This window comes from Phaseolus vulgaris, chromosome 1 (genome assembly GCF_000499845.2).
Source record: "Phaseolus vulgaris cultivar G19833 chromosome 1, P. vulgaris v2.0, whole genome shotgun sequence".
In the NCBI taxonomy this organism is placed as follows: domain Eukaryota; kingdom Viridiplantae; phylum Streptophyta; class Magnoliopsida; order Fabales; family Fabaceae; genus Phaseolus; species Phaseolus vulgaris.
Window position 1 is genome coordinate 12,596,172 of NC_023759.2, and position 72,089 is coordinate 12,668,260.

Sequence of the window (72,089 nt, forward strand, 5' to 3'; positions counted from 1 at the left end):
CATATTCTTGGATGGATAAACCCTAAACCCTAAACCTTCATGAGTCACTTCTAAGACTTCCCACATCTCCTTAGCTGACTTACATTGAGATATCCTGAAGAACTCATCCATTGTCAATGCAGAGGTTATGATGTTCTTGGCCACAAGATCATGTTGAGCCTTCCTCCTTTCGGTCTCATTACATTCTGATCTTGGCTTTACCTTTTCTTCATCTTTGACAACCTGCATTGGCACATAAGGTCCATTGACCACAGCTTCCCAAATTAATGCATCAATGGATTCCATGAAAATTCTCATTCTAACTTTCCAAAATGCATAATTCATTCCATTGAACATAGGTGGTCTATTAACAGCAGATCCTTCAGCAAAAAGCACATTAAACTCAGACATTATTCCAAACAAACTTGATTAAAATACAAGTCCTAGCTCTTGATACCAATTGTTAGGTTTAATAGTGCCAAAGTTCAAGAGGGGGGGTGAATTGACCTTTTAAAACTTTCTCGCAGAAACAGAGTTTAACACAGTTTATAGAAAATAAATCGATTTATGTGAAAATGAACAGATTTATTTCAGCATTGTTTTTGTTTGAAAAGCGTTTATACAGCAAGGTTAATCACAAGATTATGCAGATATATTTTCCAGATGCACACACACTGATATTAGAACGAAAACCAGTGAACCACAAAACAGCAAACTTCAATTTCAAGCAAGTGATTAAGGTTCAATTTATAGCATGCCAATTAATTGAGTAACCTTTACAAACAACCTGTTCCAGTGGCTTTTAACAAACTATGAGTGTTCTTCTTGATGTCAAGCAATTTTCCAGAAATTAAGAACAATGAAACACAGAACAACAAGCTTCAACTTTAAGCAATTGTTTAAGGTTCAATTAATAGCTTTGACAATTTCTTGAGCAACCTATCACAGTCAATCTGTTCCAGTGGCTTTTAGCAGATTATATATGTTCTTATCAGATTCAAACAACTTTTTCAGAAATTAAGAACAGTATGCACAGTGCCCAGAAAGAATAGATTTATTTTCAATTGAACAGATTTATTTCTTTGCTGTTTTATCAATTATGCAGAAACGAAATTGCAGAGAGTGAGAGAGAATGAACACAAGCAGTTATACTGGTTCACTCAACTGAGCTACATCCAGTCTTCACCAAAACCAGGTGGAAATCACTAAAACACTGTACAACCAAGTACAATTCCCACTGTTCTTGAAACCTACAAGAACTTAGGTACTCTTGCTGAAAAAACCTATTTCAGCTCACACACACACACTCTCCAAGAAAACCTATCAAGAAGAGTGTTCAACCAAACTATTACAAGCAATGAGAAATGAAACGACTACACCTGATTGAGGATACAAAGATCTGCCTTAAACCAGTAGGCAAGATATGCTTTTGCTTTGAATCTGCTGTTCATTTGATCTTTTGGTGCCTTTTTAATTTTAGTTTGAGTTCCTATTTGTGTTTAGATCTTACACAAATTCCTTTTCTCAATTCCATTGTGTTTAAATTTTGGTATCTTGCTGTTTTTTCCAGTTTTTCCATAATCCCCTGTTTCACATTCTCTGTGCTGGCTGTTTTGTTCCAGAAAAATATTTTCACTCATAGGAAAATTTTTATTCTCTGGAATATGCAAGTTTGAAGTGTTACAGAAAAGACAAAAAAAGAATTAGCTCAAAAGGGTAAACATAAAAAAAAATGATAAATATTTTAAAATCAGTGTGCAAATCAGAGGCGCTACAGCTGGCGTAACTGACCACTGAAATTGAAAAATTTATTAAAAAAAAATGGTTAATGCGTTTTGAGTGATTCCAAAGCCAGATTTTAGCTAAGATCTTGAATATCTTGCATATAAAATTTCAGAATCAAATATAAAAATCACAGCTCAGAATAAATTGGGGAAAAATCACATTTCTGGCCCACAACAAATTTCCAGTGGTGCTGTTTTTTATTTTGTAATCTACTTCTAGTGCCATTCTTAGGAATTCTTTTGTGAGCCTACCTTTATTTGAGTACCTTTTATTTGCTTGCTTAATATTTCTAGGACCTCTTTCTAGTTGTCATAATCTAACTCCTTTTGGTGGTACTATTTTATTCAATTAAATTGTTTCTTGCTTTTGTTCTTTGACCTCTAATTTGGTGTTGGAAATTTTTTCTCCCTTGGTGCTTAATTGAATGGAAACTTAACTTTGGTAAGGTCTAGTCTTTTGATAGGTGCTGGAATTGGAGAATTAAAACTTTCATTCTAAGGGGAAACAAAGCCAAGGCAGAATCAAGCTTTCTTGAAAAACACTACAAACACTTGGAGGGCCAACAAGCAAAGACAACAAGGAAGTGTATTTAGCAAAAAGAGGATCAACAAAGGGAGTTTTCTTAACTTCCTTGCAACTTAATTTGTGTTAATTATCTCTTAATTACGTTATTAGACGGTGAGTGTGTCTTCAAGGGCTCCAAGTGTCCAAGAAGCCTCACCTAGGGCTGAACCTCCCAACTACCATACATACCATGCACCTTCAAGATCACCATAACTCTTAGGAGGATCTTGCACACACACATCCATGGCTTCCACACCATCCTTTACATGATTCAAGAAGAACTTCATGAATTTGCCATCATTTGGTATCAGAGCCGACTAGTATAGAACTCTTTAATTAGCAATTGTTAATTGTTTTTAGTTGATTCTATATTGCTTAATTAGTAACACTTGTATGTGTGGTTGTTTTAAGCTTTGTTAAAACCGTCTAGCTTTGTTAATTAGTTAGCATACATTGTTTTTTTGTATTGAAAAAAAAAAGTTTTGATTTCTCAACTTAATTGTGTTCTAAGTAGTTTACTAAGAGGAAGTTTTGTGTGAAGACATTGAGGGATAGTTTTTGGCTAAGGCAAAGGCTTAGTACTTAAGTAGTCCTTTGTGACTCACCTCCCTTACCTGGAAAACTACCTTCTTTGACTTTCCTAAATTTCCTCAAGGTAAAACACTTATATACACAAAACCTTTAGCCATGTCTTCTCCTCCTCACTCTCCAAAGTCTATTGAAAGTGAAGTCAAATCTATAAAATCTCTTTTAAAAAAAGTTTCACAAGCTGTGCAAATGATTTCTTTTAGACAATTGGAGAATGAGAATAAAATTAATGAATTGTCTAAAGCCCAAGAAGAGAAATCACAAAAATCACAAAATTCAAAGAAAACTCATACTCATGCATCTAGGAGTAATGAGTCTCTAGGGGAGGGAAGCCTTAGAATTAATGACTATTACCAACCACCCCTTAGAAGGAATAGGCAAAGGGAGCAAGAGGGGCCAAGGGAAACTAGAGTAGACCTACCTCACTTCCATGGTAAGGAGAATGTAGAAACCTACCTAGATTGGGAGATGAAGGTAGAACAACTCTTTGCTTGCCATAGGGTGAGTGAAGAACGTAAGGTACCCTTAGCCACCCTTAGCTTCCAAGGGAACGCCATGTATTGGTGAACCTCTCTCAAAAGAGAAAGGCGTCTTCATAGGGAACCTCCATTACATATTGGAATGACCTTAGGGGAGCCCTAAGACGCCGACACATACCTTCCTACTACCATAGAGAGTTGATGGACAAGCTCCAAAGACTCCAACAAAAAAACATGAGTGTGGAAGAGTATAGACAAAAAATGGAGCTCTACATGATGAAAGCATCCATTAGAGAAGAGGAGGATACCACAATAGCTAGGTTCCTTAGTAGCCTATCACTTGAGATAAGAGATAGAGTGGAGCTCTTACCTTACCAAGACTTGAATGACTTGGTTCAACTTTGCATTAAAGTTGAGCAACAAATCTTACACAAAAGGTGAGCCCTTACTCTAACTTTTATCCCAAGAAAGAGTTTAGAAGGAAGGGTAGCACATCCAAAGAAAAACCAAAAGAACCTACCAAACCTTTCACCAAAGAAACCTCCACCCCACCCATCCGAGCTAGAGATGTTAAGTGTTTCAAGTGCTATGGTAGAGGGCATGTGCAAGCACAATGTCCAAACCAAAGGACTTTGTTTCTTAAGGGTGTAGATGAATACACTAGTGGCGAGGATGAGCCTAGTGAGAGAGAGGAAGGGGGAGAGGATGAGAGGGTAGCTCCACTAGAGGGAGAATTGCTTATGATTAGGAGAACCCTCAACAATCACCCTAACACATCCATTGAAACACAAAGAGAGAACATATTTCATACAAGATGCAATGATTTAGAAAACATATGTTCCCTCATTGTGGATAGTGGATCTAGTTGTAATTGTTGTAGTGCTAGGATGGTGGAAAAGCTTAAGCTACAAGTAGTTCCTCACCCAAAACCTTACAAACTTCAATGGCTTAATGAAAATGGGGAACTACATGTAGACAAGCAAGTGGAAATCAAGTTTTCCATAGGGAACTACAAAGACAAAGTTTTATATGATGTAGTACCTATGGAAGCTTGTCATATCTTATTAGGGAGACCATGACAATTTGATAAGAAAACCTTGCATGATGGTCTCACTAACGAGATTTCCTTCACCCACAAGTATAAAAAGTTTGTACTTAGTCCTTTACCACATTCTCAAGTGGTAAAAGACCAAATACAAATGAAGCATAAGAGGGATGAGGAAAAAAAAAAAAAAAGAGCGCTAGAAAAAGAGAAAATCCTTAGGGATAGGAAGGCGTGGGAGAAGAGTGTTCCTTCCCACAAGGTTGATCAACAAGAAAAGCCTCTTGAAAACGTTTTTGAAAATTTGCTTCTTGTTGAACAACCAAGCCTTATCTTTTGTAAAGGAGCACTTACATGCACTGCCACAAGTAGTGAACTTATGAATTTACCTCCTCAAATAGAAAATCTTTTAAGTGAATTTGAAGATCTATTCTCTAATGAGGGTCCCATTGGGCTTCCTCCCCTTAGAGGTATATAACATCAAATTGACTTCATTCCGGTGGCAAGCCTACCAAATAGGCCTGCTTATAGAACAAACCCCGAGGAAACAAAGGAGATAGAATCACAAGTTCAAGACTTGTTGGAGAAGGGTTGGGCTCAAAAGAGCCTAAGCCCTTGTTTTGTACCTGTCTTGTTGATGCCCAAAAAGGATGGAAAATGGCGCATGTGTTGTGATTGTCGAGCAATCAACAACATCACCATCAAGTATAGGCATCCAATCCCAAGGCTTGACGATATGCTTGATGAATTACATGGGTCAACTCTATTCTCCAAAATTGACCTTAAAAGTGGATATCACCAAATTCGAATCAAGGAGGGTGATGAGTGGAAAACCGCTTTTAAGACCAAATTTGGATTATATGAGTGGTTGGTGATGCCCTTTGGGCTTACTAATGCCCCAAGTACATTCATGAGGCTTATGAATCACACCTGAGAGATTGTATAGGTAAATATGTAGTAGTTTATTTTGATGATATCTTAGTGTATAGTAAAACCCTAGAAGACCATCTAAGTCACCTTAGGGAAGTTCTTCTAGTGCTTAGGAAAAATAGTCTTTTTGCAAATAGGGATAAGTGTACCTTTTGTGTAGATAGTGTAGTTTTCTTAGGCTTCATAGTAAACAAAAAGGGGGTGCATGTAGATCCCGAGAAAATCAAAGCCATCCGCGAGTGGCCCACTCCACAAAATGTAAGTGATGTAAGAAGTTTTCATGGGTTAGCTAGTTTCTATAGAAGGTTTGTGCCTAATTTTTCTAGCCTAGCTTCTCCTTTGAATGAACTTGTTAAAAAAGATGTTGCATTTTGTTGGAATGAAAAGCATGAGCAAGCCTTCCAAAGGCTCAAAGCTAAACTCACCAATGCACCAATTCTATCTCTCCCCAATTTTTCCAAAACTTTTGAGATAGAGTGTGATGCATCTGGAGTAGGCATAGGTGCGGTATTGTTGCAAGGTGGACACCCCATTGCTTATTTTAGTGAAAAACTCCATGGTGCCACTCTCAACTATCCCACCTATGACAAAGAGCTCTATTCTCTTGTGCGAGCCCTAAAGACTTGGGAACACTACCTTGTGTCCAAAGAATTTGTCATCCATAGTGATCACGAGTCTTTAAAATATTTGAAGGGCCAACACAAGCTCAACAAGAGACATGCTAAATGGATGGAATTTCTTGAACAATTTCCTTATGTAATCAAATACAAGAAAGGAAGCACCAATATAGTGGCTGATGCTCTTTCAAGGCGGAATACACTCTTTTCAAAATTGGGTGCCCAAATTCTTGGATTTGATCACATAAGAGAACTTTACCAAGAAGATCAAGAACTCTCATCCATCTATGCCCAATGTCTACATAGAGCGCAAGGAGGTTACTATGTGTCCGAGGGATATCTTTTTAAGAGGGAAAACTTTGCATTGCCCAAGGAACACATAGGAAACTCCTTGTCAAAGAATCACATGAGGGGGGACTCATGGGCCATTTTGGAGTTGATAAGACTCTAGACCTTTTAAAAGCAAAATTTTGTTGGCCACACATGAGGAAAGATGTCCAAAGACATTGTTCTAGATGCATCTCATGTTTAAAAGCAAAGTCTAGAACAATGCCTCATGGACTCTACACCCCTTTGCCGATTGCAAATGCTCCTTGGGAAGACATTAGCATGGATTTCATTTTAGGACTTCCTAGGACTGCAAGAGGCCATGACTCTATCTTTGTGGTAGTGGAGCGTTTTAGCAAAATGTCCCATTTTATTCCATGCCACAAGGTAGATGATGCTCAAAATATTTCTAGACTCTTCTTTAGAGAAGTGGTGAGACTTCATGGTCTCCCTAGAAGTATAGTATCCGATAGAGATCCCAAGTTTATAAGCCACTTTTGGAAAACTCTTTGGGGCAAACTTGGAACAATACTACAATTTTCAACTTCTTGTCATCCTCAAACGGATGGCCAAACCGAAGTAGTCAATAGATCTCTTGGGACTATGCTTAGGGCTATCATGAAGGGCAACCATAAATCTTGGGATGAGTATCTTCCCCACATTGAATTTGCTTACAATCGAGTAGTTCACAAGACTACTAATGCTTCTACTTTTGAAGTAGTATATGGTTTTAATCCTGTCACACCCATGGATTTGTTACCTCTTCCTAATCCACAAGAATTTGTGCATAAGGAAAGAGTAATCAAAGCCGACTTTGTAAAGAAAATGCATGAGAAGATTAAACTCCAAATACAACAACAAAATGAGAAGTACGCAAAATATAACAATAAAGGGAAGAAGGAAATAATTTTTGAGGAAGGAGACTTAGTTTGGCTTCACCTTCGCAAAGATAGATTTCCAACTCAAAGGAAGTCCAAACTAAGTCCCCGAGGTGATGGACCCTTTCAAGTCCTCAAGCGAGTCAATAACAATGCATATAAATTGGCAATACCTCTTGAATATGGAGTTCATGACACTTTTAATGTAATTGACCTTTCTCCATTTGTAGGTACCAGTGACGATTACGAGCTGGATTTGAGGACAAATCCTTTCCAAGGGGGAGGGGATGATGGAGGAGGGCCAAGCACATCCCACCATGGAAGCCAAGACCCAAAGCTAGACCGTGATGAGCGTCTAGACTCAAGGAAGGAGCGTCTAGGACGTGAAGAGGGGAGGCTACACATGGAGCGTCTAGGAGGAGACCTAGACCATCTAGGCCCTATTACAAGGACAATGCCAAGGCAGTTTAGAGAGGGCGACCTGGTAATGAGGAAGGCCCATCAGTACGAGATGGAGAACAAGTTATTGCCTAAGTGGACGGGACCGTTCAGAATAACCGAGGTGCTCGGGAACGACGCCTACCGCTTAGAGACGCTAGAAGGAGGGGCGATTCCTCGCACCTGGAACGCCACACACCTCAAGTTATATTACAGTTAAAGCTTTGTAAGTAAAAACGAACATGAAGAGATTTACAAGCTTTCTGTTAAAACAGTTTTGAAGGGGGCACTCTTTTTTCCCTAAGGAGGGTTTTTAATGAGGCCACTCAATAAAGAAGAGTTTCCAAGCTTAAGTTTTTTAGTTTGCATGCCTTTTATGTTGAAAGTTTTTAGAATCAAAAAAAGACCTTATTACTCGTGCGTGATTTAAGGCAAGTTCAAAGTTATATCGCATGCTCTCAGTTAAAAGTTTTAAATGTCCCCATCGTTTTTCGACGATTGGCGGCATCAGTCAAAAGTTTTAAAGTCCCCATCGTTTTTCGGCGATTGGCGGCATCAATTAAAAGTTTTAAAGTCCCCATCGCTTTTCGGCGATTGGCGGCATCAATTAAAAGTTTTAAAGTCCCCATCGCTTTTCGGCGATTGGCGGCATCAGTTAAAAGTTTAAAGTCCCCATCGTTTTTCGGCGATCGGCGGCAGTAGTTAAAGTTTTAAAGTACTCATCGTTTTTCGGCGATCGGAGGCACCAGTGATGACTAAAGACCTGAATGCTCTCGTGCGTCTTGGGGCAAGAAAGAGAAAAAGACCTCCTCGCCTTTGAGCGAGTGCAGGCGAGTAAGAGAAAAGTCCTCCTCGACTCTGAGCGAGTGTAGGCAAGAACAAGTCCTCATCGCCTTTGAGCGAGTGCAGGCGAGAATAGAAGAAGTCCTCCTTGCCTTTGAGCAAGTGCAGGCAAGAAAAAGTCCTCCTCGACTTTGAGCGAGTGCAGGCAAGAAAAAGTCCTCCTCGACTTTGAGCGAGTGCAGGCAAGATGAAGTCCTCCTCGTCTTTGAAGCGAGTGTAGGCAAGAAAAAGTCCTCCTCGTCATTGAGCGAGTGCAGGCGAGAAAGAGAAAAGTCCTCCTCGCCTTTGAGCGAGTGTAGGCAAGAAGAAGTCCTCCTCGCCTCCGAGCGAGTGCAGTCCTCCTCGCCTCTGAGCGAGTGCAGGCAAGTAAAAGTCCTACTCGCCTTTGAGCGAGTGCAGGCAAGAAAAATTCCTTCTCACCTCAGAGTGAGTTCAGGCAAGGTGAACTGAAAAGTCAGGGGTGTTCGTGACCTTAAACGGTGGGGAAGGAAGGAAAACGCCTTTCCCCCTTTAAGTGAAACATCAATATTGACTTAGTAAGACCAGAGAAAGCTTCCACGCTTGTAGGCGGTGCGAAGACAGATAAAATCCTTCTCGTCTCGAACGAGTTCAAGTATGGCGCGAAGGGTGAAAGAAGTTAAAAAGATAGCTAAGGTAGGTTCAGAGAGAACACCTCACTATCCAGCTCATTGCTCTGAAACTCAGGGAGGTAGAGAAGGATCCGAGAGGCGCCTCTACCTTCCAGATGAGGGAACAATGGCCAAGTCATAAAGGCAAGAAAGTTCACATCGCCAGAACCCACGGCGATCAGAAAAGTTCCAGGCGATGACAAGAATAAGGGCTCACTTTGCTGGGCAGATCAGGTAAACTGTATTGTGATACTAGTTTTAGTTAACACCTGTTGCCTAGTAAGTAACTTACGTCAAGGTTTATTGCCTTAAGTTTGCAAGTTATATTAAATGTCATCGCTTAAGAGTTAATAGTTGCTCAAGTTTTACTATGAGTTAACAGTTTGATAAATTGTTATAAGATTAACAGTTTGCTCAAGTTCAAAGCAGTGAGTGAATGGTTAAGCCCGAAGTATCGCTGAGTTAATTTGTTTAAGCAAGTCTCATCGGTTATATTGATTAACCACACAGCAAGTAAAAAGCATTCAAAGAGAATTATTAGAAGACAACTTTTCAGAATTGAAAGTTATGCAAGAAGTGGCTGTTCGAGTTTACATACATACATAAATAGTTACGTAAACGGAAATTACAAACAAAAGATGAGCGCCAAGTTTCAAAACCAAGGTGATGGAGGGAGGCAGCTAGTCTTCAGAGGGTACGATCTTCCCATCCACCACCTCGTTGCAGATTGACACCATGGAGAGGTCGAGCTCGGGGTATTGACATGCTACTTGCTCCAGAGCGGCGTCAAACCCGGCGGTGAGGACTTGGGCAGTGCTCTGCTCGAGCTCTTGTGTTTGTTTCTTCAGCTCTTCGATTTCCTCACGAGCTCGAGCAAGGTCTTCAGCAACCTTTTTGCCTTCGTCCCGAGCCTGGGCCAACTCTGCAACAATCTTTGTGGCCTCCTCTCGAGCTTTGGCGAGCTCAGCAATGGCATCGTCCCTCTCCTTTTCAACCTTCCCGAGGAGCACCTCCCGATCTGCTGACCTTTTTTCAAGGTTTTCCATCTTGGTCGCATCCGCCTTCTTTGCAGCCTCCAAGTCCGCCACCTTGAGCCTGTAAGGGACAAGTTTGCTTTCCAAGTCGATCTTCTCTTGGACTTCGAGGTGCAGTTTCTGGCGCAGGTCGGAGGCCTCCTTGCGCGTGCTTCTTAGCTCTGCGTCCATGGCATCCTCCAGCCTTGAGTGCTCGAGCTCAGTCATCAGCAGGTTGCACGAGAGCTTTTCAGCCTCAGCCCTTGTAATCAGATTTGACTCCTTGAGCTCTAAGTTCTCCTCTTGGAGCTTCTTGAGGGAGTCCTTCACGGCTTTCGATACAATCAAGGGGAGATCCTTCGCCATCATCTTCAGTTTAGCTATGAAGGGGCCCAAAATCTCTTCGAGGGAGGTTGGGAGGCTTGAGGTTGTTGCTGGAGGAGTTTGGTGCTGACTTTCACCACCACCCTCTTGAGTTTGAAGGGCAAGGGGGGCTTCTTGGCATGGTGGTGAGGTCGGAGATTCTGTAATGATTATCGGCGAGTTATGAGCGCCCTCATCCTCGCCTAATGCGGCCCCAACAATAGACGTGGTAGAAGGAGGACCCTCTCCAACAGATACGAACGGTGTGGAGGCGCTTTGAGGGTTCTCTATGAAGTTTGGGTCGCTGCTTTCAACCACGGGGGGTGCGGCGGCCAAGGGTGTTGCTTGGACTGGTTGTGATGGAGCTGGGGGTGAGGGCGGTGTTGGTGTTTGGATTGCAGGTGGTGAAGAGGGGGCCACCCTTGTCCTCTTAGTAACGAGGCCATCCTCGGTGGTTTCTTCATCATCTTCTTCCTCTTGCACCACTTGAGGAGCTTTTCTCTTGGGTTTCCTCAGGACCAGTTTCTTCCTTTGAGGGGCGGGCAGTACCCAGAGGGAGTTGGACCTCGGGGAGGAGTCTTGCCTTGAGCAGCGGCGATCTCCACCACCGAGTTGGGCACGATTTGGGAGCCCGCCGCGAGCTTATGAGATCGGGCGATCGCCCTCAGTTCTACCAGTTTCCCTTTGCCCAACATATTATCTGCGCAAGATAAAGAACAGATGAGCAACCAAGGCAGAAGCCAAACATGCAAGCGCATTCATATAGAGATAACACAAGCAGTACATGGATGAAAGATCGGAGTCAACACAGAATAATGAAATGCCAAAATATAGTGGTGAAGACGCTAAGTTAATGTTAACTCGAAGTGAAAGACTTAGTGCTGGGGCAGGAGCTAACCTATGTGAGCTTCGAGTTGGTCCTAAGGAACTCAAAGGAGATTATTGAGGCGGTGGGGAGGGTGATGTTGGCAGCAGCCACACTCTTCCAGAAGAGGCAGAGATCTTTGTCTAACTCCCCCATATTGTCAGGACTCCTTGGCCTCCTGAAGCTTTCTTCGGAGTCTTTGTTCCCCTTGTGTACCCAGTACAAGGGGAAGCCGTCGAGCAGGGAAGGGTCTTGGTCGTTTTGGCACACCTTAACGAACTTCCCCTTCCAGTCTTTGTAAGATTGCTGGAAGATCGAGAGGATTGACCTCCCAGCAATCCTGTTCAAGCTAATCCAGAGGCGATCTCCGGGATTCTTGGCCTCAAACAGGAAAAGAAAGACATCCACTGAAGCCAGCAGCCCCATGTGTGCACAGATGATTTGGAACGCCCTCACGAACGCCCAACTGTTGGGATGAAGTTGGGCAGGGGCGACGTTGAGCTCGGTCACGAAGCGGGTAAAAGGAAGCCTAAGCTTCACTTTCTTGAAGAATGTCGTGTAGATAAAGCAGAACAACTCGTCGTTGTTCCCCTTATTATCCGCGCAGATCGGTTCCCCCGGGAGGCAGAGCAGCACGGTCATTTTGCTATCGTGCTCTTTGTGGAAGGAGAGGTCGGATTGGTCTCCTTTCCGCAGTCGGTGCGCGCCCAACTCGGTGTTTATTGAGGATGTCTCTTTCAGTAGAGTTGGGGTGGCCCAAGGGTAGAGTTCTTTATAGTCTCGTGGAGGAAGGGAGGCTCCTCCGGCGACTGGTGGGGTTTCCTAAGTAGGATTGGCGTGAGAAGAAGTAGGCCTCTCAGCCTGATTAGAAGGAGCACCAGAGGCTCGTGGTGGGTTGCGCGCTGGTGGAGGATTTGCCCCAGGGGCAACCCTACGCGTTTGGGGTGGAGGATTTCGCAACGAGGAAGGAGGGTTAGCGGTGGACTTCGTGTGAGCCATCGCAGGAACTGCAAAGGAAAGAGAAAGGGTTGAAATGAGGATAACAGAGAACGACTCGATTGGGGACGAAGAAGATAGAGCGAACGAATAAGGGTTCGCTGAGATAAACGTTGATCCTGCCTGTTGACCAGAATGTTGGAGCCTGCCTCGTCAAAGGATCGACGTGTGCACCGCTTCAAACCTCCGTCCTTCTTCAAGATCCACCTCAAGAACCTGCAAAAGAACAGAGCGGCGCCACTGCGGCCGATCGCACTCCAACGCCCAAGTCAGTGACCGAACCACCAAATACTAAGAGCAAGAGCACTCAAGAAATCTCAAGGAACCGTGCAATGTTCTCTCTCACAGTATGCTCAAGAACTCGCAAGCGTAAAGAGTATATTCTGAACGTGCGTACCTCAGAAAGTTCGTTGAGAACTTTTATATACCTGGTCACTTTCTCTCTCCTGGCAGTTACAGACCTGGACACGTGGCTCGCATCCAGTCGTACACGTGCCATCATCTGGAGCCTCCTTGACTTGGGCGCTGCTCCTGACTCTCTTTTTGGCTAAGTTATTTATGCATGGTACTGCCCAGTGCATAGCTAACTTGGGAGCGCGATCTCTACTGGAATTGGCGAGTTAGGGTGCTCTCGTACACCTTCCCTGTGGTCTCGCCGGCCGCCTTCATAATCTGCATCACCTTCATCTTCGGCGATGTGCTTGCTTTGGCGATCTCCAATCACTTGGTCGCCTGAGTTTACCATCTGGCGACTTTATCTTCAACTGGGCGATCGCCTGGTGTGCTGGAGATCGGAGCACGCCAACTTAATAACTGGCGATTACACGAACCCCCCGACTTCCTTCACTTCTGCGAATCTGGCGCCTTGTCAACACGCCTACACTGTAGCTTGGTGCCACGTCATCACTTCCGACTACCAGGACGGTACAAACGTTATGAAGGACGAAGCCCTAGGTTACGAGAAAAAGAGAAAACAACCCACAACGTATGCTTCAGACAGATAATGGATGATGCAAACCGATTAAAATGCAGCAAGTATCCATAGAATGAGTAAAAGGGTTACCTTTATGTGATCGGATGAGCATTGAAGAAAGTTGAAGATTGAGAGAGACGAGAAACTTCGTGGTTCGCAGAGAAAATACTTAGAACGCTTGAGAGTGAAGAAAGATGATGGAACAGTGGAAGCGCAAAGGGTTTAAGGGTTTTTCGAACGTTTTCGGAAGCGCAAACGATAGTTAAAGACGACTGTTGATGAAGCCACGTGTCGTGTGATTGAAAAAGGGGTTGGTGGAGCGTCAGAAAAGCAGGGGGTACGAACATACGGAAATCTGCACTAGTGCCACGTAGATCGACGATGACGTGACCTCTTAGTCTTTTCGCTGGTCAAGTCTCAGCTTAAGACTGGGGGCTTGTGTACCGATCAGGTAGTCGGAAGTGATGACGTGGCAGCAAGTGATAATGTAGACGTGTTGAGCGAAACACCTGGCTGGCAGAAGGGAAACACATCGGGAAGTTTGTGTAGTCGCCAACTGTTAGCTTGGCGTTCTCCGATCTCTGGTATGTATAACTGGAGGTCACCAGGCTCACGTCATAGTCGCCGTATGAGAGTTTTAGGTGACCAAGTGGTTAGAGACATCACCGAAAGATCAGGAAGGCTTGCTTAAGGCTTCCAAGGGCTACTCGTACGAAGGACGAAGTAATCAGAAGATCATTCCCTGGCCAGAGGTCGGGGGAAGGGAACAGTCTCCCAGAACATGCATGATGTGCAAGTGAAGTAGATCGTGATAGCGGCAGGCGAGACCACGAAGAAGGTGTGCATGGTGACACCCCGTACTCGCCAGTTAAGGGGTCGCGCTCCAAGGAAGCTGTAGTTACTCCTCGCATGGGTAACTTAGTCAAATAGCTTGAAGAGTAGAGATGACGCTCAAGTAGAAGGTAGCTCCAGATGTTGACACATGTGCAGCTGGTTGTGAGCCACGTGTCCAGAGGTGTAACAGTCAGGAGAGACAAACTGCTCAGGTATATAAGGAACTCTAACGAACTTCTGAGGGATGCGCGTTTAGAAAACTTCTTTACATTTTCCAGAACTCTTGAGAACGCTGAGAGAATTCTTGCACGGTTCCTTGAGTTGAGATTTTCTCTCCTAGTATTTGGTGATTCCGTCACTGACTTGAGCATCGGAGCGCGATCGGCCGCAGCGGCGCCACTCTGTCTTTTTCAGGTTCTTGCGGAGAATCGAGGTGTGAAGGACGGAAGCTAACGTGGTGCAAAGCCGATGCAGAAGGAGAAACCTTTGACGTGGCAAGGCTCTTGCACTCAGGTCAACCGGCAGGATCACACGCGTTCTCACAGTCGCATGCATTCTGGCGTTCTCACACACTCTTCTCACAGTCTGATTATACTCGCACTCGAAAACGACTCTAATGAAAGTTTCAAAATCTTTTTTCAAATAAATAAAAATTAATTGTTTGCATAGACTTAACCTTCACAATTTTCTTATTTATTTAAATTTAATTTTAAAATAGATAGCGTGGGCTTAACCTTCAAATTCTTAACTTTTTTATTATTTTTTATATTTTCAGTAGTAATCGTTTTTACTTACGCAACCATTTTTTTATTTTTATTTTTAAAATTTACGTGGGTATAACCCACGCTTTTTTTCTGATGCCTTCCCACGCTTTTTTAAATAGTGAAGGCTTAGTTGACTAAATTTAGAGTCCACATAACACCTTCGCTTTTTTTGTGCAGCTAGTTCAAATTTTTAGCATAGTGAAATGGCACCCACCGTGGGGCCAGAGAAATCGAGTTTCGAATGCTAGTAGATGGTATCAACCCGAAACATGACAAGTGAGCGGATGATTGAAGTTGACTAGACCACGTTGATGTTGTCTCTTCAGAGAGAGATGGCTTAACTGAGAAGAAGAAACAAAGAGGTGAGCAGAAAGAACGAGGATAGGAAGAGAAAGTTGATCGACGGAGGACGACCATCCATCGTGCCGACTAATCTCGTCGGCAAGTTGATCACCTCCCCTCTTAACCCGAGAGCGGTTGAGGAGACTAAAGACAAGGCCCCCACTCAGGAGATGGATGGCAAATCCTGTCCTAACAAGTCGGTCTACAGGACCGGTACAGTGGATTCTATGCGCCGACACCCATTTACTGATTCCATCATCGGAGTACCTCTGCCGGACAAGTGGAAAGGCTTCAATAGGGACCGCTATGATGGCACAACTGACCCAGATGAGCACATGGATGTGTACACCACGCACATGAGCTAGTACACCGCAAATGATGTGGTCATGTGTCGAGTGTTCCCCACATCATTGATGGGATGAGCTCTCAGCTGGTTCACGAAGCTCCCTCCCAACTCCGTCAACAACTTCGTAACGTTGATGTCTACGTTTGAGACGCAATTCACAACAAGCCGCCTACACCATCTAACCTCCATCTTCTTGATCGGCATTCGCTACGAGAAGGGGAGTCTTTGAGAACCTTCATCGATAGATTCAACAAGGTAGCGATGAGCATTCGGAACCTCAGCCCGGACGTGGCCATGCACCATATGTTGATGGCCTTACGTTCGGGATTGTTTGCTGACAGCCTCTGCATGCAACCGACTACAAGCTTGGAGGAGCTCAGGAATAGGGCTTCCAAGTACATGCAATTGGAGGAGCTAAGAGAGTTTTGGAACCAGGCCTGTGCGGAGGATAGCGGAGAGAAGGGAAAGGGGGAGAAGGAGCGCCAAGGCCGATCGACCAATCGGGGAGATAGAAGAAGGGACAATCGGGTTCGTCGGTTCTCAAGATATACACCCATGACAACTGATAGGGGGAGGATCCTGGATGAGGCTCTCAGCTCGAGTTGATCCCTCCGCCCAGGAAAGCATCAAGTCCTGAAAATACCGATCGCAGGAAGCGGTGTCGGTACCACAAAAACAGGGGGCATTCCACTGAGGAATGCCAAGCCCTTAAGGATAAGATAGAGGAACTTGTCCAAGTTGGGCACCTGCAGCGTACTAGACAGTCCCCCAGGCGGGATGAGCCAAAGAAGCGGAAAAACTTTTCCCCTCAAAGGGCCAGGGATGACCCTCCACGCAGAGAGGACCCCTTCCCACCCCCCTGGGAGAACGAAAGAAGAGGCAACTGGGAAGTCATCAACATCATCGCTGGAGGGTTCACCGGCAGTGTGTGTGTTTAGATAAATGTATTTTTAATGGATCAGAACAATGTAAAATTTGGAATGTTTAGTCTCCAACCCATTAACTCATGGTCCATGTATAATTTCAACTCACTTCAAAATAAATTTTCTTTCATTCACCTATTAAATGAGTAGGTTACAAAAACTCCAACCCAGAAAGCTACCACATAAAGTGAGTTAGAGTTCAAGCTAAAATGAGCTTCACTCACTACAAGACTTCAATTAATTTTTAACTATTTTTTAAAATTTCACGAGTCCTTAAAATATTATAAATTACAAATTGATTTCTTAATATTTTACATTAATTATAAATTAGTTCTTAATTAATTTTTACTATTTATAACTTGAGTTCAGTCTGAAATGGCCAAGAAGATTCAAGATGAGTGTGATTCAACTGACCTCAGCAGACTCAAACTCTTATCAGCTGGGCCATCCTGCCACATTGTAAATAGTAGAATAGGACTTTTCTTTTGGGCCTTGTAATGGGCCTTGGTTTCATCTTTTGGGCCTTGTATTTGTGTTAATATTAAAATATGTTGTAAAGAGTAATAGAGAGTCTAGTTAGGGTTACAATTGAGCTTCATTGAGCCCATTGTAAAAGGGTGTGCGTCTAGAATAAACGAGTGTGCGTCTAGAACATTGGAGCAGCCCCTCTTGGCATGGTGATCATGAACCTTGGCATGGAGAGCATGAGCATCCACATGACACCTCGTTCATGGAGAGGATTTCCACCAATAAAGACAGACTATTTGTGACGGAGGACCATCCTAGCCACCAAAACAATCAGGCTCAGAAGAGAGGAAGCATTGATAAAAAAACTTCTTTTCTAGAGAATTCTCTTTCTGAATGAAGCCTTGTAAAAATTGTATAGAGTAAATATGTTTTCAATTTCAGTCTTTAATTTATGATAGGAATTTTGGGTCTTGTATTTGGGCTAGTTTTAATTTAGGATTTTGGGGCTTAAGATAAGCCAAAAGGGACGCCTTGTATTTAGGAGACCCATGATTCTATAAATATAGAAATTCTCTTGTACATTTCTTATACTTGGATTGTGTATTGCCTAAATTCAGAATTCTTTTCTAAGTCTATCTTTTCTCTTGCTCTCACTCTTTAGTGTAGAAGCCTTAGACACAACTAGAAGGTTCATTCTTATGAGTAAAAGTGTCAAAGGATATGACATATAAATTTTTTATCCTTATGAGTGCAAGTAATCTCATTGGTTCGAATGTTGTGCATGATTTTCTTATCAAATTGCTACGGTCTTCCCAATAAGACATGGCAAACTTCCATGGGCACTGCATCGCATAAAACTTTATCTTTGGAATTTCCCACAAATAACTTGACCTTCATTGCTTATTAACTGCCAGATCCCCTTCATCATTCAGCCAGTGAAGTTTATAAGGTTCCAAATGTGGAATGAAAGTGAGGTTTAATTTTTGAACTAGCCTAGTACTGCAATAGTATCCTGACCCGCTATAAAAAAAACGAGAGAACAAGTATTATCAAGAATTTTACATAGTGTATGAAAAATGTTCTCTTTTGTTATTTGAGTTGATGATTAAGCTGATTGTTGAGGGTTCATTGGATCATGAGCAATTGTCCGTCATGGGTAGACATCCTCACAATTCTCTCTCCTAAACTTTTCACTCTCACTAAATACTTTATCCTGGCTTTTATATATGTTCTTAACCCTTCAGATTATGACCTTTTTGTTAGGGCATTCAAATGCAACGTAACCTCCACCAATACATTTAAAACACTGAATATCCCTAGTGAGAGTGTGTGAGGAATGCCCTACCTTTTCTTTATTTTTGACTAGGTTCTTTATTTTCTTTTTAATATTCTTCCTCATTTTTTGACTCATTCTTGAAATCACTTCCATTATGGTGATAAGTTTTTCCTAGACATCTTAAGTTTGTATAATAAGTCTTTTCACAAGAAAGAAAATAAGTTTAGCACACAAGATAAATTTCTAGGAAAGAGAGGTCAATCAAATGATTACTTAAAAACCAAGTCTTTCCTAATCATAACTTATCCCAGTGCACTTCACAAATTTCTTTCAAATGAGAAACAAAAACAAGAATGAAAGCTAAGAAATAAAAAGAAATTTCTAAGTAGGAATTGAAATTGTAACAAATTTAAATTAGTTGAATCCTAATAGTGAGACTCATTGACCCCTTTGAGACACACTCATCGTCTAAACAAGTTATTATCCACTATTAAAAAGAGTAAAGTGCAATTATAACTCAAAGAAAAACACAATCACACTAATGCAAAAATTAAAATATTCATCTCTCTCCCTCAAGTGTTTCCTCTCCATCAATGCCCTCTATTTAGGGGAGTAACCTTGAAGTTGATTTCCCCTTATCCTAGGATGCTACCTAGCAAGTTAGTCCAATTCTAACAATTTCTACAACCATAAGAGATAATCCACTTCAAAGAGGCCAAAAATTGAAATCAATAAAAGCTCAATTTGAAAAAGTTTAAACTCCAGAGAGATTTATGTGATAGACAAAAAGAGTACACAATAAATGTGACAAGAAAAAACATTAAAGTTATTCAAGAAAAGTAAGAACTCAAATGAAACCTAAGAATGACACTATAATAGATGAATAAAATAAACAAAATCTCACTAAGAATGGTTTTGGCAACACTGATTCAATAATTCATTTAAATTTTTCTAATTTGAATTTTCTCCCAAATTTTAACCACATATCACTACCACACTAAGTAATTTTCTCACAAAATTTCAGCTCAAAATATGCACGAAATCAAATGCAATAAATAAAAACCTAAGAGCCATTTTTCACACCTCTTTCAAACTTTTTCAGTACTAACATGCAAGCTTTTAACATTTATCATTTTTCTGTACTTTGAATTTCGATGTGCCTTTTTAATAGAAGATCATCAACATATTGAAGTTCTCACATATAAAATTTCACACCATTTGAACGTGTATATAGCTTGCAGTAAATTTTCCAGCCAATACCAAAAATCAACAAACTGCAAAGAGAAGGAAACCTATGAAATTGAAATAAGATTATGATTATCTCAAGATACAAAGGAAACCTAACTCTAAGGAACTTCTGAATGGTATAATAAAAATTAAAAGAACTCAAATACAGAAAATTAAAATCACACAAAATGCCAAATCACTGTAGTTTCATCAAACACTTTTCTCAATTTTTTGTTGTTGTTGGACACAAAAGAAAGAAAATAAAATTGAACAATAGTACTACTAAAATTTTATGACATTCATGGATTCACATCACTTTGACAACATGGACAAAATTTAGAAAATAAAATGACACACAATTAAAGTTAATTAACCAAATAAAATGAAACAAGATTCAAGATAAAACCAAAGCACACATGGTTTCACAAAATAGAGCATCTAAAACAACATATGGATGGTTCAAGTAGGAACAAGTGATTTGCACCAAAAACATTTGAAAAAAAAAATCAATGGATGGAACGAAACCAAAACATGTTCAGCACAATCTAAAAATACTGAAGACAACACAAAATATATGGAAAGAAAATTTAGAAGAAGAGTTATTTATCTCAACATAACCATGGCTCTAGATACCAAATGATAGGTGCCTTCTTCTCCTTGTATTTTTTTGTTTTGTATCTTTGAATGGAGTTTCCAAAGTTGGCTGAAATGGAGGAAAATAAATATGGATTTGAAATGGAAAATATGGGTTTGGCTAACTCACTAGGAAGGATTCTTGGGGAGGCTACACAAGAGACTACCCTAGAGAGAGCTCAAGAAAAAAAGTTTATGGCAAAAAATGGGCAGCATAAGTCTTCTGATTCAAGATTAATTTTACAATAGAACAAATGTTTATGGCTTAAGAACAAATGTTTATGACCAAAAATGGGCAGCATAACTCTTCTGATTCAAGATTAATTTTAAAAAAGAATTAACACTCCTATTTATAATGTTAAGTGGCGTTTAAGATCATAATTTTAACCCTACAAAATCTCCACTCACATGATGACAAATGACTCCCCCTCATTGGAGAAAATCCTCTCAAATTGGAGCTTGACAAGTGCCCCTATCTTCATTGGTGGAAATCATCTCCATTGAGGAGATGTCATGTGGATGCTCATGCTCTCTATGCCAAGGTTCATGCTCACCATGCTAAGAGGGACTACTCCATGTTTCTAGACACACACCCCTTTATTTTAGACGCACACCCTTTTACAATTAGGCTCAATGAAGCGCAATTTTAACCCTAGTTGGACTCTCTATTACTATCTACACCCTACTCTAATATTAGCCCAAATACATGAACCAAAAGATTAAACCAAGGCCCATTACATGGCTCGAAAGAAAAGTTTTATTATACTATTTACAATGTGGAAGGATGACCCTTGCTGATAAGAGTTTGACTCTACTGAGGTTAGCTAAATCTCATTCATCTTGAATCTTCTTAACCATTTCTCTTGTAGTTGGTCCTTTGCTCAGCCTGATGTGGACCCAACTAAACTCTTCCTGAGGTGGACTCGACTTGGCCCAAGGCGACTTTATGGAGAATCATCCAAGCCACCATATACAAAAATAAAGGCAGAAGAATTGTTTATATAAATAGTAGAAAAGTCTTCTTTAGGACTTGTATTTTGAACAAGTTTTAAGAGTACTTTGTAAATAAATCAAAAAATTCTAGAAACCCTCACTTGCCATACAAGCAAGGGTCTTTAGAGCATCTTAAGAGGTCCTACATGACACCTCCTTAAGCCTATGTATTTTAAGGCTCAGTTTTGAAAACTAAGTGTAACTAAGGTAATTCTCCTCTCATGATATATTTGGTGAGCCTAAAATTTTTTTTCAACTTTCATAACATCTATAGTTAATGAGCCACGAAACAAAGGAAGGTTAATCTTGTAGAAAATGAAGCTCTGATGCCTCCAAATCTGTGAAGAGAGTTTGATGTATGTGCTACTGTGTTTGGGGTTTGGGGTTTACTTATAGGTTGTTTAGAATTTGTAAAGTTCATTCTTAATCCAAAGCACAGCTGAATCAATCTGGTTTTGAAAATGAAAAGTGTTTCTCTAAGCTAAGTGAAAAACAACCGGTTGATTTCTCGGTTAGTCGGTTGTTTTACACTCAGCTTGTTTGGAGGGTTTTCAAACTGTTTTTGACTTGGTTGACTAACTGTCAAAACCAATTCAACCGGTTAAAATGACATTTAAATCAATTGATTTTTGAATTTCTTAACAATTTTTCAAAAACCTGTTAAATCTGTTTTCAGTTGATTTGAAACTGTTTTGGCTCATGTTTAACTGCCTAAAACGGCTAGATTGAAGAGCTATAAAACTAGGTTACCCTCCATATTTGAAATACACAGAAAGAGAGATTAAGAGATAGTTTGAGGAAGATTTGATTCAAGTTGTGCTAGATTGCCTAAGGCTGTGCAATTGGTTCAAAAAGTGAATTAAGAGCTTTGTGATTTCCTGTACACTAGGTGTAATCTGTTCCTTCTATTCTTGTAATTGTTTTTCATTTTGTATACTTGTAAAACAATAAATCTGTAAGGTCAGAGGACTGTTCTGACTGTGTGTGTAAAGTCAAATAGGGTGTGTGTTCTTGAGTGGTTAAGATCACCTCTTTGAGGTTGTTGTGTGATTGTAATCTGTTGTTGGTTACTTAGTGAATACCCAGTGGTTTTCTGGGGACTGGATGTAGCTTTGGTTAGAAGTGAACCAATATAATTGTTTGTGTGATTCTCTCTCTCTCACTCATTTAAAATCCGATTGAATTGTGATTTTATATCTGCTGCCATAAACAATCGGTTATAAAACGAATTTTCAACCGGTTGTTTTTCTAATAACTAGTTTAAGAGTTTTGTTTTCTTGGCTGATCTGATTCTTTAATCTGTAAATCAATATCAATCTTCATTTTTAACCAGTATTTATGAAAATTTTCCCTTAAAAAATTCACCCCCCTCTTGTTAAGGCCTTTAATTCTTAAAAATCTTAGGTTCTCTATACACATGAGATCTATGCCTATGTTGTCTAGGATTTTGTTAGTCGTAATCTGTATTTTGATGACTATTATAATCATCTTGGCTTTAGGACTGGCTTCTATGATGATTGTTTCTATGTTTGTGAGACCCCTCCCCATTTCTACTCCTAGACTTTTCCTTATTTTTCTTCTTAGATATCATAAATTTTGAAAACATTTCTTGTAAGTTAGAAAATTCCTTTGATTATTTTGCTAGTGTTTCATGGATATCTGAAAAATCATTAGTGTTTTGATTACCATGAACACTAGATAGATGTGAAGGATCACCCATAGTTGAATTAAAACTAAAATTGTTTTCACAGAGATTTAGAAAAAAAAAACAACTTGAGTGATAAAAGATTTTCAAAAATGTTTTTATATTTTGGTGAAGTAAATCAAAAGTTCAAGTATGAGATTTCTCCAAGTTCAACCCAGGAAAGTGAGGTGAGTCACAATGTACTACTTAAGTGATGTGAGTTGATTTTAGATTGCACATTTTAAAAGTTTCAGTTTTGTTATGATTTTTGGGATTAACAATTATGGTGAGGACCCTAAGAAGATTCCCACTGGACACGAACTTAACCAAGTGGTTAAGTAAGTGTGAAGGTTCATTTCAGAAGGGCAAAGAGAAAAAAACAATAATATGTGTGGATGATGCAAGGGGTGAAAATTAAGATAACAAGACAAAGAGAACCAACAATTAAAAGACAAACATGAACTTATATAAAGGAAGGGAAGGGAAGGCGCAAAAAGAAAGTAAAAAGAGGAAGAGATGAAGAGAGCTTATGGAGAATAAGGTTGTCACGCCACTTGGAGAAGAGATGACTCCAAGATGAGTGACACAGGAGCCGCCACTTGAGATGTTACTCACCCAAGATAAGACCCAGATAAACTAGAGTACTCATACTCACAAAATCACTGTGACAAAGTTTCTTTTCTTCCTATTTCAATGTGCAAATACATGAGGCAGGGCACCCTATTTATAGGGAGGACATTTGATGTTCTAGTCTATGCCTAGTTCTTCTTCTACTGAGGTCCTTCTGATATTTGGTGGGGTCGTGTCTTGAATGCTGAGATGACTGATCACAGTGTGAATTGTCTCTTGAGTCCTTGGTCATATGCTTGGGTACTTGGATTGTATCATTATGTACAAATACTTTCCTAGTCAGACCTTATCTCAGATATTTCTCAGCACAATTTCCCTCAAAAGAACTTGAAAACAGTGAGATAAACGGGAATGAGTGTGTGAAATGAAAAATGAAACTAAAGATCAAAGAAATATCTACTAATAACAAAAAAAAAGATAAAACCTATGTATCATAGATACTTATAAAGCAAGAAAGTAAAGGAATGAATTAAAAGCAAAAATTAAAGCAATAAAGGAAAATACTAGTGAAAGTAAATTAGTCGAATCCTAAGGTGCAAGTGCATGTGACACTAAGTGCCCTTTGACACACTTACACCACTAATGCACCTGAAAGCTATTAAAAAAATATCTATTGGGATTTCCTTTGGAGAAAATTCCCAATTAACCCAAAATTAAAAAAATACACAAAGGTTTTGTTATACAAAAAAATTAAAGAAAAAAATGGAACTACTTTTGATGAACCCCTTGAATCTTTTGTGATGTTGAATGTCAAATTAGTGCTCTAAAATATCTTATTCCCTCCTCTCCCGTTTAGAATTTCTCTTTGCAAAATAGTACTTCAAAGAAGAAGCCCAAGATATATCTTCCTCAACACCAACACTTGAAACTCCAAATCCCTCACCAACAAAAGAATCCAAGAACAAAAGCAAGAAAATCTAAAAAGATTTGAAAAGCAAAACCAAAAGGAGATTAATGTGAAAAACATCAATGGAAAACAAACCAAAGACCATCAACAATTAAAGTTAAGAAGAAAAAGGTAGCACACAACAAAATGAACCTAAGAATGCCTCTAAAATGGATTACAAAAGAATAATCTAGAGCGAACCGACACTGAAAAGTCCATAATATATGTAAACTTTTCCAAAAACTATTGTGTTATGAAATTTTTATGTAAGAACCTTAACACAAAATGTGATCAGATGACAAAAAAAATCAATCAAACATGTGTATATTCTGAAAGAAACAAATCAAATAACAACACTAGAGCACAAAAATTGAACTTGTTTTTCAGTGTTGGCAGAGAGGACTTAACTTTATTGTGAAACTTTTACAATGAATTTACGGCTCAAATGTTTATCACAAATCAACAACACAATAAGAAAGGTCTAGTAAAAAGTTTAGGTAAAAACACTCAAATAATAAGATGTAATAAGTTTCAAACCGAGGGCAATGAATACAAAAAAACTTGTTTTTCTTGGTTGAAAACGTCTTGGCTTTTAATTTTATAAATTATTTTTCTATTTTTCTTTTGGAGTTGTCTTTTTAACTAGATAAAAACAACATCTCATTCAACTTCTACCAAAATTTTCAAATATTTTTACCAAAAACAAACCCAAAAACCAAGACAAAAACTTTACAAATCTAGAGAGGAAGAAAAATCCTAGAAATGCAATGGAAATTTAAAAACAAAAACAACTCACAAAGGAAATTATGTAATAGAAAGCACTAATGAAAAAATAACACTCAAGAACTCAAAGATTACAAAAGAAAAAGGAACAAAAGCTTATACTATATTTTTATGACAAAAACACAAACACTTGTTGTGCACTTCTAAGAAGCATTTTAACAAACACATATGTAATAGGTGGAAAACTATAATTATGTGAAATTGAAACAAAAACTAGAAAAGACTAATGACAAAAAAAAATTAGACACATAAAACCTCATCTACTTGCACACAAAACTGAATCAAAGACACAAAAACACTCAAGAAAAATATTTAAATTTGAAAAAAAAAACTGAAAATAAGAAACATTGTAGGTTATGGTGCAGATTTAACATAAAACACAAAGAAATAAAAAAAACTTGATAAATGAACACTCTAAAATAAAAATAATCATACCAAACATGAATAACAACCCATGAAAATCAAGAAACATAAAAAAAATGAAAAAAAAAATCGGTGAAAATTGAAGGGGGAAAATTACAAAACAACGAAGAACATATGGACAAACACAAGAATAACCCACAACCTCAAGAATAACCCAAAAAAAATTGGAGATTAAGGCTTATCTTGATGTGAAGCCTAGCTCTAATACACCTGAAACAATTGTCCTTGAGTGTGGAAATAGTTGATGGAAGGCATCCAAAGACTTGTAGAAATTCATGGAGGAGAAGTGGTTTGAGCGTGAGGTTTTAGGTGCAAGGGCCAAGGAAGAGGTTAGGTCAACTTCCTTGAGTTTATAGAATCCAAAAAAGCATAATAGAAGAGAGACTTGGAGATGTTTGTTAAGAGTTTTAGAAACACAATTTCATATATCATTAAAGTCTAGAAATTACAAGAGAGAAGCCTCTCTTTTATAGATTAAGGAAGCTCCTATAAATGACTATCCAAGTTTTACAAAAACTCTCAATTCATAACATGACATGTGGCACCTATTAGGTATGAAGCTAGGACCAATTGGATTGGGCTGACTAAACACCATGTTTAGTGAGTGGGCTTAATCATTGTGTCCCCTTTATAATTTCTATTTAAAGAGATCATTGTACTTGTAATTGGTGTGCAATAGGACAAAATGAAAACCTAATAGTTGCCCATGTGGATGTAGGTTGTAGTTTGCGATCGAACCATGTTAAATCCTGTGTTGTTTATTTTCTGCAACTGATTCGTGATTATGTGTGCAGTGCGACAGAGCGTTAGTGTGTTCTTGATTTAAAAAAATATATATGTCTGAATAATTCTTGGCGAGGATGTTAAGGAATTATCTAGTGAATTGTGACTCGAAGTCAAATCCTCTCAATCACCAGAGAAACAGTAACCACTAGACCAGACAAATTCTTTGGTCATATTGCGATTTTTATTATACTTATTATTAATAATAATAATAATATAAATTATATTCATATTATTAATATTATATTCCTATTATTAATATTATATTCATATTATTAATATAATTTTTATTATTATTATTAATAGTATTCATATTATTCATACTATTCATATTATTCATATTATTAATAATAATAAGTATAATAAAAGTCATTCAATAATAATACTGAAGAATTTTTCTGGTGTAGTGGTTAAAGTTTCTTTATTCACTCAAGGAACTTGAGTTCGAATCCCATCCAATGTAGATTTTTGAAAGGATGGTCCTCCATGAAGCAAGTAATGCTCATTTGAATATCCTATCTAGAGAGTTTTCTTTATATTAGTTTTAGTTATTTTTGTTGTACAATTAGGAGTGACTCTAAGTATCTAGTTATGAGTGATTATGTGTACTTATATTTAATCTTAAGGGGAGATTAGCAAATATATACTAGGAGATTTATGAACTCATAGTGAGTCAAATTGAGAGTGATAATATACTTGTAATGAAGATTGATTAGTGGATCTTTTAAAGTTGAAAAAAAGATAATTATACGTAGTCCAAATTGAAGGTGAAGCAATATAACCAAACATGTTCGTTTTCATGTTCTATTGTGCAAGTTAATTACTTTTAGTTGTAATTTTTAAAACACTGTGAATTTGTGTAAAAAACATATTAATCAACCCCCACAATGTCTAATAAATCTATTTAAAAAAAATCAAAGTGTTTTATAAGCTCTATTAAAACTTCTCTTTCTAAATCTAACATCTTAGATTTTTTTAAATTTTTTTTAAAGCTTTTTTTCTTAAAGCACACTTAGTCAATGTTATATTTTCTAAGTCTTAGCTTATTAGTTAGATTCTCTGATTGAGTGAATGGAAATTATTTTTACTGTTACATTTTAAATTACTCAATTATAATAAAAAATTAAAATTTAATTTGTAAATATTCCTAATTTAAATTACAATCCTATAACATATTTGTATCCTTCAAATAATATAACTAAAAAACTGTAAAAAAAAATTTAATAAATTAATTTTAATATTTGACATATTTTTAATATAAAAAATTGAAATGTAAACGTGTTTGTTCGCTTTAGAGATGGACCAAATATGTCATCTCCTCTCAAAAATTGATGTCGTTAATCAATTTGTTAAACTGACCATTTTGTCACTCATTAAAAACTTATCAAAACCAAATATAAAAATAAAATATGATTTATTTGATTTTAGTTTAGTTTAACATACAATTTTAAAAAAACTAGTGTTTAGATTCAATTTGAATAATTTTTTGCGGCTTTTGTTATTATAAAAATAAATAAATGCTTCTTACAATTTTTGTAAACATTTACAAAAAAAATTAAACAAAGAAAGATGTTGTGAATTAATTTAGTGTAATTATTTTCTTATTGATAATTTCAACATTATCTAGAATTCATAAATGAATTACATGATTTAATATTTGAAAACTAGCATACAAATTTATTATCATCATATTTTAGTATATATATATATATATATATATATATATATATTGTATGTGCAATATAATCAAATCATAGAATAAAAACCTTAAAGAATTACACTAATGTGTGTTTTCGTAATTACTAAGTAGCTCGAAACATATCACAATATATTTAAATATAATGAGTACTTATGTTTGGTTCTTCATTTTCAAAGTCAATTGAGAAATAAATAGATCTAAAAAATCTGGAAAAAAATTTGATTTGGATCATTTCCAATTTTTTTAATCTACTTTCCGTTAATTTTTTTTATTAGTCTACCCCTACCAAAAATAATACATATTGGACAACTAATTAGGATAAGTTTAAATAATTTCTTAGATGGTACATAAAAGAGAAGGATTATAAATAGTTTTAGCTCAAAATGAGGTTGTGCACACTCTCCACTCCCGTTTTCTTTCATTGGACTAAGTTGAAAACCTATGATCCTAATAACTAATAAAACAAAGAGAAGGTTAACTATTTACACAAAGGAAAGGGGACGGTGAACAGAAATTTAGGAGAGGTTAAATAGTAAATAGCAGAACAAAGTCACCAACAACATTCCTAATGTAACCGAATAATATAGCTCCTTCTTTCTGCACCCTCTTGTTTTAAACATGCACCCCATGAGGTGGCAAAATGTTAAAACTGCCCATGATAAAAACCATTTTGGATTGTGCAATTTGGAATGCTTGAATACATTTTGTATTGTATATTACGGAAGATAATTTTAGAATCATAAATACATTTTTTATTGTACAATCCATAATGTATTCAAACATTTAGGATTGTACAATTCTAAGTGTATTTCTAAATCTATAAATACTTTTTGGATTGTGCAATATGTTGATCAAGAGTGATCAAGAGCTTTGAAGAATCTAAATCCAAGTATTTTATGAAAGGTTGGCGTTGTTGTTGTGTGTGGGTGGGATCTGGGTAGAATAAAGTGTGATCCACTCTTTTGTTGAATCTAAAACTGTTGTGAATTAAAGCCTTTTTTAAATTAAATTTTTTTCAACAAAGTGAAAAACAACTTGTTGTTTTGTCGAATCAACAAGTTGTTTTGTTCTTAGAGATTTTGAAAAAGGTTGAAAGTTGTTTGACTTGGTTGACTTAACTATCAAACCAAATCAATCAATTGCTTTGGGGTTTCAATAGATTATTTCTTTGAAAATCCTAACAAAATTTAGTTTTGAATGGTGAATTTGTCTTAAATGATTTCTAACTGAATACGCTCCTTCATTAAATGTTTTGACCAATCTTTGGAAAATATAAATAGTTTGTTATATGTTTTTGAAGGGTAAGAAAACAATTTTTGAGAAATTCAGTTTGACATATTTGATCTCAAGTTTTTCAAGATTCACATTAAACTTTGAATTTTCAAGTGAGAGTGGAATAGGATTGCAATTGTATTCTTTTTAGTTGAACTTTGATCAGGTGTAATCCTTTCTCAATCTTCTGTATTTCTTTTGTTGTATTGCCAATGAGTGTTGTGTGTTCTTGAGATGTTCAAGATCAATACTCTTGGTGTGGTTTGCCAAAGGTAGTGTGCTTCTTGAGGGGTTTAAGGTCACTACTTTGGTGTGTGGTGTTTTGTAATCTGGTTTGATTGCTTAGTGGATTACCCAGTGGTTTCTCAGGTATGGGCTGACATGTTTCCTGTGCAAGCTTGGACCAAATTCCTCTTCTTGAAGACTAAAACCCACTGCAACCAAAGGATTAAGGAGAGTTTTTGTGCTACTATTAAACCCTTTACAGCTGTTTTTCTACAGAAAAATAACCCATTGGAACATCTCTTGCTGCATCTCATATTTTTCTCTGTTTTCATTTTTTCTCATTCTGTTATCATGGATTCCACTCCTCCATCATAAAAAAAAGGATCAAAACCAGGGTTGTAAGAACAAGAGGGCGTCTTGAAAGCTGGTTTTCAAAAGACAATCAGTTGATTGAAAAATATCGTTTTGAAACAAGTAAAAAAGTGATAAACAACCCAAAAGTTGTCTCTTTCAGCTAGCTGAAAAGTCAAAAGCTGGATGATGTGAGAAATCTTCTCAAGGAACAACATCTAAAGAGGTTCTTGGAGATGAAAGGGAACATTTATCCTGATCTTATTCGGGTTTTCTACACTAACTTGAAGTTTGTTGACAACAACCTTGTTTCTCATGTCAAAGGTGTGGATATGGAGATTACTCATGAGGTATGGACTACAGTAACTGGTTTGAAGTATGTTGGACTGAGAATCAACAAAGGGAATATTGGTGTGGTGGAAGATTTCAACAAGATTCAGTATTATAGAAGTTGTTTGAAGAATCTTCAACCACAAGTAAGAACTTGTTCTGTTGGAGGGTTCAAGTTGAATGAAAGGTTGTTGGCTCTCATTGTAACTTGGATTCTAACACCAAGGGGGAGCAATCATTCTGTTCTCACTGAGGAAGATCTTGTCTACATATACTGCATTATGAGAAAAGTCAAGATCAATTGGATCCATAAAATCAAGGAACACATGCAGAAATCTATGAGGTTAAGTGACTATCATTATCCTTATGCTATCTTGATTTCTAAATTCTTAAACTATTTTGAAGTAGATCTTGAGGAAGAAACATATAAATTGGTGAAATCAACACATGAAGTGAACAATGGTTCACTAAGCAAGATGGGTTTTACCAAGATTGGTGGAAGATGGGTAAGCAAGGATGGTGAACATGGTGGTTCCTCAAGTGGTGCACATGCTGAACATGATGAAGAAGATCAAGAAGTTGCTGAAGGTGTTGATGTTGATGCTCAAGATGAAGATCAACCTGTTGCTGACATAGGTGTTGGAACAAGTGCTGGAAATCAAGGAAATAGAATTCTCTCAATGTCTCCTTTTGAGAGATTCATGGTCAATAGATTGGACAACTTTGTTGAAAATCAAAGGAATCTTCATGATCTTTGTTCTACAAACTTTCAGAACTTTGACAACAGATTTCAAAGCAAGGATACACATTTTCAGACCCTTGATGACCATATTGAAGTTGTTCAAAACCAACTTTATGAGCTGCAGTTTGGGAAAGAAGATTGAAGCCAAGTTTTGTTAAATTTCTATGCTACTATTGCTTTATTTTTTAACTATTTTGTTTTTATCTCTTCCTAATTCTATTTGTGAAGACAAATAGGGGGAGAATATGGTTTATGTGTTGTCTTAAAACTGCTATAACTTTTATTTAAGTATGCTTTTAATTTCTGTTGCAGTTTTGATGTTTTTGGCATAGTTTCTGGCTGGTTTTTCTACTCTTGTGGTTATGTAGAAAAACTAGTTTCATCATAACTTGTTATTAGAGATGCTCTGGATTGCATAGTTTATGTTTTGCAGGTGCGGTTTCAGATTCAAACAATACCAACACAAGCAACCAGGGATTTGTCTTCATCAAATAGGGGGAGATTGTTGATCAAGAGTGATCAAGAGCTTTGAAGAATCCAAATACAAGGTGTTTGATGAAAGGTTGGTGTTGTTGTTGTGTGTGGGTGGGATCTGGGTAGAATCAAGTGTGATCCACTCTTTTTTTGAATCTAAAACTGATGTGAATTGAAACCTTTTTGAAATTAAATGTTTTTCCAACTAAGTGAAAAACAACCTGTTGTTTTGTCGAATCAACCGGTTGTTTTGCTCTTAGAGGTTTTGAAAAAGGTTGAAAGTTGTTTGACTTGGTTGTCTTAACTGTCAAACCAAATCAATTGGTTGTTTCGTGGTTTCCACCGATTGTTTCTTTGAAAATCCTAACATAATTCAGTTTTGAATGGTGAATATGTCTTAAATGATTTCTAACTGAATACGCTCCTTCATTAAATGTTTTGACCAATCTTTGGAAAATATAAATAGTTTGTTATATGTTTCTGAAGAGTAAGAAAACAGTTTTTGAGAAATTAAGTTTGACATATTTGATCTCAAGTTTTTCAAGATTCACATCAAGCTTTGGATTTTCAAGTGAGAGTGGAATAAGATTGCAATTGTATTCTTTTCAGTTGAACTTTGATCAGGTGTAATCCTTTCTCAATCTTCTGTATTTTTGTTGTTGTATTGCCAAGGAGTGTTGTGTGTTCTTGAGGTGTTTAAGATCAATATTCTTGGTGTGGTTTGCCAAAGGTAGTGTGTTTCTTGAGGGGTTTAAGGTCACTACTTTGGTGTGTGGTGTTTTGTAATCTGGTTTGATTGCTTAATGGATTACCCAGTGGTTTCTGAGAACTGGATGTAGCGCTTTTTGTAAGAGTGAACCCTGCTTGTGTGCATTTCTCTTTCTCTAAACTCCTTTAAATTCTGTTTTTAAGTTGTTTAAGTTTTAACTGGTATAAACAACCGATTGATTCGAAGAAACAACCGATTGTTTTCTGTGTTTCTCTTTAAAACAGTTTGTGTTCTTGGCTAACTTGAATCCTCTTCTGGATTTCTTCACAGATTTTCATTAAACCTCCAAAAGTTTTCGAAAATATCTTATAAACAATTCACCCCCCTCTTTTTTAAGGTTATATATTCTAACACAATCCATAATGTTTTAATATTTTTCGGATTGTATAATTCAGAATGTCTTTTGTTTTTTAAAATAAATGTTTCAGTAATGGATTTGAATACAAGGTAAACAACATTCATAAATTTGTCTGCATCACACTTACTACAATTAAAATCATGAACAATATATAGATGGATAGATAGATAGATAGATAGATAGATAGATAGATAGATAGATAGATAGATAGATAGATAGATAGATAGATAGATAGATAGATAGAAGAGCAAAATCAATTTGTCTACATCAATTAACTCAATCGTCTGGAATGCTAACATATGTGCAACTCTCAACATCTCAATAAACACTTACGTCCTACTAACATAAAATAAAGACCATAACTTAACTTCCACATAATAGTGTGTAGACCACAATATGTATAGAGACATGTAATGGGTAAGTAATTAGGAATATAAACGTAAAACATAACCACACACATGTAAAAATACCTAAAAAAACACTTTCTCAAACCATTACAAAACACTTTCTCAAACCATTACAAAACACCTACCAATAACCACCTCCAATCACCAAGCACAACAACCATCGTTGACCTAGCACACCAACCACCACCATTCACCAACAATAAAACTCAACCAAAATACCCAGCCACCTTTCACAATGCCACACCTCCTAATTTATTTTCATAAGGATAAATTTGGAATTTCAAAATCTATGGGGTGCATGTTTAAAACATGTGATTATGAATGAAGGAGCCCAATATTCTTCAGCAACAACTCACTCTATAGGCCCAAAGAAAGGAAAAAGGAGTCTCCAACAATAATTTGCAGCAAATTAAACTGTACTTTTTGGTGCCAGAGATGTCATGAAGTGCTATAATCTAGTAGGACAGCCACATTTTCCACAAGAAAGCCTTTTTGAGTTGAGGTCCCAGTTAGGATTACTCCTCTGATTCTCCAGCTACAAGGAATTTCAATTCATGTGACACAGGTTTTTGGCATCCAGCTATGTTCAATGACTTCTAAGTTTCAACAACCAAGGCAACAGGAAAAATAAACAAATATATGTATGTATATGAAAATAAAATAGAAGAAAGAAAGGATTCTAGCCATCAATCATCCAGCGTAATGAAAGGGAATAATGTTGCTTGCTTGTAGTAGTGAGGTCTCATCTAAGATTCTGATGACTCATTAATGGGTACATAAAGTAATGCTCACAGTTTCAAATTTATATAAATACAGCAATAAATGTGATTGGTTAATAGTGAATAAACCAATAATAAAATGGGCTGCACCAACTTCTCATCAATGTTTCACTCACTCACTTACTCACTCAACTCCATAATAGGCATCACCTTGTAATGGCTGAAACAGTAGCAAAAATGTGAAAGAAAAGGAGGAACGGAAAACAGTGACAGGTTAGTAAATTGGGTGCCCAGTTGGGTATAGGGGATTGGTTAATCTGGTATTCTACGTCACCGATCTAAAGATGTGATCTTTGTGGGGTTGCATCGATTATACTGTCTGAAAAGTTTGGAGAAAATAATGTGAATTGAGTTTATTTGCTGTTAGGTGAGGCGTGAGACACAGAATGGCAAAAGGGCAGTGAATCAATATATGGCAAAACCAGTTAAATTAATATACTGACACTATAGGCCAGTGATGCCAGTTTTAAAGAGACCAAACCAAACCTAAACTACTTAGTTTTGTGTTGCAAAATGGACTTTGATGAGTTGATGAGCAGAAAGGGTAGTACTAAATCATTGTGCCTCAATAATTTTGTACGTTGACATTGTGTAATTAATTAAACGGTGGTTTACTGGTTACAGCATGATAATATTTATTATTCTTATCCTTCTGTGTTATTGATCATATCATTGCGTCCCTATTCTCTTGCTTTCATCAACTCTAAGAATCTTTCAAATCAAAATTAATCATGTCATTTCTTTCCTTCACATCGGTGCCAGTACTCCTCCTCAGGCTTATTTTCCTTTTGCTCACCCATCTCATCACCAAAGAAGACCTAAATAAAAAGTTAAGATTACAAAGACATGTCATTCTGAATGACAATTGTCAAATCAGTTTAAGTCCAGAAATTGAGATAACAAAATTAGTCTCTTTAACTGAAAAGTGTAAGTCATTTCACTTCTCTAATAATTAGTTAATTTTGTTCTTAATGTCAAGATCAAACTCATTAATGGAGTTATGGTTTCAAAGACTAATGTGCTGAGCATAATGTGATTTTTAATGAACAATTTGAGTGGCAGTTGAAAGAGCTAGCATCTACCTCTCAGTAATATATCAGACTCAATTTGAGAACTAGATTAATGTTGTAAATTCTTGGTTGGTTCTTGACTGCTACATTTCTGAGCCGTTCTTGACTTGTTGTAATCATCACGGTAATCATCATCACTCCATCGTATTATAATATTTGTTTCAAATGCAATGACAGAGAACAAATGGCACATTAAAGAATAATTGATAGAATCCGAAGAAGTGTTGCTGTTAGAAACGGGAATAAACAAAAGCTAAAAGGAGCAGAACCGTAGAGTTTGCCGTTACATATTCCTTGCTTTTTCTCTTAAATTTCATTCACTTACGGACTAACATGATCCTAACATTATTATCATTATTATTATTATACACAAATATTTAAAAATCTCAGTAGGAGCAACGTCAACATAGCTGGCTGGTGGGGCACAACAACCCCACAAAGAACAAGCCACAACTTTGAATCTCCCTCTCTCAACCTTTTTGTATGTGTTTTATTTTTGAACAAAGTCACAAGTGTCTTTTACCATATACAATGTTCATGTAAGGTAAAATCATTATAAACCATAAAACTTTGTGTGGTAAAAATATAAACATAGTTTATATGTTTGATAATACTTAGTAGAGACTATTTAGTTACATCACAGGTTTTTTTTACCAAATACAGTCATGTTCAAGCCAGATAAAATTATCATAAACGATCCAATTTAGTGCAGTGGAGTAGTTAATGGAGACTACTGGTTAAGTTGAAAAATTTGATGTAAAAAATGTGAGATTTTGTGGTTGTGCATGTCATGTGTGAAAATAAATAGGAGATACATGATCTCAGTGATTTACTTTTGCCATGTACTGTGTCTCCTGGCTCTCCCTTTCTATCTGTTTGTGCTGTTGCAGCAGTGTGAATCTGTTACAGCTTAGATGCCCTGTACACGACACAGAAAAATAAATCCCATTCAACTTGCGGTACCAGACAACAATTATGCCACTTTACAGCCCACAAAAAAATAAAAAAAGATTATTTTTTGGCCCTTCTCTCTCTGTCTTTCTCTGTCATACCCTCTCTCTCTATTTCTCTCTCTTGCTGCATTCCCCTCCCAAGACTTGTGCTTCAATATTAGTCAGCTTGAATTGAATTTCCCTTCAGCTGGGGTGGAACCATCAATCAAAAGAATATAAAGGGTCCCTTGTTTTTGTGGGTTTGTTTACATGTACATACATATATATACTATGTGTATATTTATGGTGATGATTTTGAATTGGGGTGTTTGGTGGAGGTGGTAATAAACCTGATAGTGTGTTGTGTCTGTCGGCGCAAGGTCACTTTCTGTCGGCATTGTCTGTATCCACTATCCAACGATGATACACTTCTGAGAGAGAGAGAGAGAAAGAAAGAGTATTATTTTTTTTCATAATAAAATTAATAAAAGTACAACGAGATAGAGAGGTTTTACTTCTGGGTTTTCATTGCTTACAGAGTGGCACTACCTTTCAGGGAGCATATTCATATCAGTCCTTGACCTTGTCTTTGGAGCCAACTGAGACTTGAAGTTTTGCTCCTGATCTGAAGGGGTTTTCTGATTTTGATGCCACCAAAACCCCACTTTCCAAATTTGCATCTTGTGTGGAAGCCTTGAAAATCTTGGTTTGGTTGTCAGATTTGTGTTGAGGGTGGACAATTGGTTCATATGAGGGAAGGTGGAGGGGCTTTGTGGGTCAATCTTGATTTCCGTGAGTGGCATTGGAAGCTCCTTCAAAGTGTCATTGGTAAATGAAGCTCAGGCTTTCTGAGATCCTGCCTCATTATTTATCTCGTGATATAGGCCTGGAGATTTGACAAAAAGTAACCACTTTATTCTCTTTGCTGTTCCTTCCATTCCACTCTGCTTTTATTTACTTGTTTATTTGTCTTTTTAGATTTCATCTATATACTGAGAGAGCCTGCAATGCTATTGGCAAGATCCAATTTTATCAGCCTGCTGCATGACATTTATTTAGAACATACATGCATTTTACTGGGTTTCATAAAATTGTTTCAACTTTTGCTGGTGATGTTAGCTTAGCTTCATTTATCAATTTTACAAGCACCCTAACAGGTTATACTCTTCCTTTGGTCCAGCATTATCATCATATTCAATTTTATTTAGTTCTTCTACTTGCATTCTTCACTGCATGCCTTCTTCTAAGTCCTGTCCTTCGCAATCCAGTGTCAACATTCCATTGGGTTTGAACTCTTGGTCACTTACGGTTCTTAACTGCACCTGTCTCCTATCTTTTGAAGTACATTATATTCATACATAACGAATTCCCATTTTTTTCTATTCTCTGGACTCCAGGTTTAATGTATAATAATAGTTCATATAAATTTGAACAGCATAAGTGAAGTGATTCCCACACCAGATGTCAAGTACTCTTGCAGCAATATTTGGAGGAGCTGCAGGAGCCGTGGCATTGGTAGGGATTGCTATACTTATATGGTTTTGTTTGTCTCGCCAGAGGAATGTTTCTAGGACTTCAGAGACAGGGTCCTCTGATCCTTCTCAAGGTAACATCTGACATGCATTTGTTAGATATACCTATATACTCTCTGATGAACAATTTTCCTAAAGTGCTGCAAATAAATTCCTTTGCATGCAGTGGGAAGACATGGTGCAATTGAGTTGCCTAGAGATACTAGGCGTTTTGAGATGGAAGAACTATCTCTGGCCACAAAAAGTTTCAGCGAAAAAAATTTGATTGGAGAAGGGAAATTTGGGGAGGTTTACAAGGGTTTACTTCAAGATGGGATGCTTGTAGCCATCAAAAAACGCCGTGGACTCGCTAGTCAGGAATTTGTGGATGAGGTAATACTCCTCAATTTCATGCTCTAAATTTTGATTGCATGAGATGCCATGAGTTTGGAAAATTTGATTAGTGAACAAAACTGCTTTCCTTGATCTGCTGCTTATAATTTGGAAAGGATGCCCTCTTTCTCTTCATGTCTTACTAGTCCTTCTGACCCTTATCTGTTTCTGCTTCAGAATTTAGAGTACAGTTATATAGTAAATTCCACTTAGCTTCAGATATCATTTGATTCAGAAATATGAATCTTTCTCTGCCCATTAGTCCACTCTAATGTGTTTCATGTCTGAAAAAAATCTTTATATGTGAGAAAAATCTGTATTTCTCTCTCAATTCCTTTTGTGTGACAGACTTTGTTATGTTAAAAAATTTACTAGTCAGACATTGTGAGCATAAACTATATCACAGTCTTTTGACACTTACATTTCATAATTCTGAGGCAAAGGCAATTGCATACACCATATAGTCTTAACTAAATGTTTCCCTTACGGTTCATTCTCTTGCTTTGGTCTAACATGACTTTATATTTTGCTGTAGGTACGTTATCTCTCAGCTATTCACCACCGGAATCTCGTCAGTCTTTTAGGCTACTGCCAGGAGAACAGTCTTCAGTTTCTTATATACGAATATGTGCCTAATGGAAGCGTCTCCAGTCACTTGTATGGTAAATTTCTGTATATCTGCAAAGCTTAATTAACAATTATATCCATATTTAGATTCATAGTTATAATGAATCACACTGATAGTTTTGTTATCATGTATGTGTTTTATGTTTTTCTGCATGCATGCAAAACTTAACTTCATTTTCCTACCCTTCATGAATTTTTTTGCATCTTGTTCGTCTAAATAAATCCTTTCTTAAAGCTTATGATGGTGACTTTGATTTTCCTCTGCAGGCGCTGGTCAACAATCTCGAGAGAAGCTAGAATTCAAGCATAGACTTTCAATAGCTCAAGGTGCAGCTAAAGGTGATCCTTTGCAAAATCAGTGAGCATTTGTGGCTTTCCTGCTATCAGTTTTCTTCTCTTTTAGATAAAATACCCAAGTATCTTAATGGATCCCACAATTTGTTTTTGTAAGCCATCCTAAAACTTTCAGTTATTTGGTAGTACCTTCTCTATGCATAAAGCCATGACCAACCTGTTCCTGATTTTCAAAAGCTCATTCATACTATTCTGTGCAGGTTTGGCTCATCTTCACTCTCTGAGTCCCCGTTTGGTGCATAAGAATTTCAAAACAGCTAATGTTCTTGTGGATGAAAACTTCATTTCTAAGGTGGCAGATGCCGGACTCCGCAATTTTTTGGGGAAAATTGACATTGCAGGCTCCTCTTCTCAAGCGGCAACAGATGAAATATTCCTTGCATCAGAGTAATACATATCTCTATATCTCATGAATCATTTGTGCTGTTCTGGTTATTTATGCAGACCATGCCTTGCAGGGTGAGAGAGTTCAGACGATTTTCTGAAAAGAGCGATGCATACAGCTTTGGGGTATTTTTGCTGGAATTGTTAAGTGGGAAAGAAGCAACAGGGTCACCATTTCCGGACTCTAATCAGAATTTGGTTGAATGGGTAAAGTTTAATTTATATGTACTATCACTACAAAGGGGTTTCTCACAAACTAACTAATCAAAATTTGATGTTTGCAACACTATGATCACACCACCTGACAGTGTCAATAGGAATACATATTACCACTTAGGATCTGTTTGGATAAGTTATTCTATAAGCTCTTTTATAAGAGAAAAATAAGAAGAAAAGTAAAATAAAAAATTGTCCAAAAGTTAGAAATTGAAAAGTATTGGGGTCAGATGTTGAAAGTGTGTCATAGCTAGTTTTGAAGATGTGGTTTTGGGGTAATCTTACAGGTAAGAGTCCATGAGGTGGTATGTGATTGATTTTTGGTGTGTTTTTTCCTCTGCATAATGAAGGTGCTAAGCAATGAAGACCGTGGCATGATGTCTTACACCATTGATCGGACATTGGAGAGTAGTTGTACACCTGAAGGAATGGAAGATTACATCATGCTCATGATCAGATGCATAGACCCTTCAAGTGAGAAAAGACCTGCCATGAGCTATGTGGAAATGGAACTTGATCGAATCCTAGAGAAGGAAATGAACCTGACAACAATCATGGGAGAAGGAACCCCAACTGTGACCCTTGGAAGCCAGTTATTCAAATCAACAACATGAAAGAAAAGGTTATTATTGTTGTCTTAAATTGTTACTTATTATATATTGTTTGTTATATTTGTGCATTACTTCTTTGCTTTCCCTCAGTGCATAGCAGAAAATAGGGCCAGTTGCTTCCTAAGTGTATAAAGAGCACCTGTATCCCCCTCTATCCATCTCTTTTTCTTTTCTTTTTCATGGGCCAGTGAAAAGCTCTATTCTTTACTCTCTTTTTCTTCTTCCCCATTTTTTCTTTCTTCATAAATGTATGAATTTTCTCTTGTAAACCATTATTTGTTGTTAATATGACAGTGAAGATTGGGTTGGTGTGGTAAACTTATCACTCTTATTTTACAGTTTCTTCTTCCCAAGTCTCCACCTTTTCCCATCTCATTAATTATGCTGCAACTCAAATTCAAATTATACTTTCCTCTTATAGTTTCTTGCACAAACATTTTTGAAAAAAATTAGTTTTTATGACTTTTATTCATACATAAATACAAATTTAGAAAACTTATACTCAGAACTTTTGTCAATAAAACATTTTTATGAGACGGCATAAATGTAAAATAACCCTTTGTAGAGAAAGAAATTACATTTATAACAGATCAAAAGATTGTGGTGAAATTTGTTTGACAGAAATTCAGCATTAGATTTTCCCATCATAGAACACCGGAAAGATATGATTTTTTTTCTTTCTGTATAATCAAATGAATTCATCCAATTAAATAGTATTTTTATTTTCTTATGTAACAAACTATCGAAAACAAGTGGGTCATGTGTATTTATATTTTTCATAATTTTATTATAATATATATAATTTTGTAAAAATATTATTAAAAAATTATATAATCATTATTTAAAAATATTTATTTAGTTATTTTAAGATAAAGAATCAATTATTTATTAAATAGTTATATATAAAAATATTATTTTTTATTTGATAATTAATAATATTTATGTATTTTTTTTTATTTTTTGTATTATTTTTTCCAAGCATGAACACGAGAAGGGGACCCTGAAATCATTAGAAAAACAATGCTTAAGAATTGCGGTGGTAGTTACATTTATGATTGTGATTTTTAACGTGGAAGGAAAATTGTAGACAAATAATGGTGATAGGGTACCAAAAGACTTTAACGTTCTGCCCAAGAAGGAGACAAAGTCTATTTTGCAAAACCTGTTCAAAATTTGGTTTCACATTACTACTGTCATTCTTTACGTCACATTAATATGGATACAAAAATTGAAACAGGATAAGGGCAATTAAACAGCAACAAGAAACAAAATAAACTGTTTCACTTCTTTCAATTGCACTCACGTTACAACATGTTACACTTAAATGACGCTAATTTTTTTTTAATAAGACAACCTTGTTCACTTACCTTCTTTAAAATATTATGAAATTTAAGAATCATACTCTTAAAATACAAGTATTAAAAAATAATTACAAACAAAAAAAATAATATTATAGGAAAATTTCATATATAGTTTTTAATCTTATTTAATAGTTTATTCATAAATACTGCCCGGGACTTGAACCTGAAACTAGTCGGATGAAGTAGATAATTTATTTTTTAACAAATTCAACAATAAAATAAAATAAGAAAAAATTCCTCCCCAAGCTGTGTTTGCATTTTTCATTGCACACGGCTTTCCCTATGTATAAATTGAAACCTGAATTACTTGCCTAGCAAAAGACTCTAAGAAAGTTAAATATTCAATTCATTAACCCCGAATCTTTACTCTGACTACATGATCCATATAACACGTAAATATGAAAAAAATTGTTAAATAAAAGTTAATTTTAAAAAAATAATAATTAATTATTATAATGGTTAAATTAAATATTATTTTATAAATTAAAAATTTATCAATATATAAAATATTTCTGTTATTAATAAAAAAATGAATTAATATTTAATATTATTTATCAAAATTTTAATTATTAATTATTTTAGATTCTAAAATCTAAATTAGTTGATAATTAAAAGTGTGATAATATTAGATACTAATATAAAAAATAATTTATAAATTTTTAATAATAAAAACTATTTTAAATATAAATAATTTTATAATTTATTAAATAATATTTAAATCGGTTTATATAATAATTAATTATTTTAGTATTTAATTTATTATGCATAAAAACTAGCTAAGTTAGTGACGCGGTCATAATATAACAAGTGAGGTGAGGTTAATCTCTGGATAAAGTACATCTTACTTTAATTTTAAAATGCACATTCATCTAGTCCTTTAATAAAGTAATAATTGCATTTTTTATTTATTTATGTTTATACTTATACTTTATTAAAATAACATGCAAATGTAATAATAAATTAATACATTTGTAGTTATTTATGTGTTTTTATATTAAAATTACGTTTTTAAAAAATATAAATTTTAATACTTTAATAAGAAAAATTATAATTTAGAGACAATAAAACTTTTATATATCCTAATAATAAAAATAATAGTAATAATTCTTTTATGAAACTCTTTCATTTTTATATTTAAAACATTGAAGTTCTAATCAATACAATATTTTTAAATAAAATAAGAGAGGTGAAGGTTCCTTCATTAAAATTATAAGAGAGATGAATGTCATTTACTAATAACATATGTAAGTTGAATATAAGATATGTGAATGTCATTCTCAAAGAATAATAGTGATTCTCATTCTAGTATGATGTCAACGGAGATAAATGTATTGTATTGCTGGCTTTTGTAAATATCTTTATTTTAGTAATTTGTGTTTGATAAAATAAGTGTAATACCTTATTTCCTTCCATTATTATTGGTGTGTGTTTTTTATATTTGTCCTACTAATTTTAAAGATGACTATTATGTAAAATTTTCTATCAAATTGTCATGGCCTTCTTAATAGAATGTGGGTGATTCCATTAGCACAACATCACACAAGATCTCATCTTTATATTTTCCAATGGAGAAAGCTTTGAGGACTTGTTTATTGACAATGATTTCTCCTTCTTCACTAAAATTTGTAGGAGTTTGTATGAGAGATAGTGGGTAATCCAAGTTTATCCATAACCCTTGTATTTGCCACATTTGTGCAACTACCCCATCTACAATTAATGAACATAATTTGTCATTAATAAGACATCTTGTATGAAAAATATTTTCTCTTTGACTTTCATCAAAAGGTTTTTGAAGTTGTCCAAGCCTGTATCACATGTATTTCCCAAATCCTAAGCAAATGTTTTCCTTTAGCCTGGCATAGTAGAGACTTTCTTATTATGAGACACTTCTCGATCCATCAAACAACCCCATGGGATGAGGAATCCCTTAGAACTCTCTGCCATTCCCTACCAAGTTGTTTCCAAAAACGTCACCCACACAAACCGCATTGCCACTGTCTGCCATAAAACTACGCACACAACCACTTCCACCCCTACATAGAAGTCGATGTAGTCTAGTCGCGCTCCGCACCACGCTGGGGCCGCACTGGTCGCGCTCCGCCTAGTCACGCGCAACACCACCGCGCTGGTTGCGCTCTACTGCTGGTAGCGCACGTGTAGTGCGCTGATCGTGCTCCGCCGCACTCCGCTGGTCGCGCTCCACCGCACTCTGCTGGTCGTGCTTCGCCGCACGCACGTTGTCGCACTGGTTGCACGTCGTGCGCAGGAGTCGTGCAATCCATTTTCATACAAAACCGCAGCAGCAGTGCAAACCCCCTCCATGGCACACACACCTCTACGACACACCCCATAAAGCAGCCGCAAGCATCGCCGTCCCAAAATGCACCTACATCGCATGCAAACCCTAATGCACCACCAATTTTTTATAAACTCTTTAGTCAAGAGTGGTTGTTGCTCTAAACAATAATCGTATTTTATTTTGGAGTGGGAATTCCAAACAATACTGTAGGATTGTTACTCAAGAGTGGTTGCGTTCTAAACTTTACTCCAAGTTTTTAGTCATGAGCGATTATTATTCCAAACAAAACCCATGTTTTATCTAGTAGTGGTTGTATTCCAAACAATATTGTGGTTTTTAGCCAAAAGTGGTTGAGTATACAAATAATACTTAGTTTGTTTCAACCAGGAATGGCCAAAGTCCAAATATAAATACTCTATTGTATCTTTGTAACATTAGTCTACATAGTGAAATTTGATCATTTGAGAAAAAACTAGACGAAGTTTGCGTTTACAAAAGAACCAATATATACAACATAAATTCCTCCTCTCCTTAAACTTATTTAAATTTCAAGTTATTAAATTTGATATAACAAAAGAATGAGATTTTTTAAAATGCCTCATTTTTAGAAATTTTTTTGGTAGATCGTCTATCATATTAAAAACTTGGTTTGTTATCATTTCATCATACATAACCTTACAAACATTTTGGAAATATTTTATACACAATTCAACCCCTCTATGTATCTAACCTATTTTTCATAGCATTTTTTTATATTTGTTTTTCCTTTCTTTTGACTTTCTAATATGTATTCATCTCTTGTTTAATGAGTTTTCTTGAATGATTATATGTCGAATTATTAAACTTAGGGTAGAGAATAATTTATATATCTATATGAAAAGTTTACTAATTAGTTTGTAGGTATGAGTTTGGGTATTTTAGGTTGTTCTCCCTTCACACACTATCATGTTACTATAACATGTGCATTTTGAGATTTGTGGTAATTTACATGTACTTATATGTATCGTTGTTGGGAATGGAGATTTAATTATTGTCTTTTTGGGTCTCATAATTACTTGGCTTTGTGAAAATCTCGTATAGAGTTTGTTTCTTCTTATCATATAATATATCTTAAGATACAAATAATTGTGGATTATGTTTTGAGGGACACTTCAACTTTAAAAGTCTATTGTATTATTTAGAGACATCAATGAAATTTATGGTGTTAAAGTCCAAATATCTATAAAATAGACTTTCTCTACACCTTTGAGAACAAAAAGAGAAGATGTTTCATTTATTTATCTTTAATAAGGATTTGTATTAAGGTTCATGATATCATATATCTAGTTTTCCAATGCAAAACATTTTTTTTATTTTCACTCCACATAGTGCATACAAACATGCATCCATATTGAATATTTTTAATTAGTTTTCAAATTCATAACCATTCTCATATGACTATAGTACATACAAACATGCTTTTACATCTTATTTTTATTCATGCTCATGACACCATGTAAATAGTTTTCAAATGTATAACATTTTTCTTTCTTGTGTCACTTTGCATGATGCTTCCATATTTTATTTCATAGTACCATAAATAATAAATTTTTAAAATAAAATAAATCAAAATTTAAAAAAGAGGCATCCCGTAAAACTATCAAATTTTGCTTTCAGATTAAAAATTTTAAAAATGAAATGACGTATGATCTTGTTTTTTTATCCAAAATAATGAAAAATCATTAGTTATTACTACCGTGAGCCTTAAAAAAATATGAAATAAAATATTCATTTTTTAAACTATTCGCCTTACACTAAGAGATTACAAAACGTCTACAACTAGTTTATTTAATTAGTAACTAGTTTATTTAATTAGTAACTAGTTTATTTAATTAGTGGTGCAATCAATAAAAAAAATTAAAGAAATGGAAATACAAGTAACTGGCATTATTACTCGAAGAAAAATCATAAAAGAAGAAAAAGGTTTCGAGAGAGAGAAATTCAATGTGCAATAAAAAGAGTCAAAATAGATTAAAAAATAAATAAAAATTCACGGAAAGAAGACAAATTGGCCTTGGATGGAATTAGGGATGGAAAAATAGGTGGGGTTGGTGGGCGGGTTAATTTTTTTAACTCGTTAATCCGTATTGATTAGACTGTTTAACTTGCCAACTCAGTCAATCGTCTTTTTTTTTAATTTTTTGCATTTTTAATGAGAGATCTCGTGTTTTTGAAGTAAAAATGGGTAGTGATCAATGTTTAATATAGAACTTTATTTACATTACTTTCTTTATATATCATTTGATTTATTGAAGTATTGTTGATATTTATTTTATTTTATTAGATATAAATTTTTCCTTCATTAGAATATTAACATTTAATTTAATTTTATTGTTTTTTCTTATATTTTTATTGTCCAAAAAGTAATATCAATTATTATAATCAAGTAAATAGTGTTAGAATGTATGGCCTAAACAAAAGGGAGTGAATTATTTTCGCAAAGATTGGAAGTAGAGTGAAAAGATTTGTAAAATCAATCAGTTGAGTTTTCTGTTCAACTGGATGATTATCAGATTAATAGTTCTTTAATAAAAATCTACCAGTTGTTTTATCAAAACAATGATTATTTAATGCGGCAAAATATAAAGAATAGAACTTAAAGCAGTATATCAATGTAAGGAAAGAGATTTATACTGGTTTACTCTTAACCAAGAGCCACATCTAGTTTTCAGCTAACCACTGAGAATTCACTATGCAATCAAAACTAGATTACAAACCTATGATGGGACGAGTTACTATTTTCAACCCACATAACATTGGCGGCTTAGACCAAAAGGGTCAGGTTGACCAGTTTAGTCATCCTTAAATGCAACATTCCACTAAAAGTATTATTTCAAATGTTAAATTACAAGCCTATTAAAAGGTGCACATCAAATACTGGTTGTTATTATCTTTCATGAACTTTAATATAAATGAAAAATAGTTTGATATGTGTTTTTTTTAAATGAAATGAAAAAAAGGAAACTTAGTATTATGATACTTATCATTGTAGTTAAATAATATAAAAAAATTTAATAATATGACAATTCTTCGTACATATAAAAATATTGATTAATGTATTGACCAGTCCACGGGCGTCATTGACCACTAGTAATGTTGGTGCCACGTAAGCGGGGTCCCACGAACGGCGTGGGCCAGTATCTCGCAAAGCATGTGCGCCAAGAAATCAAAGAGTGGTTAGACATCGGTCATCAGGATGTACCGACGTGCCACTAGACAATGTGGAGAGGTCGGACATCGGGAACCCAAACAGTAGAGCTGGACCACAAGAGGTGGATCCCAGACCACACACCAGTTATCAGTGAGGGAGAAGCCTAGGTCACGAGGGTCCATGTGTGTAGAGTGGATGACGCGTTCAGGCGTAACACAAGTGTAGAGCCACTGGAAAGATATGACTTGTGAGGGTCGTGTTCCAGGGATGAGCAGCATGCATGGCACGTGAACAGCTAGGGCACTCCCAGAGGCGGGTGACCCCAGAGATCAGGTGCGCGAGGAGGTACCAAGGTGGTAACCCCGTCAGAGGTTGCACTCTAGTTAGGGATCCCACGCGCTAGGTTATCCTAAGAAGTAGGGTAACAACAGTGTTGGGCCCGCCCCATCAGAAAATCCCATTTCGGATAAAGAGGAAACCCTAATTTCAGTCTATAAATAGTAAGGTAACAAACTTGGCAAGGTACGCTATTCCCTTGTGCCGCTTAACACACACACAGTGACAGTTATACAGTTTGGTGTTTCCTAGCCCCAGTACTGACTTGAGCGTCGGAGTGCAAACGGCCTCTAGGGCGCCCTTTGTTTTTGTGTTTTCAGGCATTCATCACAGGAACGGCACGTGCAAACGCAAAGGTTCTGGACGAAAGAGTGACGCAGACGCACGAAGGCATTTCGAGTCAACCGGAAGGAACATTTTGGCGCCCACCATGTGGCACGATACAAAACACTGTCCCACCAGCAAGAACCGAGAGATGAGAAGTACGAGGCAGGGACCTGTTGCACCAAACGGGGATGAGGGCCTCACCCTGCAACAGGTTATGGAAACGATGCGAGCCCTTCAGGAAGAGATGGTCGCGTCGAGAGCAAATCAAGAACGCATCCAAGCTGACTTGGTAGTGTCGCAAGCAACGAGCGAAGAACTGTGTCGTTCAAACGAGGAACTGCAAACCCTCGCAGGTGAGCGTGAGGGTGCTGATCAGGAGCCTATGACACCACCCAGGGAGTTCCCGACGCAGTTCTCATAAGAGATCGTGGATGCAGCAATACCAGCCACGCTCGTAGGGCCCAAGGTGACCTTCTCTGGTACAGAGGACCCGGAGGCCCACCTCACGGCTTTCTATACACAGATGATGCTGGTTGGGGGCTCCGATGCGATGAAATGAAAGCTGTTCATGAGCACTCTGGCGGGAACAGCGATGGACTGGTTCATCAGCCTCCCTGATGGCCATGTAACGTCGTTCCCAACACTTACAAAGTTGTTCAGGGCACAATACATTGCGAATCGGGCTCCCTCGTCTGTCTCTTATGATCTCTTAGATGTAAGACAATATCAAGGAGAGTCTTTGAAGGAGTTCCTCCACCGCTTTGGAGCACAGGTGGTGAGGTTGAACCTCAAAGACGAAAGGATGATGGTGCACACGTTCAGGAAGGGCATTGTGCCAGGACCCTTCAGCGAGTCACTCATCCAAAACCACCCTAAGACATTCGCCGAGATAAGGCGTCGCGCAGTGGGTCATATTGCGGCGGAGGAAGAAGTTATCGAGAAACGCACGTGCGTTGTTCCCATGCACCCGCGTACAACAGGTCGCCCTCAAATTCTAAGGGTGCTCGAGGCGACGACAGAGATGAAGACCCCTGTGAAGCAGCAACCCTATCAACCAAGGAAGCCTCATGCTAGGGGACGCGAGAGGGAGAATGTGCCACCAAGGCACGACTTCGTGGTAGAAGTAAAGGACCTCATCGCTATCCCAAACGTAGCGGAGAGGCTGAAGGTACCTCCCAAGACCGACAAGAGGCTCGGGCCCAACAAGAACGCCTGATGCGAGTTCCACCATGCAGTCGGTCATCCCATACACAATTGCTTAGCACTGGAACACCAGCTAGACGAGTTTGTGAAGAACGGTCTCCTGAGGGACTACTTGTAAGAAAAGCAGGGGATCGAGGACGTGGCGGCGACAGGGGGTGGCCTGGGGCATAAAGTCCCTGTGCATGGGGAGGTTCACACCATCGTAGGAGGGTTCTCGGGAGGAGGTTGTACCGCTTCTCAGCGGAGGAGATACGCGCGAACGATGATGTCGGTAGAAACGCAAAGGACCGACGACGCCTTCGACGTCGACTTGGTCTTCACCAAGGCCGACCTTGAGGACGTTGACCCCCATGACAACGATCCAGTGGTGATCATGACGGTAACCGCAGGAAGGAAGGTGCACCGCGTGCTAGTAGATCAGGGAAGCTCGACAAATGTAAAGTTCTGGATGACTTTCAACAAACTGCAACTATCCTCAAACATGTTGAGACCCTATGGTGACTTTCTGTAAGATTTCGCAGGAGACCAAGTAGAGGTGCGCGAATACTTAGAACTGAGGACTACCTTCACGGATGGCACCGCGTCACGTACGGAGAGCATCAGGTACCTTGTCGTCAATGCCTCATCTGGTTATAACATGTTGTTGGGTAGACCAACGCTGAATAGGTTAGAGGCAGTGCCGTCGATAAGGCACATGAAAATGAAGCTACCGGACTTGACAAGAAAGATGATTACCATCAAGTCAGATCAGAATGAGGCCAAGAAATGTTACAAGAATAGACAAAAAACAAGGAGAGGGGTATCCATGGTCACTGCTAGACCACCGTACACAGAGGAGGTCCCCCTGCGTGAGGTCAGTCGCGCCGAACCCGTCAGGACCGTAGCAAAATTTGCCCGTGGGAAGATAGCCCGAGAGATCAGATCTGATCCGTTTGACAACCCTGGGAAAGAGAGATTGGAGGAAAGGTCTCCAAGCTGAGCAACACCCCCAGTCAAACGGCACAAAGTCTGGTCGAAAAGATAGTCGAGTACAGGCCGAAACCGGACCCCGAGAAGTATGTGTTCGGGATAAAATCAGGGAAGTTTTTGGGTTCCTTGCTCGTTGAGTGTGGTATGGAGACAAACCCAGAAAGGCGCATGTCTGTCTTGTCTGGATTTGCACCAATTGGAGGAGGGGGCGACCTCCCTTACCAAGAGTGTAAAGAGGCGTTCATCAGGTTGAAGGAGTACTTAGCCAGCCCTCCAATCCTGTGTAAACCACAACCAAGCACATCGTTTAGTTGGTACCCAGTGATGATCGATCAGGCGATCAGTTCAGTCCTTGTGCAAAAACATGACTAGTTTAAAAAACTCATACACATGGGGAGCAAAGTATGCCAAGGACCTGAAGAAAGACACCAGATACTAGAGAAGGCGACCCCACTGGTTTCATGTTAGGTCACCCCCATATGGACTATTTATTTTAGAGTAACATAAGTCCTCGGGATGAAGCAGGCAGACTTGAGATGCTGAAGCGAGGCCCGATCCCTCGTATATGGAATGAGGCCGACTTCAAGTTTTATTTCAGTTAAGCAGGAACGTTGTACATGGTATTAGGGGACACTATTTTACCCTTATAAGGGTTTTTTAACGAGGTCACCAAATAAATTTCGATTGAAATGTTTTTTCGAGTTATGTACAATTCAGTTAAGAACTTGTTTCCTTGCGTTAGAAGTCTTATGAGCGGAGAGGCAGGTTCGCAAGAGAACACCTCCCCTCTTGTGTGAAAACGCCAAGGTTAAAACGAAATAGTTCGCGAGATAAATCCTCCTCGCCCTTGAGCGAAGCCGAGGTCAGTTAAGGACTTGTTTCCTTGCGTTAGAAGTCTTGTGAGCGAAGAGGTAGGTTCGTGAGAGAACACCTCCCCTCTTGAGTGAAAATGCCAAGGTTAAACGAAATAGTTCACGAGATAAATCCTCCTCGCCCTTGAGCGAAGCCGAGGTCAGTTGAAGATTTGTTTCCTTACGTTAGAAGTCTTGTGAGCAGAGAGGTAGGTTCGTGAGAGAACACCTCCCCTCTTGAGTGAAAATGCCAAGGTTAAACGAAATAGTTCGCGAGATAAATCCTCCTCGCCTTTGAGCGAAGCCGAGGTTAGTTGAAAATTTGTTTCCTTGCATTAGAAGTCTTGTGAGCAGAGAGGTAGGTTCGCGAGAGAACACCTCCCCTCTCGAGTGAAAGCGGCAAGGTCGAATGAAATAATTCACCAGATAAATCCTCCGCGCCTTTAAGCGAAGCCGAGGTCAGTTGAAAGTTTGTTCCCCTTGCGTTAGAGGCCCCGTAAGTGGAGAAGTAGGTTCATAGAGAACACCACTCCTTTTGAGCAAGAGCGCCAAGGAGGAGCGACCTAGTTCACAGTTAAAACCCCCTCCTCACGATGAGGGCAGCATATCACAGAACGCTAGAAGAAGCGTCTTGGTGTCAGGCACCACGAGTTAGCCGTTGAGCGAGTTTAAAGAACAGTTTTCGGTTTAAATGAAAATAGCTAGATGTTAGAGAAAGTATGGTTACAAGCAGATAATAAATTGCTTTTCTGACAACCAAATACAAGTTAAGAAAGGACCCTGGGAACGATTTTCCCGTTTGCGACACGGTTTGATACCGCGAAAGGCGTAGTGTCCATCTCGGGATGCACGTAGACAACCTGAGCGAGGGCATCCTCGAAACCCGCGTCATAGGCATCAGCAGCATTTCCGGTCAGCTCAGCTTCAGTTTCTTCAAACCTCTTAGCTTGTTGAAGGAGTTTGGCCTCCACTTGTCCCAACTGCACTTCTCGATTGATGAACCTTCTTTCAAGCCTCGCAATCTTGGATTTGGACACCTCAGCAACCTCTTCTAGCTCGAAGACCCGGATTCGCAAGGGCAAGATTCTTGCCTCTAGCTCGGCAACCTCTGGCATTTGGCGCGAAGTTGTTTAGAGAGATCTTTCTCAGAACGGCGAAGGCAAGCCAATTCCTGTTTCAGTGCAGTCTCGCGGGCAACAAAAGAACGAGCCAGCAGGGACGTTCCTTCTTTAGTCTTGGCCTCTACTAGCACCACCCTCGTTTCAGGCCTGATTAGGAAAGCGTTTGACTGAGCAAGAAGAGCCCCAACATTGAAGCCCAGTCTTTCCCTCGCAGCGGCCTCATCCGAGTCCACAGTCACCCCTAGTTAGAAGCCTTTAAGGGCATGCTAAAGGACAAGGGGCAGCTCAAGGGCAGGACGAGTCACATAAGCACTCGTCCCACCAAAGTCAGGGAACAAGGGAACGCTTGTTGTTCGATCACCAGGCGAAACTGAGCGACCAGTAGAAGAAGAATACGAAGCCCTCGCCGGCATAGGCTTAAGCCTCTTAGGGAGTGGCCCCTCGGCAGAGTTCTCATCTGATTCGATCTCTACCACCTTACTCTCGCGAGGAAAGGAAGTGGGAGATGATTGGGCGGCAAGAGAGACCGCGACTACATGAGTGGAAGGAGTAGGCGAGGGCGCGGTCGTGATAGAAGCAAGGGCGTGGGGGCTAAAGTTGCCCACGCCCCTAGACATCCCTCGGAGGCGAGTCAGGGTACGAGCCAGCTTGGCCCGTTTCTCTTCGCTCAAAACCATTCCTGCGTGCAAATTTCATAATACGAGAAAATAGGAAACACAGGGATAAAATGTGTGAATGCACGGGGGCAGAGTGCGCAAATATAACCGCGCAATAACAAGAATCAGCTCCTCGAGAGTCTTGGGTTTCTTGAACCTTAACTCGAAGGAAACCCAAGAAAAAGGAACATAGGGCTATTGAAATGCAAACGTTAAGCAGCCCAGGCAGTTATCTAGCATCAGAATTAATAAACAAGTACGAACAATAGTCAAAGTTCGTACCTTTTTATCAGATAGCAAGAAGATGCTGGAATGTGTAGGGGAAACACGAGAATGCTTGAGGAAGAAGACAAAGCAATCAAGAGTGTTTCAGAGAATGATGGAGCAGTGATTGAACGCACGCGTTTTCGAATGTTTAAAGGAAACAAAGAAGCGTAAGCGACGTTAAGCCCTAGCCATTGATCAAAACACGTGTGTGCTGATAAGACAGGCCCAGAAAGACGTCACTTTGGTGCAGTATTCACGTCCTGTCACACAGAGCCACATCGGTCACTCAGGGCCAGGACTTAGTCTCTTCGCTGAAACAAGTTACAATTCGAGAATGGGGGGTTTGTGTACCGACCAGTCCTTAAGCGGGGTCCCACGAACAGCGTGGGCCAGTATCTCGCAAAGCACGTGCGCTAAGGAACCAAAGAGTGGTTAGACATCGGTCATCAAGATGTACCGACGTGCCACTAGACAATGTGGAGAGGTCAGACATCGGGAACCCAAACAGTAGAGTTGGACCACAAGAGGTGGATCCCAGATCACACACCAGTTATTAGTGAGGGAGAAGTCTAGGTCACGAGGGTCCATGCGTGTAGAGTGGATGACGCGTTCAGGCGTAACACAAGTGTAAAGCCACTGGAAAGATATGACTTGTGAGGGTCGTGTTCCAGGGATGAGCAGCATGCATGGCACGTGAACAGCTAGGGCACTCCCAGAGGCGGGTGACCCCAGAGATCAGGTGCGCGAGGAGGTACCCAGGTGGTCACCCCGTCAGTGGTTGCACTCCAATTAGGGATCCCACGCGCTAGGTTATCCTAAGAAGTAGGGTAACAATAGTGTTGGGCCCGCCCCATCAGAAAAGCCCATTTCGGGTAAAGAGGAAACCCTAGTTTCAGTCTATAAATAGTAAGGTAACAAACTTGGCAAGGTACGTTATTCCCTTGCGCCGCTTAACACACACACAGTGACAGTTATACAGTTTGGTGTTTCCTAGCCCCAGTACTGACTTGAGCGTCGGAGTGAAAACGACCTCTAGGGCGCCCTTTGTCTTTGTGTTTTCAGGCATTCATCACAAGAACGACATATGCACACGCAAAGGTTCTAGACGAAAGAGTGACACAGACACACTAAGGCATTTCGAGTCAACCGACAAGAATAATTAACATGCTCTATTTTATAAGGACTCCAAGAATAAGTTGGGATAATTATTTCTCCTAAAGTTAAGTTGGGGCATCCCCTTTCATTGTTATTTAATCTTTCACTTTGCGTTTATTTAACCTTTAGTTTATTCTTCTACTAGGTTATTAACATGTGCCTTGCACGGGAAATATTTTATCTATGAAATGGGAAAGATTGTATTTATGAAATATTATTAATATATTTTGCTCTAACACCCATAACTTCACAGGATTGACAACTTTAGCAATTGGTTCATTTCATGAAACACACCAGGTTGAATTATACAGACACTACAAAAAAACGTGTATAAAGTGACGGTTTTAATATGGCGGTTATTAATAACCGCCACAATCTGCCGTATAATACGACATTTTAGTAACCGCCACAATGATCTTTTAGAATATGGCATTTTTAACTGCCATAATTATCCTTCAGAATAAAATTCCCGCGTTTGTTTTCCCTCCTACACCATATCTCTTTATTTTCATTTTTTTTTTAATTTGTTGGAAACTAATTTTGTTTTTGAAACCAGGTGCCTCCCTGATAACTCCCTTCCCCCTTCTAGCGTCTTCCACCACTCTTCCCCCTCTCTGATAACTCTCTTCGCGACCTTCACGACCCTTACGCGACCTTCACGAAACCCTCAGGCGACCTTCACGAAACCGTCACGCAACCTTCGTGAAACCCTAACACTGACTCCTTTGTCCACCATTGCCGTCTCCGCGCAAGGTTGTTCCGCTGACCTTCACGAAACCCTAACGCTCACTCCTCTGTCCGCCATTGCCGCCTCCGTGCAAGGTTGTTCCGCTGAGCTTCACGAAACCCTAATGCTCACTCCTCTGTCCGCCATTGTCGCCTCCGCGCAAGGTTGTTTAAGGTTTGTGCTCACACGTCCTAAACCTCTGTCTTGATAATCTTTTGTTTGAAATTGTTATAAGTTAAAATCGTCAACAGGTAAAATCACACTGTACTTCTCTCTTTGCACTTGCACACCATGTATATGTGAAAAGTGTTTAGCAGAAACAATAGTTAAACTCAAAGAGTGTGCATATGCAAATGGGTGATGCAGTCCCAACATGTAATAAAGGGCACGCATATACCTTTGTAGCTATAAGTAAGCATGCACGTTACCATGGGGGTTTAACCCCGCTAGCTTTTTGATGAAGCCATAAATAATGCTACTACAACGCATTGGACTTGTACTCTGTCACTCAATGTTTACATAACAGGGGCTGTAACTTTTTCTATTACACTGAAAACACGCACGCTATGTGTTCCTTCCAGTTAGGTAGTTACCCTTTTTGTCACACCACCCTTCATACAACATGCCACTTTATGCAAGAGGACCACTCTTAAGGTAAAATCAGAATAATAATAAAAAGACAAAAAGTAACAATACTCATCACAGCCATAGAACGTGTAAAACTTTTTACTACACTATTTTTTGCAATTTAGGATCACTCACATACTTCTTTCTCAAACTATTTAACTCATCTGCATATACTCCCAACTTAAGTTAAACTCTTTTCATTCATGAAAATATATGAACCCCTTTGTATAATAACTTTAGATTAATCCAATGTACTTTCTGACTCAAACTTAAGGATTGGTTTATTGAAATAGTTAGAGAATCTTGAGATTGATCTTTTATCACGTGCTTCAAAATAAGATTATTTGTCTGACAAAGATGTTATTGGTAGCTCTATGTGATTTTAAGTCAACATATGTGCATGCAGCATTAATAGAGTTGTGATTCGTTGTGATATAAAACTTTTTACAAGGAACCATGGATTTTAGCTCCGTAAAGTTTTTAGAGTTGTTATTGATTAGAGAGATGTATGGTGTTTAAAATAATAAAAGTAGTTGATAATATGCAATGATTGAACCCATTTATGAATCAAAAGGTAAAAAAAAAACTAATTGCTGTTGAAATATATCCAAGGTCGTTCTAAATAAGTGAATGAGATGGTTGCAAAAGAGATAGGAAAAAGAAAAACAAAAGAAGTGTATGAGATGGTTCACTGCTGCACGTGGTTTGTAGTTCACTAGGGTGAGTGCAGTTGGTTCACTCAAGCACTGGAGCTCATAGCATCTTCAGGTGTCATGTTAACTCACACCATTTCTTTGTGTTTGATGAATTTTTAAATTATTAATGCAGAATGCTCAAGGAATTATAACTCTAGCCTCTACATACTCCTGCACCTTGTTCCTTATAGCTGCAAGGTTGGTTTTAAATTTGTATAAGCAACATATCAGAGTTTTGTTTTTGGTATATTTATATGCTATTGTAATGGTCTATTAGTTTATTGTATTTGTGCAGCATTTTCCCAACAAAAACAAGCATGCTTTTGCTCCTCTGTTTGCTTTCTGGACTCAACTTCATTTTGCTTCAAAAGAAACTTTATGGTTGGATTTAGAGGCATTAGGATCCTTTTGCAGTGGTTGACCAGGGGGTTTCTGTTTTAAGGTTGTTTGAGTGTAGTTTGTATATGTATCACATCATATATAATTCTTTGTTGCAGATTCTGTTTTGGGTTGTTTTTTATTTAATAATTGTTGTATCCTCTAACTAATGCCATTATACCATTTTTATATTGAGAAATTCGGGAGCTTAAGAAAATTTTCTAAAATTCTGGAAGGTACGTTCTTTTATCTAGTGTTTGGTAAGTGGTACTTTTGTAGCCTAGTCTATTGTGAATATTTATTCTGGTGATGCCCACTCTTTGATTCAAATCCAAGATAACTACAGTATATTGATGGTTTGTTATTCAAGGGGTATGATAGTTTTCTAAGTAATTTGGCATGATTGACTAAGTTATTGGTTATAGGTTGTTAGTATTTATTGAGATCTCACATCAATGGTGGATATGACCATAGTAGAGCTTATATAGGCCTGAGAAATACTGTACTGAATTAGGCTCAACTAAAATTGAAGTTGTATTAGATTATGGATCTATATTTGGTTTATCCTTCATTTTACAAAATTCTATTTGGATCAATTGACACCATTGAACTCTATAAAATGAATTATCTCAACTTGTTCTTGTATGTCTGCATTGTTTAAAAATTAGATCTTAAATTTGACTGCATTGTGTTAGCTTATAGACTAATTTTCCATATTTAAGAAACTCAAATTTCTATGTTGAAGAAATATTTCATGTTTGCATATATAAAATACTGTTGGTACCTTGAATAATTCTGCATTATTGAAAAGATCACCTTTTATTTAATAAACATTGATTCATTGAAACCTGTCACTGGTTTAAGTTGATGATTAAACTCCTTGCTGGCCTTGCGGCTGAACCAATATGACACCACCTTCAAAAATCTTTTGCATCATCAATATGTTCTTTATATGATAATGGTTATTTATAGAATGATTAAGAAATTTGTAGAGACAACAATCGATCCAAACCAACTTGCAAATTGGTTTGGATCTAACTTTATATTCAACCATCCAGATCTATTTTGAAGCTTACAGATTGCTTGTATAATGTGCTTGTATAAATTACTATACTTAAAATTTTATTATAATATTGTTTTCATTTATTTTTTAAAAATTGTCAATTAACTTTAAACATATTTTAACTTATTTCAGGCACCGGATGTTGCTAGTGGTGCTCGATCACCAAACCAGAATATAAGATCAAGTGGAGGAGGGAGTAAGACAAATTAGTATTGAGAATTTACTTGTAATATGTTTAGAAAGTGAAACAATTTATATTTTGTCAATTTTTAATTTACTTGTTGTTTGGATTAGTTTGACATTATGAACTTTGTTCTTTCAATGAATGAATGAACTCATCTTTTGATTATTATATTTATCAATTTTAATTATATTATATTTATCAAATTATAAAATAGAATTAAATAAATTATTATAAATGTTAAAAATTAAATTAAAGTTTAATTATAATACGAAATTAAATAATATTATGAAATCAAATTATAAAATAGAATTAAATAAATTATTATAAATATTAAAAATTAAATTAAATATTTAATATTCGAATTATGACAGTTATAAAGTGTATTATAAATGTCATACTATACTGTATTAAGTGGCGGTTAAAACTGCCACTATTTACGTTAGAATTGGTTTACCCAGCTTTAAAATTACGACATTTATAACTAACGCCAATTACACCCTTAAAATCGCCGCTTTATACAATGCATAATATGGCGTCTGCTACAACGGTTCTCAATTGACCGCCACATTAAACTTTGTGGCAGCAAGAATTCTGGCGGTACGCGGTACCGCCACAGACGTATAATGCGGCGGTTAAAAACGCCAGTTTTTGCAAAAATAACCGCCGCAATATACATGTTTTTTTGTAGTGAGATGTGCAAACATTGATCAATGTGCACTGCTCTCATAAACCATAAAAAAAATGTTATAAATGGAATCCATGCAGCAAAAAGTAATTTTGCACATACTTTTTACAGTTTTGGGAAGGCTTATTCAAGTTTATACACTATTGGAGAAAACATTGATGAATGTGTCTCGTAATACAAACAAACACCATTAAAACAATGTCATAAATTTTCTCAAAAGTGGCGCCACATGAATTCCCACAATCCACTTTCTATTTTTTTATTAAATTTTACAAATTACAGTTTTTACTCACTTATTTGAAGATATAGATTGTGCTAGATGGTGAAACTTTATTCTTGAAGCAATAATCAGGCATGAAATATAGAACATAAATTGGTATGCTGGCTTGTGTAAGTGTTTTTTGAGAAGGGTTATTCAACTTTATACATTATTGGAGAAAACATTGATAAATGTGTTTCATAATACAAACAAACCTCATTGAAACAATGTCATAAATCTAGTCAAATTTAGTGCAGTCAAATTGGCGCCACATGATTTCCCAAAATCCACTTTCTATTTTTTTTTATTAAATATTACAAATTACAGTTTTTACTCACTTATTTGAATATATAGATGGTGATAGATGGTAAAATTTTATTCTTGAAACAATAATCAAGCATGCAAATATGGAACACAAATTGGTATGTTGGTTTGTCTAAGTGTTTTTACATTTGACTTAATTTTAGGTTGATTTGTTTACAACTTTTCCATTCATTGATATTGATATTACAGGGAAAAATGGAGGATGCGTTCTCCTTGTATGAACATGCTATTGCTATTGAGAAAGGAAAAGAACATTCACAAACATTGTCGATCTTGTTTGCTCAGTATTCTCGATTTGTATATTTGGTATGTCCTTAACATTTTTGCATGCAAATACTCTTCTATGTCTTTGTTATTTGAAGCTAGTTATTGGTTTGACATGCAATATTCAAAGTGGACTTTCCAATTCTGACATGCAATATATTCAAATTGGGCTTTTATACAATACTGCATTATAAAATATTCAAATTCGAATTTCCAATTCTGAGACAAATTAGAACACTATTCAGTTAAATTATTGCTAATACGGTTAAATTAAATAAACTTGAAAAATAAAATAAAATAAAATCAAACACATAACATGTAATAATGAAACAAAACATAACTTGTAATGAAATAAAAGTAACATTGTCTTTCGCTGAAACATATTTGCGAAATTAACTTATTCACTAATCACAAAACTAACAATACCCTCAGATCTGTGGGTTGTACCTCAATATTAGCCTCAAAAATCAATTTGTCACCTTCACAAAATGCATGCATCTTACAAAATTCTCTCCATCCAGCACCAAATTTAACAGAAGCTTTTGGAGGTGGTTGTATCAGAATTTTGCACTTAACTTCACTCTTATGTCCATGAAGGACAATATACTTTAGCCTGCTTTTGTGAATGAAATTGACAAAAGAAACAGGAAGATCCTAAAAGCCAAGTAACATATGTATAAATACAGTAATAAAGTAATATAAAGTAAAATCAAACTTAAGAAATGATGCAATAAAAAATTACCAGATTGATTGACACAGATAGTGTGATAGTGAAATGAAGATACAGACCGTCAATGAGAGGGCAACGACTCTCGATACGATCATAAAATTTATTCACGGTTGAAGAAGACGATCTTCCATTAAACAAAGTAATCTTAAAACTATTATTTCCTACATAATCAAAATATACAAAATGATTGCCACGAAGGCCATAAAATTCGCGGAATTAAGACCATCCTCCAATGATCTCTGGAACACACAAGTCCATATTATACTTAACAATATGTTTATGCCCTTCGTTATCCACCAAAAACCAAGTTGAATCAGATGAACAAATCAAAAGAACAAAATATTAGAAAGGCAAAAATAAAGAGAAATGAATTGAACACATGCTTACAACCCTAGAACATGAACTCAACCCTAGAAACGGTATCTCGTTCAATGTCAAATGAAAAGAACAAAACCAAACATAAATGAAATAATGGCTCTATACAACATTGTATATATAGTGAAAAACAATAGTCATTATCATTTCAAATTTCAAAAGCACGCGCCATTTCTAAATGTCTAATGGTGTTTTTGGACAAAAATACTTTCAAATATGGCATCTCTGAAGTTACTGAAATGGTGAAAATGAGTAAAGGAAAAGGAGAGAAAGGAGGGCGGAAGGTTGAGATGTAGGGTTGCGATTAGGGTTTGAGAGAAAAGAGAGAGAGTAATCAGGTTTCAGAGACAGAGAGAATGAGGAAAGTGAAAAAAAAAACGCTAGAAATCAGAAATTCAAAAACCATTACTTGAAGGGTGCTCTGTCATTGTTCTGCAACATCTGCTGGAATCGCCATTGCATAACCATTCACGTAAAATAAAAAGCCATATTCAAAAATCCCAATTCAAAAACCCTAATTTAGTTGCTTCAGAGAGAGAAAACTACGAAAACAACTCAACAACTTAATTAAATCACTTAACTTAACTATTTTTTAGTTTGTTTTAAAAATTCATCAAACAACATTTCTTTTGTCTAATGGATTATAAAGGATGCAAACTAAAATCTTAGTTAAAAAAATATTTAAATAAGGATAAATTTCAAATACATATTTTCACATTATAGATAATTTTAACTAACATTTGCCAAGAATAATTATTTTGTCAATATAGGTTACTATTACTTCTTAGGCAATGTTAGTAGGAGTTTTCATTGTCAATATTGATAATGTTTTCTATTAATGTCACTTCAAATTATTTTTAGGTGATGTTTTTTAATCAACGTCGACTAAAATTATTTTTTGGAACAATATTGGTTGATGTTATTTCTTGACTAATATTAATTAGAACTTTCTCAATTATTCACATCATTACTTTTTTATTGAAACAATGCAATTAATTGTTCACTCATATATAAATTGAGAGTTTTCAATTGATGTGAATAGGAATTATTTTTCAAAGGTTTCACATGATTATTTTTTTATTGAAGCAATGTGATTAATTGTTCACTCATATAAATTGAGAGTTTTCAATTGATTTGAATAGGAATTATTTTTTAAAGGTTTAATTTAGTTTTAAGTATGTTATAAATTTAATTATTTTCAATTTGAATTTTATTAAAAATATTCGTTTTATTGATTTCCAAAAATATTTTTTATTTTTTCCAACTAACTCCGGTTTGATTTTTTGTTGTAAAAGGAATGACTCGACGTTTATTTCCATCTCAAACTCACGAATAACTTGCTCATTTCTTTCTTATTCTCTTTCAACTCTGTGTTTGTTTTTCTGTGCATGAATGAGTTGACTAACAAATTTAAATAAATTAAGGAGAGAAGAAATGAGTGATGGGTAAGTTTTAAATGAACATATGAAATAATGATTACACCATCATTTGACAAAAAATCCAAATAACATTAGACTGAAATAAAACTTAATAAAATAAAAAAGTATTTAAATTCACGGGATACTTAGAAGTTAATTATTATTTTTTTAATATTATTATTATGATTATTTTCCAACCATATAATGTTGATGAAAAATAACTTGGGTCCATGTGAATTTAATGGAGTAAGTTTGTTAAGAAAACTATAAAATAAAATCAACGGTAGAGTTATCTATGAGCAGAAGAATGAATGTAGGTGTTGGAAATGTATTCGAAAGAAGTCTGAAACAGAAACAGCATAGAACAAGCCAAACAAAAAAGTGTGAGTCTCTTCGGCGGTTATACGCAGGGTAGTGAGATAGAGTTGTATGGAAGGAGGTGGGAAAAGAATAGAAAGTTTTAGCAAAGTATTTAAATAGATATGCTGGAATGCGTCTCAGTGAGACCTTCTACTCCCAACACCAACACTTCTCTTCCCACACCTTCCCATCCCAATTCTCAAGGTAAAACCGAAACCAAAACCTCTTTACTCTCATCCCAACCTGTTTGTGAAAATGTCTCACCGAATCTTCGTTTTGTTTCGTAGGGAACTCCACGGAAGTAGAAGAAGATGAAGAAGAAGAAGAATCAAAAGAAGATGAAGACGCTTCCACCGCAAGCCCAAACGTGTCGCGAGAGTTCCACCGGGCCGTTCAGGCCCACTCCTACAACGAGATCCGCTCCATGATCCAGGCGCCTTCGCAGGTCCACGACCTCCATGACGAAGACTCCCACCACCGCTACGTCCTATCCCAGGTCCTCCAACCGGACTCCAACAGCGTTCGCGAAGCCCTCGCCAAGTCCAAACCCAGCAGTAACCTCACGCGCCTCGTCTCCACTTACTTCGACTACAGCGAAACCACCTCCGACTTCTGTCTCCGCCTCCACCTCACCATCCTCCGCGCGCGCAACCTCTACGAGCCGCTCTCCCGTCTCCTCGCCGTCCTCCCCGCCGACGGGCCGCCGCTCTCCCAGGCCCAGTGCGACCGCGCCTATGACCTCTTCCTCCAATTCGACAGCCAGGAGAATCCCTTCGCGCTCGCTCGCCTCCACCAGCTCCGCGACAGCTTCACCCACCTCAAGGGCGACATCCAGCGCGACCTCCGCAAGTGCCACTCGCGAATCCGCATGTTCCGCCACGCTACCGCCGGCTGCGCTGTTATTTCCGTCGCCGCAGTTGCCGCCGTCGCCTTTGTCGCTGCCCATGCAGCAATTGGTTTCGCTGCCGTTGTCGCGGCGCCGCTTTGTGTTCCCCGGCAGAAGACGAGGAACCTTGCGAGGTTGAAGCAGCTAGAGGCTGCGGAGAATGGAACTCTTGTGGTGAATGACATTAACACCATTGATAGCCTAGTTGATCGGCTTCAAACCGCGGTGGAAGCTGATAAGGCTTTCGTGCGGTTTGCGTTGGAGAGGGGAAGGGAGAGACATCCGATTCAGGAGGTGCTTAAACAGCTTAGAAAGAACCAACCTGTTTTGGAGCATTTGCTTGGGGATCTTGAGCAACATATATTCTTCTGCTTTTACAGTGTTAACAAGGCCAGATATGCGCTTCTCAAAGAGATATGCCATCATCAAACTCTATAGTTAGTTTCTTTTGTGGTTTTAAATCATGGTCGTGCTCACAGTTTTGTTGCTGTCATGGTATTGTGCGAAGTTGCAGTCGAATTTTGTTGGCATGGCTGTAATTGCGTCAATGAGACACCAAAACCGTTGATGTTTCAAACAAAATCGTGGTCTTGGACTGCTTTTTAAAATCTTGGTTCAGACTGATTTTTTTTGTTTCTTATGTGATGATAGTTGCTGATTCTTGATTCATGCAAATGTGTTACTGACCCTGCAATTAAAGGTGTAGACTCTGTTTATAATTTGGCAGACTGGCTCTATATGATATATGTAGTTATATACATCAAATTTATTTGCTTTGGTTGGATGTATTTACCATCCGGTTCATTCATTTGAGATAGTGGTGGTGACAGCCAGTGCTGGCAACCTTTTACTTGCCATCACATTTTTAGGATCTTAGAAGGACATTTGTGTAGGGATGATATTTCATGAACAGATTGCGGTCATATATGGTATGTAATCAATTGTATGCATCATGATGCACTTTAGAGTGCTAATTATGTTAATTTCCGATTTATCTCTTTATAGCTCTGTTCATAATGCCAGGGATGGAGTTCCTTTGCCGTGTGTTGTTTTAACTGTTTAGTTTGTTTGACGAATCTTTCTAAGTTATAGATTCTACCCAATTGTTACTGTATGTTGTTTGTTTGTCTTTTTAGTTTACTCTTCAATACAACAATTTCTTTGTTTTAATTTGTTCTCGTTGACTTTCATCCAAGAATCTTTGTAATTTAGTTTTTCAAAAAATGTGAGAAAAAAGTATTTCCTATTCTTCAGTTCAAATCTTAGTCGTAAATGTTGCATTTCATCATGAACAATTCACCAAGTACTATTTGAGCTTTTTAATTGAAATTCTGAGCTTTTGATAACATCACCCTATATTGTTATAATAAATCAGTTGCAGAAAACTACATTACAGGTCCAATTGTAAGGCTGAAAACTACATTACAAGCTGCATTTTGACAGTACAATAGTTCTCCCAAGAACCTGGTCAACTGATACTTCTATCCTGCTGTCTCTAGTCAGATTACGTTTCAAGATATTGTTACTACATATAAGGCAAATCCTATGCAGGTGAGCATAGATGGAGATAGAATTAGATCAAGTCGAATGCAACATACCTGTTTGTTTGATAAAATATACAATGGTTTAGATCACAAGCTGGTTTATCCAGTTATTTATTGAATCTTAATAAGTTCTAAAATGATTGATGTTGGAAGAACTTACTGCACGAAAAGTATTAGTTTTAAAACAATTCTTTTAAGATCTAACTAAAATTACTTTTGTAATATTCTGGCATTCCATGTATTTGAATATGTTGTCACCAAAGATATGATGTTTTTATCCATGAACTTGATCTATGACCGAGTAGGGTAATTTACCTATTTTAAACTGATAGGTTGCAAATATCCCCAATCACTTGGGAAATCCCCCCCTCAAAAGTTAGCTATGAGGGAGAGAACCCAACACTTACATCAAGCATTCCATAATCCCGAAGTGTTTAACCCCTTTTAACTAATCCTTTCCAAAACTTAGAAAACCAGTTTTAATACTAGATAGAATACTCAAGCATTTAGAGAACTCATCTCTCAGAAGTTAAATATTAAGGGGGAGAGCCAAACACTTGATTACTCCACGGATCAGTTCATACTATTTGACGTCAGACTTGGACATTTGCAATATCTATTGATGATTATACTGAGACATTGTACCCAGTCCTACTCAAACTTGCATAATATATTATTTATATTTTATATCTAGAATTACAAGTCCACAACTTTTCTTATTAAGCTAAAGAATTTTATTTAGTGAATTAGATTTCCTTTTGAATATTTTCTTCAATTAAACTACTTTTTTTAGTTTTAATCGGAACTCTTTTTATTTTTTTTTTCCATCATTAATATTAGGATTATAATCGCATTTGTGTTTTATTAGTTTGTGAATCCAATGCAGAAGAGCTGACTTTATTCAGATTAACTAAGGTTAAGTAGTGGATCTAAGTAGCATACAAGTATCTAGTGGATAAGGATTTAGGTGTATAGAAATTGTCACTGTTACCTATACGGATATGGGTCTGATTATTATTTTACAATGCAGGTATCCCACTAAAATTGTAGTATCCAAACCTAGCTATTATCATCCCTACTCTCCCCAAATTTCTATTCCATGTCAATAACCTTCTATTATCTTACTCCTGTTCTTTTCTAATTTGCAACTATCCTACTATTCATGTGCTTTTGGACCTACTAAGTCTGCTGTAAGAGCCAATTACCTTTTCCACCTAATTTGGAATGCATTTTTGAATTACGTAATCTAGAACATATTTCTAGAATTTTAGATTGTCTGTGAAAATGTATTCTTGTTTGTATTTTTGGATTACACAATCCAGAAGAAACATTTTAAATTATATAATTTGAAATGTATTTTCATGTTACGTAGTTGTATAATCCGAAATGAGTTTTGAATTATGTAATTAATAATATATTAGAAATAGATTTTTCTGGAATGTTTCCAAGACACGCAAGAATAGGATGGACTTTTGTACGAAGAAGTTATGGAAGTGGTAAAAGAAAACCAATTGGTTTCTTACACTTCCACACTCTGGAAGCAAACGTTGATCACCATGAGGAGAATATACCTCTCGTCTATTGACCTACCTGAACCATATGATATCAACACCATTGACCTACCTGTAATGTAGCTAAGGAAGTATTGAAGAGTGGAGGAGCTTTCCAGAGTTGTTGCAGAGGTCGTCGTGGTCGTAGAGGAACTAGGGGCAAGGAGGGGTGCTTTTCAGGATGAATGGAAGGTGCACTAGGATTCATCTTTAAAAGCTGTGGTAATGATTGGAGGCCTAACTCACGTGGAGAGGTATGGGTTCAAGTGTTCTTGGTGCACATTGTGCCATGCCACTGTTTTCACAATATGCAAAAAGGAGGACCTTAGGAGATTATGCTACATTTGATGAGCATATAGGGAGTGTAGAAATCCTTGGTGCTGGAATAGGTAAGATAATGCTGCTGCAATAAATAAGGAGCATTTGAGGGAACTTTAGATGTATGTAATTTTGTCTTTGCTCTGTATGATTATATGTAGTGGTAGATGATGAATTGTTTGGATCTTTATTTGGATCTTTATGATTGGAATATCCTTTAAATACTCTTATTTTATATATATATATATATATATATATATATATATTAATAAATAAAAAAAACATTGAGCTACCTGTAATTTACTGATCCTTGGTTTAGAGTTCTAGTTTCATCAAATTATTCTGGTATTCAAATTTTAAAGATGCCAACATGTATATCTGCAGCATAAGTCTGCTGTTTGTGTTCTAAAATTTACAGGACCAACTGATCCTTATATATCCATAAGGGATCCTTATATATCAATCTCATATATGACTCTAGAGTAACTTTTAGAATTAGTTGGGAAGAAAAATTGTTAAAATATTGTGTACACAAAAATGAAATTTGACACCAACATTACTAGGCATTTTGCAGAGAAAATTACAAATTTTGGGGAATACAACACGATTTTATTTTTTCAATCCTACGACTTGAACTCTATTGAAGTTTTCAAGCACCCATATACTTCGGAAAAGAAAATTATATAGAAGTTGCTGGTATCGAGTAGGACTTCTAAATTTTGTAAGACCTTAAGAATTTTGTGTATAAAAATACCTTCGGCAGTTGTTGAGTTAGACCAAGACAATAAATTTTCATATTTTCTGTAATGGTGAATAATTAATGAAGAATATATATATATATATATATATATATATATATATATATATATATATATATATTGTTGGGTTTGGGCTCACTTCCTATGTGGAGCCCAGCCCACAGTGAAATTATGTTAGGTCCCTTTTGCTTTTCATTCTTTCAATGGATGAGTGAGTGCAGTCAAGGTGCAAGAGAGAGAGCAGAGAGAGCCATCCAGAAACTCCTGGAGAGAGCCAACAGAGTGCCATCCATAGAGAGTGATATAGAGAGTGAAATAGAGAGTGATAGTGAAGCAGAGAAAAGGAGAAAGTTTCGTCAGAAACTTCCGACCACTGCCGCCGATTTGTTCACCGTTGGATCTGGCTGAAACTTTGTCAGCAGGTTCATACTGTGTGTAACTTCAATCTGACCGTTCGGATCTTGCAGAAGGTGTTTGAGCAGAGAGAAATTCATCTCACACTGCAGCAGCATTTTTCAGCATTTCTTTTGAGAACGGGAATTTTCAGATTGCTGCTGCGGTTTCGTCCACCGTTGGATCGGGCTGAAATTTTGTCAGAAGGTTCATACCTCGTGGTTCTTCAGTTTGACCGTTCGGATTGTTCAAAAGTCACTGGAACAGTGACATATACGCCGTGTACGGTAACTGCAGTTTGTGAATTTTTCAGGTTCCTTGTTCTCTGTTTTCATCTCTGTTGTATTGGTATTTGGCTGGTCATTGAGCACAATTTGTGCTGTGATTTGAGTCTCTTGTAACCATATTTTTTATCATAGTGGAACCTTGATTGACTGGCTTGTGCCCGTGGTTTTTACTTCTCACATTGAGAAGGTTTTCCACGTTAAAATTCTTGTGTCTTCTTGAAGTGTGTTTTGTGTTGTTGCCATTATTTGCTATTGCTCCTCACAGATTCTTGCAAGTTGGGGAAATTGTTATCCGCTGTGTATTGCTTTTGTTGAGATATTATTGTTATTGCATTGAATTTCCCATCAGAGTGGTATCAGAGCTCCTTGGTTGGGGCTATTTGACTGCTTGAATGATGGAGGCAAATACAAATAAGATGGTCTGTTTGAACGACACTAACTATCACTTTTGGAAGGGAAAAATGAAGGATATCCTATTTGTGAAGAAATTGCATCTTCCTGTGTTTGCTACTGAAAAGCCAAAAGACAAAACTGATGAGGATTGGAAGTTTGAGCATCAGCAGGTTTGCGGTTTTATTCGTCAGTATGTTGAAGACAATGTTTATAATCACATTGCTAATGAGGAAGATGCAAAATCCTTGTGGAAGAAGATTGAGACTTTGTATGCCTCTAGTACAGGGAACAATAAATTATACTTGTTGAATTCCTTGATGAATTTGAGGTACAAGGAGAGCACTTCTATTTCAGATCACTTAAATGATTTTCAGGGACTCTGAGATCAATTGGCAGGAATGGGCATCAAGTTTGATGACGAAGTTTTGGGATTATGGCTGCTGAATACTCTACCAGACTCTTGGGAAACATTTCGGGTTTCAATTACAAACTCATCCCCGGATGGTGTTGTCTCCTTGGAAAGTGTCAAGGGTAGTGTTCTTAATGAGGAGATGAGAAGGAAGGCACATGGTACTTCATCTCATTCCGAAGTACTTGTCACTGAAAATAGGGGGAGAAGCCAGAGAAAGGAACTGAAAGGGAGTAGACAGAACAGCAGAAGTAAATCCAAGTCCAGATACAAGAATGTGGAGTGTCATTATTGTCACAAAACAGGGCACATTCAGAGAAACTGTTTTATATGGAAAAGGGAGAACAAGGATAAGAAAGGGAAGCAGAAGGAGAAACATCATGACAATGATGATCGTGTTACTACTGCTATTTCTGATGATGATCTTATTATTCTCCGTGACCATGATTCAGTTAATCTTGTATCAGATGAGAGCATGTGGATAATTGACAGTGGTGCTACATTGCATGTTACACCAAGGAAGGAGTTCTTCACATCTTACACTTCTGGTGATTTTGGAGTGTTGAAGATGGGTAATGATGGTGTGTCTAAGGTAATTGGTATTAGTGATGTTTGCTTGCAAACCAATATGGGAATGCAGTTGTTGCTTAGAGGAGTCAAACATGCTCCAGATGTCCGCTTTAATTTGCTTTCTGTGCAGATGCTTGATGATAGTGGTTTTGAAAATCACTTTGGTTTAGGAAAGTGGAAACTCTCCAGAGGTAATCTCATCGTGGCCAAAGGGGAGAGAATCAGTAAACTGTATTGGACAAAAGCATTGGTTGCTAAAGACAGTGTGAACGCCATGGATATGGACGCTTCTTTGTGGCACCGAAGGCTTAGTCATATCAGTGAGAAGGGGCTGAATTGTTTAGCTAAAAAGGATGTGCTTCCGGGATTGAAGAGTGCAGAGTTGGAGAAATGTTCTCATTGCATGGCTGGTAAGCAGACCAGAGTATCCTTCAAGAAGCATCCTCCCACAAAGAAGTCAGAGTTGCTTGAACTGGTGCATTCTGATGTTTGTGGCCCATTGAAGGTAAAGTCATTTACTGGTGCACTTTATTTTGTTACCTTTATTGATGATTGTTCCAGGAAGCTTTGGGTTTATGCTTTGAAGACAAAGGACCAAGTTCTAGAGAAATTCAAAGAATTTCATGTTTTGGTCGAGAGACAGTCAGGCAAGAAGCTGAAATGCATTCGTACTGATAATGGTGGTGAGTATTGTGGATCGTTTGATGCTTATTGCAAGCAACACGGTATCAGACATGAAAAGACTCCTCCTAAAACTCCTCAGTTGAATGGCTTAGCAGAAAGGATGAACAGGACACTAATAGAAAGAGTCAGGTGTATGCTTTCTGAAGCAAAGTTGCCTAAGCACTTTTGGGGTGAGGCATTGTACACTACAGTGCATGTTATTAATTTGAGTCATGCAGTTGCTTTGAATGCTGAGGTGCCAGACAAGGTTTGGTTTGGCAAGAATGTCAAGTATGATCATTTGCGAGTCTTCGGTTGTAAAGCATATGTGCATGTTCCTAAGGATGAGAGATCCAAGTTGGACGCGAAGACAAGGCAGTGCATCTTCATTGGTTATGGTCAGGATGAATTTGGCTACAAGTTCTTTGATCCGGTTGAGAAGAAGGCAGTGAGAAGCTGTGATGTGAAGTTCATGGAAGATCAAACCATTGAAGATATTGATAAGACAAAGAAGACAACATCTGAGACAGATAATAGATTGTCTAATGTCGATCCAGTTCTGAGTGATGAACAACATGATGATGTTGATGATCAACAACTTGGAGATGTTTTTGATGTTCCTATTGATGACACTGAAGAGGAACATGGGATGTCACAAGACGAGGATCTTGGTGATGTTCCTGAACCACCTCAAGTTCAAATTCGGAGGTCTAATAGGCAGAGGGAACCATCTACTAGGTATCCTTCTGATGACTATGTTACCTTGACGGATGAAGGAGAACCGGAGTGCTATCTTGAAGCCATGGAAAGTGAAGAAAAGAAAAAGTGGCTGGATGCAATGCAAGATGAAATGAAGTCCTTGCATGATAATCACACTTTTGACTTGGTGAAATTGCCAAAAGACAAGAAGGCTCTGGAAAACAGGTGGATTTACAGGGTAAAGCAAGAAAGCAATTCCACATCTTCAAGGTATAAAGCCAGATTGGTGGTGAAAGGTTTTAGACAGAGAAAAGGCATTGATTTCAATGAGACTTTTTCTCCTGTAGTGAAGATGTCATCCATTAGAATTGTGCTGAGTTTGGCTGCTACTCTTGATTTAGAGGTAGAGCAAATGGATGTTAAAACTGCTTTCCTTCATGGTGATTTGGAGGAAGAGATTTACATGAAGCAACCTGATGATTTTCTTGTTGAAGGCAAGGAAGATCATGTGTGTAGGCTGAGAAAAAGTCTATATGGCTTGAAGCAAGCTCCTCGTCAATGGTACAAGAAGTTTGAGTCTGTTATGTGTGAGCAAGGCTACAAGAAGACTACTTCTGATCATTGTGTGTTTGTTAAAAAATTTGCTAATGATGATTTCATTATCCTGTTGTTGTATGTTGATGACATTCTTATTGTTGGGAAAGATATTTCCATGATCAACAGGTTGAAGAAGCAATTGAGTGAGTCATTTGCTATGAAAGACATGGGAGCTGCTAAGCAAATTCTTGGTATAAGAATCATGCGTGATAGGCAAGAGAAGAAGCTTTGGTTGTCACAGGAGAACTATGTTAAAAGAGTGCTACAGAGGTTCCAGATGGAAAATGCTAAGGTGGTAAGCACTCCTCTTGCTACCCATTTTAAATTGAGTACAAAACAAAGTCCTTCTGATGAATATGAAAAGTCAGATATGCAACGGGTTCCTTATGCATCTGCTGTGGGTAGCTTGATGTATGCAATGGTGTGTACAAGACCAGATATTGCACATGCTGTTGGTACAGTCAGTAGATTTATGTCTAATCCAGGTAGAGAGCATTGGAATGCTGTGAAATGGATTTTAAGGTATCTTCGTGGTACGACTTGTTTGAGGCTTTGTTTTGGAGGTGATAAGCCTACCCTTGTAGGTTACACTGATTCTGATATGGGTGGAGACATAGACTCTAGAAGGTCTACCTCAAGCTACGTGATTAAATTTGCAGGTGGAGCTGTGGCATTGCAATCCAGATTACAAAAGTGTGTTGCATTGTCCACTACTGAGGCAGAGTTCATTGCCATTACAAAAGCATGCAAGGAGTTGTTGTGGGTGAAGAAACTCCTGCAAGAGCTTAGTTTTGTTCAAGACAAGTACTTGCTATTTTGTGATAGTCAGAGTGTAATTTATCTTGGTAAGAATTCAACTTTCCATTCTAGGTCCAAGCATATTGATGTGAGGTATCATTGAATACGCGATGCTTTGGAAGCTGGGTTACTGGAGTTGGCAAAAGTTCATACAGATGATAATTGTGCTGATATGATGACAAAGTTACTACCGAGGAGCAAGTCTGAAACTTGTTGCAAGATTGCCGGTTTGGCAATCATCTCCACATAGTTGTGAGGGGGAGATTTGTTGGGTTTGGGCTCACTTCCTATGTGGAGGCCCAGTCCACAGTGAAATTAGGTTAGGTCCCTTTTGCTTTTCATTCTTTCAATGGATGAGTGAGTGCAGTCAAGGTGCAAGAGAGAGAGCAGAGAGAGCCATCCAGAAACTCTTGGAGAGAGCCAACAGTGTGCCATCCATAGAGAGTGATATAGAGAGTGAAATGGAGAGTGATAGTGAAGCAGAGAAAAGGAGAAAGTTTCGTCAGAAACTTCCGACCACCGCCGCCGATTTGTTCACCGTTGGATCTGGCTGAAACTTTGTCAGCAGGTTCATACTGTGTGTAACTTCAAT

The 72,089-nt window shown here is 37.5% G+C and overlaps 3 protein-coding genes and 1 long non-coding RNA gene across 5 annotated transcripts; 2 read left to right on the plus strand and 2 right to left on the minus strand.

Annotated features, from left to right (window-relative positions):
* Positions 1 to 9,779: 9,779 nt before the first annotated feature.
* On the minus strand, positions 9,780 to 10,478 carry LOC137815537 (filament-like plant protein 1). The gene has a single exon (XM_068618653.1). It carries the CDS (start codon positions 10,476 to 10,478, stop codon positions 9,780 to 9,782), a length of 699 nt encoding a protein of 232 aa, XP_068474754.1.
* A 23,790-nt stretch (positions 10,479 to 34,268) lies between these two features.
* On the minus strand, positions 34,269 to 35,699 carry LOC137813595 (uncharacterized). The gene is made up of 2 exons (XR_011081456.1): positions 34,793 to 35,699; positions 34,269 to 34,528 (listed from the first exon to the last, which is right to left on the minus strand). It is a non-coding gene; the product is annotated as an uncharacterized lncRNA (long non-coding RNA).
* LOC137813594 (probable receptor-like protein kinase At5g18500) lies at positions 35,612 to 40,126 on the plus strand. 2 transcript variants are annotated; one of them, XM_068615936.1, is made up of 8 exons: positions 35,612 to 36,616; positions 37,110 to 37,318; positions 37,411 to 37,616; positions 38,152 to 38,278; positions 38,511 to 38,582; positions 38,798 to 38,984; positions 39,056 to 39,188; positions 39,548 to 40,126. In XM_068615936.1, exons 2-8 carry the CDS (start codon positions 37,174 to 37,176, stop codon positions 39,809 to 39,811), a joined length of 1,134 nt encoding a protein of 377 aa, XP_068472037.1. In that variant the 5' UTR covers positions 35,612 to 36,616; positions 37,110 to 37,173; the 3' UTR covers positions 39,812 to 40,126. The 2 variants fall into 2 exon arrangements, with proteins under 2 accessions (XP_068472037.1, XP_068472038.1); XM_068615937.1 differs by having other exon boundaries at positions 35,761 to 36,616; positions 37,148 to 37,318.
* A 21,437-nt stretch (positions 40,127 to 61,563) lies between these two features.
* LOC137813597 (UPF0496 protein At3g19330-like) lies at positions 61,564 to 63,501 on the plus strand. The gene is made up of 2 exons (XM_068615940.1): positions 61,564 to 61,836; positions 61,920 to 63,501. Exons 1-2 carry the CDS (start codon positions 61,755 to 61,757, stop codon positions 62,954 to 62,956), a joined length of 1,119 nt encoding a protein of 372 aa, XP_068472041.1. The 5' UTR covers positions 61,564 to 61,754; the 3' UTR covers positions 62,957 to 63,501.
* The last annotated feature ends 8,588 nt before the right edge of the window (positions 63,502 to 72,089 follow it).

Excerpts from the sequence above, each read along its gene's own strand:
- LOC137815537 (XM_068618653.1), bottom strand. The coding sequence starts at position 10,478 with ATGGCGAAGGATCTCCCCTTGATTGTATCGAAAGCCGTGAAGGACTCC.
- LOC137813594 (XM_068615936.1), top strand. The coding sequence starts at position 37,174 with ATGTCAAGTACTCTTGCAGCAATATTTGGAGGAGCTGCAGGAGCCGTG. Across the intron at positions 38,279-38,510 it reads CGTCTCCAGTCACTTGTATG|GCGCTGGTCAACAATCTCGA; the intron begins GTAAATTTCTGT and ends TTTCCTCTGCAG. Across the intron at positions 38,583-38,797 it reads AGCTCAAGGTGCAGCTAAAG|GTTTGGCTCATCTTCACTCT; the intron begins GTGATCCTTTGC and ends TATTCTGTGCAG.
- LOC137813597 (XM_068615940.1), top strand. The coding sequence starts at position 61,755 with ATGCTGGAATGCGTCTCAGTGAGACCTTCTACTCCCAACACCAACACT. Across the intron at positions 61,837-61,919 it reads TTCCCATCCCAATTCTCAAG|GGAACTCCACGGAAGTAGAA; the intron begins GTAAAACCGAAA and ends TTTGTTTCGTAG.